This window comes from Schistocerca gregaria, chromosome 6 (assembly GCF_023897955.1).
Source record: "Schistocerca gregaria isolate iqSchGreg1 chromosome 6, iqSchGreg1.2, whole genome shotgun sequence".
Classification (NCBI taxonomy): domain Eukaryota; kingdom Metazoa; phylum Arthropoda; class Insecta; order Orthoptera; family Acrididae; genus Schistocerca; species Schistocerca gregaria.
In genome coordinates, this window is record NC_064925.1 from 357,064,616 (window position 1) to 357,136,704 (window position 72,089).

Below are 72,089 nucleotides of genomic sequence, written 5' to 3' on the forward strand. Positions count from 1 at the left end.
GGTGACGGCATATGCGTCACATGACAGGAATATGTTGTCATCCCACCTAACTTGTACACTTGGCGAATGGGTAAAAAGATTCTTCTACCTTGCCCGATTTAGGTTTTCTTGTGGATGTGATAATCACTCCCAAAAAAGTAAAGAAAACATAAGAGTTTGTCACATAAACTGCAACAAACGAATACAACAGTTTCACAGTCGCCCAGTTTTCCCTGTACTCTGTCAAAACATATGTTTTTAACGTTTTTAATTTTTCCAATGTGCAGACCATCAAATCGTGCATATGTCCAAGCAAATGTGAACATGTCCTGGAATTTTGGAGAGCGAAGTTGATTATGTGTGAGTGCCTGAACTTCGATAACTGTCTGAAAATAAAAAAATTAAAATTTTCATTCGAGGGGAGAATTGAACCAAGGAACGCTCGTTTCGCAGGTGATTGCGCTAACCACGGGACCACAGCGCTCGTAAGCTGTAGCTGTCCTTGATGTGGCTTATGTTGCGCATGGACTATTCAGTTTGTATATTTTGATTATTTTTTCATAGTTCCACACAACTTCTTCCTGTTTTCTCGATTGATCTGTGTTCAGTTTTTCAAGGCCTATCCACTGTGCCAACTTATAACTAAATCTGAGGGGGGTGCGATAGGGAGGTTCCCTTGTAAGAAACAAGCCCCAGTGACCAGCGAAAGGTGTCTGGAGAACCCCAGATAGTGGTGGGACACAAATAATACTGTCACCTGTCATACACCCTCACAACCTGAAGTGATGGTTGCCATTTCATCTCATAGCAGGACCCATTGGGTTATCATCACCTGTGGCACCCTTACAGCACAGAGGTACGTCGATCATGTTCTGGGCCCTGTTTTGCTGCACTTCATTGCGAACCATCCTCGGATTGCGGTACATTTCAGTAAGATATCGCCCTCCCGAACATGGCGAGAGTTGTTACTGCTAGTCTTCGTGCTTTAAAAGTACTGCCTTGGCGAGCAAAGCCGCACGGTCTCTCCCCAGTTCAGAATGTCTGGAGTATTATGGTGAACGCTATCCAACGAGCTCGAGATTTTGACGATCTAAGCTGCCAATTGGACAGCATTTGACAAGTAAATCCAACAACACTGTCAGTCACTGTAAAGACGAATAACTGTTTGCATAATGGCCAGAGATGGACCAACTCGTATTTATTGGTTCAGTTTGTGGAGCTCTTTCTCTTGATTAAACAGTCCAGTTTTTCTGAAGTTGTATTCATTGGTTTGTACGAGTACATTACATCACATCTAACATATCCCTCTCATTCAGATAATGCCTTTGTGGTATGTTGGTTTTTTCGTCTTAGCGTGTCCAGCGGCTGAGTGAATGCACACTCGGCTGGTAGTATTTCCAATAGCATCATTTGCTATTGTGAGTAGTTACCACTTTTATGTCGCAACAGCTGGTTGAGTGTTTGAGAACGTCGCCAGACTAGGAAGTTGTCTGACGTTACAGTGTCTATGGATCTAGCAGTAGAGGGTGGAATGGACAACACGAGCGTGATGATTGATTTGGATCTTGGAAATGGATCTGGATGACCGACGTAAAAGACTCTCCATCTCTGAGATAATGCTGGTACTGCATCTTTCACGTGCCACTGTTTCATTGCTAACCTATACTGTGTTCTTTATAAGCCTGTTTTCATCATGTTAACGATATCAAAAAAGTCACACAAGTGGTACTACTGACTGGTTCTCATTAAGTGGTCTATCATTTAACTTTGAAGAAACACAGTTCTTTCTTTTCTATACAAGGTAAGCAAACAATACACCATGCGAAAGAGGAAATATCTAAACTGATTGTTGAAAATCACTGATCAAAGCCCTAGTTAAAAATAATTTATTACAAAAAAATGGTTCACTATGGGACTAAACTGCTGTGGTCATCAGTCCCCTAGAACTCAGAACTACTTAAACCTAACTAACCTAAGGACATCACACACATCCATGCCCGAGGCAGGATTCGAACTTGCGACCGTTGCAGTCGCACGGTTCCGGACTGTGCGCCTAGAACCGCGAGACCACCGCGGCCGGCTAATATATTACAGATCTTCTCAAATATTTGAGTTTAGCGACATATACCCTATGTGTATTTCGGTGATTCTGGAGGTGAAAGCATTACAAGTTAGCGTACGTTGCGTGCTTCCATTCATGTCATGCATACCTCATGCCAGGAAAACGATTTTCCGAGGGTATCATAGAAGCATAGTATCCATTGCACAGAAACATGCTGGAAGGGTGATATCTGGTGTCCTTCCTCGAACTTCACGTAGGCAACTGCTTAAAAAATTTGCTATACTATCCACAGCCGACAATGCATTTACCAAGAGCGGAGCAAATTGTGTAGCCTTCAAAATTACTGACAACATACTTTTTGTATAGAAGGAAATGACAAATAATAGAAGTTTTAAAACCAAATGAAGTTCATTTCATTTTGACGTTTCCTTCTTTTGGGTAGATGAATTCCTTATGTATACTATTACGTGGATGAGATACATTTATTAAATTTTTGTTGTACATTAACATAAAAATAGTTACAAGGATGGCCACTATGCACTTTCTAAACCTACTGAGATGTTTCACATCAAAGCGAGCTGCCGCGATTATGGTACGTGGAACGCACTAAAAACTAAACAGACTTTGCTGGTCAAGATTAGGGTAAAGTAACATCTTTGTATTTTCTGCTTCTTTTTTCTTCAGCGCATCTAGTAAGTTTGTTGACGTTGCTTGTTGTGGTGACATCAGCATTAGAAGGAGGTAAAGTTGTGCACAGTCATTTTGACACATCATATTTTAAAGAACGTTATTTAATGAGGAGAAGTTATCTACACTCTAAATTTTGATCTCTCTCTCTCTCTCTCTCTCTCTCTCTCTCTCTCTCTCTCTCTCTCTCTCTCTCTCTCTGTCCTTTAGGTTCCAATCTAAATTGTAGATTATGTAACAATTGTACTATCTATACTCTCACCTTCCAGGCACTGATCATTTGCCACCATTTCACTGAAAGCACGCAGATATAGATATTTTCGGTAAAAACTAGGAGTCCCTTGTGTAACGCTGGTGCTGTCGCTGTTTCCGTTTCCACGATGGTGTCAAGAAGCAAGCACTAAAACACCCTGCTAAGTAGTTCTTTGTGAGTATTAACCTCTCTCCGATCATATCATTGGCTAACCTCCAACAAACAGACTATGTAACGCATGCTGAGGGGCAGGAAACCGGAAGACCGGTAATGTATTTCTTCCAACACCTCTAGTGGCAGCTGGGGAAGAGTAACCAGTTTGCTGCTCTGTTGTACAAATTTTCATTACTACGAAAAAGCGACGTATGATAAGTCTTTCCACTTTTGGGCTGGTGTTTTTAGGTTCTACACATTGTCATTTATACATTCTCTGCAATATCCTTGCTACAGTTGTGTCAGGAAAGTGACAAGGAAAACTAACGGAACTGGCTATTTTATGATACCGGACGCGAAATTTTCAACTGGTTTGCTAGAGTTCTCAGCAAACGACCAGTACGTTGACTCTCGTTGTTCCACTAACATCAGTTACGCTTATACTGCAACAGAAAAAAATGAATCGGTGCAGAGGAATTACAACTCTTCTCAGAGTCCATACGTCGCTTGAGGAGAAAAGAAATCCTAGTAATTGGCAAAATGAGCAGGTCATTCCTGTTCCCAAGAAGTGCTGTCGAAGAGATGCACACAAGGATGGACCATATATTCGCTATCGGTAGTCTGCACCCGTTAATCTCGTGTGTTGAAATCAACACGGATTCTTCGACAACGATGGTGTTGAACCCTAATAGCGCTGTTCAACAACAAGACGCACAAGGCCCTCCGGCTCATACAACGTTCCTTGACTTTCGGAGGCTTCAAATATAGTTCCACACTCGTTTAATGAAAGAACGAGTGTATGGAATATCTGACCTGTTTTGTGACTGGATTGAAATTTCCTTGCACCTAGAGGACGTAAAGTTTTGTTAAACAAAGAGAGAACAATAGACGTAAAAGTTATTTCGGGAGTACCCAAAGAAGTTGTTGTAGGACTATTACTGTAAAAATACAGGGAGTTTCGAAAGCTTTGCATCAAACGTACAGGGATGACAGGACACAAAAAGTGACACAAATTTTGCCGCAGTCTGACGCTAGGCGTCCTTAAGTATTCGCCAGCCCTGTAACGTTGAAATTTCACCAGACTAGCAACCCCAGTAAATCGGTAGAGTGATTTTCAGCAAAAAAAACCTTAAGAACAAGTCTCTCTAAATGAAGAAAGTTATTTTAGAAGCGAATCTTGAACTCTAATGTTGCTGAGCTTACCCCCTTTGACATAGAGCAGGTGGCTGAATTAAAGGTAACACACAAGGCATACGTAGGGCATAGAGTACCTATGCCGTACTCTAAGCCTGTAACCTCTTCTTAAACACTGTTATAAATAAAATGATATGCAACTGCTGCAAGTAAGTCTCGTTGAAATTATGCAGTTCAGATGGGTCGTCCAAAACAGAATCTTAACTTATTCTTATTCGATGTCCTGGTGAGCTTGACAAGAACAGGATCGCTAGAATCACCGTCAGCGTGCACTATTACTTGAAATAACACCCTTTATTCGTTTTTAAGACTTTTATTATTCAGAGCGACATAGATGGTCTGTAGCAAATGGGAGGTCAGCAGTGAACCTTGAGCTCCCCAATAAACCTCTTTATATACACTTTCAAACGATTACCCCAGTGCAGACTTTAGTAATTGCAATTGAATAGAGGGCCTATTTCATCACATCTATTACACAGACGTACAATAAGAGTACAAAAATTACTGTCTGTTTCTCACATACAAATTAGCTAGAAACCAATGATATTATTTGAATTTACATCGGATAAGCCGAATAAACAATGAATCTGACAATTTCATTAATTACACAAGAAAAAAATGAAATACGGCGTTCTCAGCTTGTTTGCGATGAACATTTTATCAGACCTTTCAGTTAACATTTATGGTAATTTTGTATTTTATACAAAAAGTATCTTTTAATAACTTGATTGCATGCGTTGGACTTTGTTATTTCGTTAAACTCACGTTATTATTGCGTATATCAGTACACTTTGTTACATACGTTATCTATGAAGATATAATAGCAGTTCCGATATTATTCGGAACATACCTTTGGTCGATGAACAAAAATGTGAGATAATTATGGTATAATACATTTTCAATATATGTTTATTAAAACAGAACATGGCAACTTTATATGTTCCTACCAGCTGACCAAGTTTTATACGTTTTACGTGTTAGTACTTCACAATCACTTACATTACCCACTAGGTGGAGATTACTACTTTGTTTACGATCCCGACATTATGATTATCTTTTCCTTTTTATAATTTGAAATGGTTGCATATCATATAATTAGTGTCCTAAGCTAACATATAAAATAGATTTATTACATTCTTATAACAGTATTCGAATGAGGACGGTGGGTAGTCCTCAGTGAATGGTAATGATCCGTTCAATTTGGTTTCCAGTCTGTTCGGTTGCGTTTCAGACCTCTAAAGAGCATAATGAGTACGAAAGGACACCTAGCGTCCTTATGAAGCGTCAGCAAACGTGTCGTCTTTAATGCAAGTTATTCCCCATTAAATGACCTTTTACCCCTAGACGTTTGATGCAAAGGCTTCGAAATACCCTACGTCAATCGCCTGCTGAATGATACAATCTTATTGACACTTTTCGTGGATGTTACTGTTGCATTCAGAGAGCATGACGCTAGAAAATTGTAGCTAAATGCAGGAAGACCTGCAAGAGATCGACACTTGACGTAGTGACTGGCAGTTCACTGGCAAATGTAAACAGTTATAACACACAGTGTATAAAAAAAGGCGGAAGGACCCGTTATTACATAACGAGCGAAAATGCCAAACAATCTACGTGCCAAATCTGTCCTTTCTCAGGAGAATTAAAAACAATGAATCTCTTTTTGTACGTAACTTATTTGTGTGCAAAACACTGAGAACGTATTATTCATCACATCGTCACTGAAAAAAATGAGACTTATTAGAAAATACACAATTTATTAAGAACTTTGTATTTCAAATTTCAAATGGCTCTGAGCACTATGGGACTCAACTGCTGTGGTCATCAGTCCACTAGATCTTAGAACTACTTAAACCTAACTAACCTAATGACATCACACACATCCATGCCCGAGGCAGGATTCGAACCTGCGACCGTAGCAGTCGCACGGCTAAGAACTTTGTAGGTGAGATACCAGGGAACTGATGGGTTCCAAATGACAATAAGACATTTTTTGTTTCAGGAGCCATTAATTTTGATATACTAGTGTTAATTGTGGCAATAGAAGTACAGAAGTACTGCAGTAATGTTTTAAGTAGTCGAATTGTATTCAGCCAAAACCATTTGTTACAACTTTTCAAATTTTACGAGAGAGTAACGAAAGTAAATTCTAGAGAAAAGGTCTTTCTGCATTGACTTATGTGTCTTACACAACTCCAATATTGGACTCGTATGTTGCAAAGTTTGTTGTCTCACTTGCTGGCTTCTGAGGCCTTTGTGTTTTGCAACTGATAAACATGACTGGTCTTTAGGGCCATTGTCTTTTCTCATTCTACTGCACTGACAGTTTTCCATTTTCCTGTTTCACTGCAAGAACTTTTAATAGCTTTTAAGATGGTCATACTGCATTTGGAGATTGGCTCGCGCCCACCGTGGTGACGAGGGAAGACTGCCTTGCTCGGGACAAGACCTGCTGGCCCGTTGCAGGAGTATGGTGACAGCAGACGCAGACGGCAGGTCATCGGCGCTGTGGCGCCAGTCTCACAGGGGGAGACAGAGCAGAGGCAGCTGGCCTGACCTGGTCTCGAACACGTGGCTGCCGCTGCAGGTACCTAGTCTTCTCGCCGTTTAGCACGGCCCTGGCATCGTGATGACGCTATTGGACACTGATTGAATCTGTTTAAAACATCGCAGCTATTTATGCGACTACAGGGCGCATTTTTTTCCACTGTTAGCCAGCCTCCCATCTCATAGCTCGTTAGATGCTTCCCGCCCTGGTGTGGTGACACAATCCTGACCGCTCTGTTCATTACCGCTACGAGACTCTGGTCTTATCGAGCACGGCTAGCCCATCTTCAAATCTTTTTACGTACGTGCCACTATAGCTAATATTTCGCGGTGGCTTTTACACAAATTCCTACAAGTTTAAAGCTACGTGGCGACACTAAGAAAGTTTGACATTGCTACTGTTCATATGATTACACAATTCAGAACAAACACTAAAAACAGACACATCCCCAGCTATATGAAGTATGTGTACAGAGTGATGTAAAGTGGAACGAACCATAAAATTACTCGCATGGATGGCAGACATCAGTATGAGACTCCTCTGGACGTGTTTACCACCTAGTAAGGAGGTAGCTTAAAACACATTAATTAGACTGATACTCGACTATTGTCCGCCGCGATAGCTGAGTGGTCAGCGTGACGGATTGCCGTCCTATGGGCCCGGGTTCGATTCCCTGCTGGGTCGGGGATTTTCTCAGCTCAGGGACCGGGTGTTGTGTTGTCTTCTTCATCATTTCGTCCCCATCCGGCGTGCTAGTCTCCCAATGTGACGTCGAATGTAATAGGACCTGCACCAAGGCCGCTGGACCTGCCCCATAAGGGGCCTCCCGACCAGTGACGCCAGACGCTCATTTCACTTCATATTTGAATGCTGCTTCTTAGACCTGAACCTTTACAAACAGGACTGATAGAGGAAATAGATATTCATCACAAGTTCGTTTAGCTAGCGCGAAAGCTTAATGAAAATGGTCATTCAACTTATGAGCAGACTCTACAAGGTTCCAAGAGTGTACGTTCCTAAGACAGTCAATCAATACATTTCTTCCCCCTATGTGCATCATCCGAAAAGATCGTGAAAGTAAAATTTAGGGATTTGGGAACTTATATGCAGCCATACCAACAATCGTGAAGAAAATTCTTGTCTTCAAACGGACTTGTTCATTAATTTCGCCGTCGCTCTCTATTCTAGGTACGCCTCTATACGTTTCGTACTATTTACAGTGGCTAATTAGTTTTTGTTGTATGGTAATATATAGCTACATTTACTGGTATTTTGTCTGTGTGATAATATGAAGTTGAACTTGTGATTAAAGAAACTATTAAGCTCGTATTAAGTTCGTAAGTAATCTGGTAATTCTTGAAAAGTGATGAGCAATGCAAAAGTTAATCAGAAATGGAACTTTAAACTATGTACTGAAACGCTCGAGAAGAGGGTGCAGTCTGCTCTGTTAAATTGAAGAAAAGTGTTCTCTTACTAATACTAACAGCAACATGACTGCGAGAAAATTATGAAACATATATATCAAAAATGCCCTGTCTGAAAAGTTTGTCGCTGGTGAAATGTTAATTATATCACACATAAATTATAAATGTCCTAGCTGTTTGCGCAATGCATAAATGCCGTGCAGCTCCCATCTCCAAACTACTGCAGATGCTGCTGCTATGCTAATTATAAAATAAAAATTTCAGCTACTAGCATCGCGATGTACAATGGATCCTTTAATGTATATAATCTCATTAGTGAAATGATCACAGTCAATTAAAGTTCTGTTACTGAGGAACTTAGGAAAGCAAAATTATTTATGTGGAACTTGAAATAAAGAGGCAAATGAAGATTGATGGAAAAACAATAAAGCAACTATATTAACAAAACGTATAATCACTAAGGCAAAATATTTTAACACTTGAAATATTAAAAATTCACTTTACATTATTAGTGAAAAAACCTGAAAAAATACTCTTTACTTTCTTATAAACACGTATGCTATCCATCTCTGAAGGAACACCAGTAAAGCATTTTATGTCATCACAAAAATCTACAAACTCTAAATCCCTGACCAAATTCTCTAGTATGCTTCGATGTCTCAGCAAATGCGCTGTTACAGTATCTTTTCAAGTCTTCTGAATGAATTTACAGAATATCCCTCCATAAATGAAAAATAATATAAGGAAATTACTGTCAGCACACTGCACGGCCTAAACACATCTCACTCCATCACAAGACACAACTCAATTCCTCCACTCCCTCTACAAGACTGGAATCCATTCACAAGCAAAGCTTCTACTAACAGTCTCTCGCAGGGCAACCCCTTTTGGCCCAGATGTCCACTATTACTCAGACGCTGAAGAGCCTTTACTTTCTGTGTGACATCAAAAATATTACCAAAATTAAATTTTTTGTGTAAAACAAATACCTTATACCGTTTTGTGGCAGGTAGAAGGAAGTTCTTTTTTTTGGGTGGGGGAGAGGGGGCGGATGCATGCCTATTTTGGCCTACTCATCTTACTATCCGAAGCGTCGCTCGGTCGATATGTGATACCACGGTCTCTAGTAGTTTGCGCCAAGATCGGAGGCGCGATGACAGTGACAGTGAAATTGGGATGGTGAAACAAGTCGGCTCGAGGCGACGCGGCCGATTTGCAACCTGGTGGCAATTCGAGCAGTATGGCAGCAGCAAATGGCTGGCACAAGTTCGGCAGGCAACAGTGATAGGCTCTTAGCGTATCAGCGATACCAGGAAGAGACACTCAAGAGGGTTCTTGGATTGCGAACCATTATTACCTCCGTTACGGCCGGCTGCAAACCTCTGGACGTGTAGGGAGTGTACCGAAGGGAGGATCGTGTTGTGCTTCAGCGATTGACCGGTGCCGGCCGGGGTGGCCGAGCTGTTCTAGGCGCTTCAGTCTGGAACTACGAGGTTGCTGCGGTCGTAAGTTCGAATCCTGACTAGGGCATAAATGTGTGTGATGTTGTTAGGTTAGTTCGGTTTAAGTAGTTCTAAGTCTAGGGGACTGATGACCTCAGATGTTAAGCTCCATAATGCTTGGAGCCATTTGAACCATTTGTTTGGTTGACCGGTCGTGGAGAGGGACCGCGGAACGCCGCTGTGTTGATGTTGTGTGTTGGCTCTCCTTCCTGGATCGTTATACGGATTTGTCTGATGAGCTTCCGATTTGGTTTATCGGATACGAATGAGCCGAGCATCAGCAGTAACCATAGCTACAATTGCCATTTCCGGTATCAGTAAAATGGTTCAAATGGCTCCAAGCACTATGGGACTTAGCATCTGAGGTCATCAGTCCCCTAGACTTAGAACTACTGAAACCTAACTAACCTAAGGACATCACACACATCCATGCCCGAGGCAGGATTCGAACCTGCGACAGTTGCAGCAGCACGGTTATGGACTGTAGCGCCTAGAACCGCTCGGCCACAACGGCCTGCCCGGTATCAGTACTGTGACTGTTTAGTTCGATCGTTTTCTGGTTCGCGTCCAGTTCTATATCAGACTTTCGGTTACTGATCCCGCTTCTGTCCCTAGCAGGAAGGTTCTGTGTGCTCTCCGATCCAACTACTGAATTCGTTGCTTTATTTAATGCTCCAATCTCAGTTTTATTTGCTGAAAGGCGTCGGATTTTTGGCCGCAGGAATTTATGTTTTGAGTGGGTTCGTTTAATGCGCCATGTCCTGCATGTACTATTTCTGGAGCGCATATTTTCTGTTTGTAAGGGTGTAGCCTCCTAATGTTGATTATTAACTCTGTCCCTCAGTGAGGACTTCATTTTGCGTTTCTTACTGATGTCTTATACGTGTCTGTAATGTTATTTTAAAGGTCGTGTTTCGCCTGCTGGTAGTCTGGGGTTTGTTAGCCAATAGAACGCATTAGCTTGGGGCTTAGAGCTCCGCACCGCGTGCCTTTTACTTGTTCTAGGTATGCGCGGCGTCCGGTCTAGGAGGGCCAGGCCCCCTAGAACCCCGGTCCAATGCTGTTGCTATATCATGCTGTTTGCTATACTGATCTGTATTGTCAATGGTATTATGCTGTTGCATCCTTGAGCCCTTGGTTCTCGATGTCAGAACTTTCTAATAAAGACTTGTTTACCCTCGCCAATGTGGCGCGAGTTTCGTACAATAAATAAATAAATAAATAAATGGTTCTGAGCATTACGTGAAAGACATACATATTACAATTTAAGACATGAGTGTGTGATGAACTTGAATAACATACAGACACACGTAGAGCCACGAGGTCAAGGTTCAAGGAATACTTGGAGTTGGAGATTTTACGTTAACTGTGGTAATAAAGTATATCAGACATAATGTTTAAGTTCAAAAAGCCAGATTTTGGTCACCTTAGAAGTTTTGTTTATTTGACTCCGTTAACTCATTGAAACATTATTTATTTGTTTTTCTTGTAGCTGCAATTTAGGTTGTAGTGTGGCGGCGTTCGTTGTATAGTAGAGGCTAAATTTTGTATTTATCTGTTAATTAGGCTACCATTTGTGGATCTTTTGATGGGACCTGGGTGAAATCTGCCTGATTGATAGACTAGATGCAAGATGAGAAAGCGGAGCCAAGGCCGCGCCCGACCGAACGGCAGCCCGATGCAAATGGTCCTGCACCACTCGATCTTTCCGAACCCACTACGCCTTGTCAAGACGGGGTTGCATGGCACGCCGATGTACACTACTGGCTATTACAATTGCTACACCACGAAGATGGCGTACTACACACTAGAAATTTAACCGACAGGAAGAAGATGATGTGATATGCAAAAGATTAGCTTTTCAGAGCATTCACACAAGGTTGCCGCCGGTGGCGACACCTACAACGTGCCGACATGAGGAAAGTTTCCAACTGATTTCTCATACACAAACAGCAGTTGACCGGCGTTGCCTGGTGAAACGTTGTTGTGATGCCTCGTGCAAGGAGGAGAAATGCGTAACATCACGTTTCCGACCTTGATAAAAGTCTTATTGTAGCCTATTGCGATTGCCGTTTATCGTATCGCGACATTGAAGCTCGCATTGGTAGAGATCCAATGACTGTTAGCAGAATATGGAATCAGTGGATTCAGGAGGGTAATACGGAACGCCGTGCTGGACCCCAATGGCCTCGTATCACCAGCAGTCGATATGACATTCATCTTATTCCGCGTGGCTGTAACGGAACCTGCAGCCACGTCTCGATCCCTGAGTCAGCAGATGGGTACGTTTGCAAGACAACAACCATCTGCACTAACAGTTCGACGACGTTTGCAGTAGCACAGACTTTCAGCTCGGAGACCATGGCTGCGGTTACCCTTGACGCTGCATCACAGACAGGTGCCCCTGGGATGGTGCACTCAACGGCGAACCTGGGTGCACGAATGGCAAAACGTCATTTTTTCGGACGAATCCAGATTCTGTTTACAGCATCGTGATGGTCGCATCCGCGTTTGGCGACATCGCAGTGAAGGCACATTGGAAGCGTGTATTCGTCATCGCCATACTGGCTTATTACCTGGCGTGATGGTATGGGGTGCCATTGGTTACATGTCTCAGCCACTTCTTGTTCGCATTGACGGCACTTTGAACAGTGGACGTTATATTTCAGATGCGTTACGACCCGTAGCTGTACCCTTCATTCGACCCCTGTGAAACCCTACATTTCAGCAGGATAATGCGTGACCGCACGTTGCAGGTCCAGTACGAGCCTTTCTGGATACAGAAAATGTTCGACTACTGTCCTGGCCAGCACATTCTCCAGATCTCTCACCAACTGAAAACGTCTGGTCAATGGTGGCCGAGGAACTGGCTCGTCACAATACGCCAGTCACTACTCGTGATGAGCTGTGGTATTGTGTTGAAGCTGCATGGGCACCTGTACCTGTACGCGCCATCCAAGTTCTGTTTGACTCAATGCACAGGTGTATCAAGACCGTTATTACGGCCAGAGGTGGTTTGGTTGTTCTGTGTACTAATTTCTCAGCATCTATGCACCCAAATTGCATGAAAATGTAATCACATGTCAGTTCTAGTATAATATATTTGTCCAATGAATACTCGTTTATCATCTGCATTTCTTCTTGGTGCAGCAATTTTAATGGCCAGTAGTGTATTTGATTGTGTTCTGTCATTACGACCTCCTGCTTCTCTCCCTTAGTTTCTTTTTAATTCTAGCTCATCTTAATTGTTGAAGTGTTAAATAGCTAATTTGGCAGTAGAGTAATTACAAGATTTAGTACTTATATGTGTTTATGCTTGTGTGGTTCAGACAATTGAATTGTCAGTACTCTTTCTCCATGAAACTGTTGGTTTTTCAACTGGGCAAATACTGGGAGATTTTTGATATGTAAATTTAATGAAGGTTCTCACTGCCAGCCGGCATGGCTGGGTTCTAGGCGCTACAGTCTGGAACCGCGCTACCGCTACGGTCGCAGGTTCGAATCCTGCCTCGGGCATGGATGTGTGTGATGTCCTTAGCTTAGTTACGTTTAAGTAGTTCTAAGTTCTAGGGGAATGATGACCTCAGAATGTAAGTCCCATAGTGCTCAGAGCTATTTGAACCATTTGAACCAAGGTTCTCACTGACCATTTGTACCATTCAAGAGCAAACATTTAACACTAATTTTGTCTAGCTGTTTCTTCTGAGTACCTTACGCACCTCCGCTATCCGACGGTATAGTAATTTTCTTATGTGCTGCCTTTTTGCGGAGGAAACATCTGTTTTGGAAGTTTCTTTCGAGAAAGGATCTTCACCGCTTTTGTTATAATACTACAGCTTTTATTATTGTATGTAATCTGTTTGTTATTAATCAATCTGGTACAGTTTTGTGAGTGTAAATTATTCTGTTTCTTACTTAGCAGTCAATTCAACTGCAGGTGTCTTGCCAGTAGATGTTTAATAAATTTAACTTAGTATGTTCTGTTAAAATAAAGACAATTTTCACAACGCGAATGATGTTCAGTCTCCCTTTGGCCCCGTCCTTGGTACCACAGACAGCCTGACGAGGTTACTGCGTACCAGTACCAGGTCAGTATAAAATGTACCATTGTTAAGCGAACGGCGCCTCAGACCAGAGCAGCAGTAGCAGCAGCAGACCGTTAGTGTGCAAACATCCTCGCTCTGTGCAGATGCATCTGCCATTCCGCTTGTTTGTCTAACTCTGCCGGCAGATTTGCTACCGGATACACACGTACGGCGTCCAATCACCGCAGACCGCAACGTGTGTTCCCAATCAGCCGAGTGTCCACGAACAATAGCCGTAGTAATATTGTACGACGTGCTCCAGCAAGCGACACCGGGTAATTGCGGGAGAATCCTATGACTAATTACGGATGACACTTTTGTTAAGACTCCAAATTACATACCATGTACGGAGAAACATATGGAAGATTTAGATGAAATGTTGAATGAAACGAACAAAGCCCTCATAATGAAGACATGTGCACTTGTAATGCTGTCTGCTTTCCTATTCGATCATTATCTTGGTCTTTTCATAAAGCTTTGCATCCAGCTAAAAACTTTGTAGTGCCTCTGTTAGGTGGCTTTGGGAGAGTTACTCATGCAGTGATCCATTTGCTATCCTATTGATTATAATAATGTCAAACTTAGAGAGATAATTCACGTGAAACATGTATCGAAAGGGTAATTGAATCTACTCATCTTTCGCTTGACTGTGAAAGACCAAAGTAATGAAAGACCAACACTAAAAGTGAAATAAAAGGCGGAAGAATAGGTAGATAAACTCAGGGGTAAAGTATCAGTACAAATACAGCTAAAAGAGACGGATGACTGTGAATGGATGGGTATTTTGAAATAATGGGAGACTGAGGCTCTTTGTGATGCATTAAAATCTCACTCTCAGCATTTTAGGAAGATTTCCGGACAGCACACACACTCTAAAGCACGAAAAACACTTGCGTCATTATCAGTTCAAATAGTGTTTTAGAGTATTGGACCATCGGGATTAAAAGGGAGGAGCGATTGACTGAGCTTAGGTCATACATTTTACATAAAACATTTATTGAAAGTTTCATTAAATTTAACATTAAACCATTTCGGGTCGAGTCACATGGACTCACAGCTCTAAGAAATATGAATTTAAGAGCAAGACGAAATTAATTTAAAACTTAAGCCTTCACTTACGTCAATCATTTTAGGAAACAGTTCAGCAAATAACATCTAATCCAGACGTGTTTAGAGGAAATGTCTTTCAGTTACTGAAACAGGTTTTGCAGAAACAGTTAATTCATGAAACAGTTACAGCATTAGAATAAAGAAATGCTGGCAAATAACGCACCAGTTAAAAATGCTTATCTGAAGGAAGAATTAATGTACTTGAAGAAAATACACTGCACTTAAGACGGCGAGCAAGTGTACCTTAATTGTAAAAGATTAAACCAGGCAACCCATACTTGCAATCGTAACTACTAAAGGAAATTCTTCATTACATGGTTCTCTTCGGAACATTATTTCACAAATACAGGGAAGCTGCTTAGAACCTGTTACAGTAGGCATAGGGGAAACTATGTTTCAACACCTCCACCTAACATCAGATACAGTACATTCATGATAATATACGGTATAAACAACATTAATTTCCCTTATTCACTACGTGCTGCAGCACCGTCACCCTCCTTCCAACATGTGACAGGCATTTACATCTTCCAAGTGACAAACGTAAAGGGAATGGAACCTGCAGTAGACTATAATTAATATTCAGTAATCACTGCTTTTAATATCAAGTCAGATCAACACTTCTTCGTTCCATTCCAGCTGCTGAATATCGTAAATATTTGTACGCATTCCAGTAACTAACAGTCACGCGAGTGCGACTCAGATATAGAAAACATCAAGCAGAAATGTCAGTGCCCAAAAAAACACTGTGTGTAAAACTTTGAACATAGCTGCTAAGGCTCAGTGACCGTGTCAGAATTATAGTAGAATAAATAAGCCCTCGGTCACAAATATTAAGCCAAAATTGACCAGGTTTCGACGTTCATAGTAGTGTCGAAACCTGGTCAATTTTGACTTAATATTTGTGACCGAGGGCTTATTTGTTCTAATATAACACTCTGTGTCCTTTAATACATGGAGAGTCTGTCGGTAGACTCAATACGGCTCACAGCCATCCGAGACGGAACTCATCCAATATAACAGTATGTTTCAGCACAGAGAGCAGGCTTAGCCCAGGCTCGCTACACACTCCACAAATGCACACGCTCCCATAGTAAAGACCCAGCAGGATACAGACGCTCGATAGACAATCTTTCGGAGCGTAAACTTAAGGGAAATGGCCAAAATGGGCTGCGGACGTCTGTTTACGAGGAGTGCCTTCACAACTGACCGCTTCCTTCTCCCGCCCCGTACCGCACCCCTCACTTCCTTCTTGCTGGCCCACATACATCCTTTCTGGCAGCGACCTCGTAAATCGTAGGCGGTGGGGCTATTGCCAGCTTAGGTTACTCCTTGGAACAGTGCCAATTATGGAACAATGTTTCCGTGGGAGACAAAGACCTGCTCTCATGTGGTCATATAAAACAAACTCAATTTAAATGTGTCGTATCGACAACTCTTTTCGATATCTAATACGCAATGGGGGCTCCTTGCACTAACATTGTAAGTGGGCTGTTTACGTTTTCTTATTGGTAACGCCACGTAGCGCCCTGTATGAAAAATCAATGGCTGTGCCGTGTGCAGTCTGTGGCTGGGATTGCTCTGTTGTCTGCTCTGTTGCTCTGCTGTCTGCATGTCAAGAGTCAGCACTGTCTTTCCGTTGGAAGGACAACACTACTTCTTAAAGACTGCATGGAAATCCACTACTTCTGTGTGCATTTTCTTATATTGCTCAGTCTTTGAGAAAAAAACTACTATTTTACTGTGATGAATGATCAGGACTGTCTATATGGACTGTGAGAAAATTTTAGCTTTTGACCAACATTGTATCAATAAGAGTGTGCATTTGATTTCTTTGCTATTGTAATCATAACTATGAAAAAAAATTTCAAATCTGTATTGGCCACTGCCCAAAACAATTTGTAATTTTTTTTTTGTGGGGAGCATGGGGGCTATGTAAGTAGGCTGTTTACGTTTTCTTATTGGTAACGCCACGAAGCGCCCTGTATGAAAAATCAATGGCTGTGCCGTGTGCAGTCTGTGGCTGGTTTGCATTGTTGTCTGCCATTGTAGTGTTGGGCAGCGGCAGCTGGATGCTAACAGCGCGTAGCGTTGCGCAGTTGGAGGTGAGCCGCCAGCAGTGGTGGACGTGGGGAGAGAGATGGCGGAGTTTTGAAATTTGTAAGAATTGGTGTCATGAACTGATATATATATATTATGACTATAAAGGTAAATACATTGTTTGTTCCCTATTAAAATCTTTCATTTGCTAGCTGTGCCTATCAGTAGTTAGTGACTTCCGTAGTTTGAATCTTTTAGTTAGCTGGCAGTAGCGGCGCTCGCTGTATTGCCGTAGTTCGAGTAACGAAGATTTTTGGTGAGGTGAGTGATTTGTGAAAGGTATAGGTTAATGTTAGTCAGGGCCATTCGTCGTAGGGATTTTTGAAAGTCAGATTGCGTTGCGCTAAAAATATTGTGTGTCAGTTTAAGCACATTCGTGTATAATTGTTCAAAGAGGACGTTTCACATATACCAGTCGTGTATAATTGCTCTAAGGGGACGTTTCATCATGTCATATACTAACAAGTGATCCGTGAGTGCGAGGTTCCATATTGCCAATGATGTTTACCGCATTTGATGTCCCATATGTTATTGTCTGCTAATGATAAAAGGAAAGGGGGTGGGGGGAATTATAATTATCCAGTGGTGAGCACAACATGAGGCTACAGAGCGTAGATGAACTGCTTAGTCGAAAAATAACAACAGTGCTACACTGCTAGTGATGTTGATACATAGCCTAACTGTGACAACGATAAAAAAAGCAAACATTGCATTATATCGACAACCACATTCACTTCGTGAGAAAGGGACCTAAGAAATTTAGCACAGTGAGAGAGAAGTGGCAGATGAAATATCGGCGTTTCAGCAAGATGAGTCACTAGAATGTGTGGTGTCGTATACGCTCGACTGTGAGAGCAATGTACATGAGGCGTATAATGATGACGATACGTGCTTAACAAGCGAAAGAGATACTGAAACAGGTTTCGAGCCAACTAGATCATCATCCTTGTCGGACTGGGAGCCACAAATCCCGTTTCCAGTGAAACATAGTAAAAGACAGTCGTTGTCCAAGGAGCAGGTGCCAAACACAATTCCGTACGTGGAAGATCATCCGCGCCATAGTAAAAATAAAATATCAGATTTCGAATAAGTCCGCAGCAATTTGACCGTGTAGTGCATAAGACAAACCACGGGTACTGAAGGAAGAACAAGATGCATTTGGTGGCATGACTGGATTAACACTATTCAAGGATGCTCGATACAACTGACAAGATGTGCATGACAGTGAACTACTACGTTATGCACAACAAATTACGCGACATAGTTTGCAGTGATTGCAAGCGAAGTAGTGGATGGTTGCATAACTTCAGTGAATTCAAACAGTGCTACAGAACTGATTACGTACGGGGTAACGAAATATGAAACAAAGCCTCGATGACGCACAGCAAACTGCGGAATCGGCCCGACAATTTGTACATGAGATAAACAAACTTATCGCATCGTTCAGTAAGGAATTTGTTTTCACCTCAGACCAATCGGGATTTGAAGAAGAAATGCATACGAAAGACATCCTGGAAATTAGAAGTACCGGGAGAGTTGTATCAAGATCGGCTAACAGCAATGCCTTAACGCATTCGTATACAATAATACCGTCTGTTAATCTGGATAGTAAAGTGAATGGTAAGTTATTTGTACTGACGAAAGCTGGTGATACTCTGGTGTGTGTGTGTGTGTGTGTGTGTGTGTGTGTGTGTGTGTGTATGAAATCTTATGGGACTTAGCTACTAAGGTCATCAGTCCATAACCTTACACACTACTTAACCTAAATTATCCTAAGGGCAAACACAGACCCGTGCCCGAGGGAGGATTCGAACCTCCGCCGGGACCAGCCGCACAGTCGATGACTGCAGCGCCACAGACCGCTCGGCTAATCCCGCGCAGCGATACTCTGCTCCATTATGATTCGTTCCTGTGTGGGTGATCTTGTAAGGGCAGTAGGGAATATTTACGTCACAGCACGCAAGAGTGGGAAAATTGTGTGTAAGAGAACTACAACAAAGGTACGAGCACTGCTTCTGGCTAATAGGTCGTCAAAAAACTTGCTTCAGCTTGATTTCTGGTCTGCATTTAAAAATAATATTTCTCTAAAACAAAGTATCTGAATGGAAAGCTTGTGTCAGTGCAGTTCATAACACCTGGGAACAATGGACAAATTCAATCTATATGTGATAGTTTTTTCCGTGCCTATAACACACATTATCGATCTACCTGCAGCTACGCCTTAAAGGATATTTAAGTTAGAAGAAACAGTCAACATCACTATAATATTCGTTTATTAACCGGTTTCGGCTTATGTAAAGGCCATCTTCAGGATTTTTCGCCCGATGTGACCGGCGCTGGGGGCTCCTCGGTTGTCTCGTGATACCACGATCGTACCAGTTTCACGACAACCTTCACCACAAGGTATTTTGAGATCGATTGCATACCATTACAGTCCGTCAGTTCTTATCACCCCGTTACACAACTATGATTCCACATTCATTCTTAAGAGTGTTTACCTAGCTGAACGACGTGCACGATTTGTAACTCCCAAACGAGTTCGCCTTCAATCTTGGTGCGAACCTTTGTGATCACTGTGACGTACGGTTTTTCATTCGCTTTCGTGGTGCAAGTTAATGGCTGGTTTTGAACATTTCTTCAATATCGACGATGTCCATTTTATGAAGTGTACTGCATACATCCCACTGAAGGTTGATCTCTGCACCTCCTGCACATCTCATTTCCTGTAGCCCTCCTTGCACTTACTCGTTAGCAGCTAATATTTTTCTGCCATCATTGTTAACACACCACTTTCAAATTAACCTTACTAAAGACTAAACTTGCAACGTCGCACTCAATGGGTTCCTTGTAGGATTTCTAAGGGTTGTTTCTTCAGCTCATCGTCGTCGGAAGGATGTAACCCACAGTGGTAGTCAAGGTTTCAACGAACAAAGCTTCTTATATCTCACTTGCGGCCACTGTACCTCGCATCAGCACATTGTTTTCTGAGTCGCAAATGTGGTAATAGCTGGCAGGGGGACTGAAAAGCTGGCATGGAGGTGAATGAACTTTAGAATACCAAGCTTCCAAAACAAATGTTGTCTGCCATGTAGGTAGATCGACTTGCTCTAGTAGTTTGTTAATTATCATCGTTTAGAGACTTTCTAGGCACCAAAAAATGAATTTCACAGGTGAACATTTCCGGGCTATGATTTTTACAATTTTTTAAGGGCATTAACGTCTCAACAATGTGAAGATCCACTTGTAAATGCATTTGTTGAAGAATCCTCACCTACGGCTACAATTTGTAATTGGTGCATTGAATTCAAAGGAGACTCGTTTCTATTAGTGATGAATTTAATGGAGGAAGCCCAGTTACTGACGAAAATATTGCCGCTGTTCAAGCAATACTTCAAGAAGTCGACGGACGTCTTATAAATTTATTCTGGTCACATTGGACATTGGTAAGAGCCAAATCCAAAACATTTTACACCAACAGCCAGACGTGAGAAAAAATTCATGTCCATGCATTCCATAGAATGTTACTTGCGAAAAGAAAGAACAAAATACTGACTGCTGTAGGAAAATGGTTCAAATAGCTCTGAGCCCTATGGGACTTAACATCTGAGGTCATCAGTCCCCTAGAACTCAGAACTACGTAAACGTAACTAACCTAAGGAAATCACACACATCCATGCCCCAGGCAGGATTCGAACCTGCGACCGTAGAGGTCGCACGGTTCCAGACTGAAACGCCTATAACTGCTCGGCCACACCGGCCGGCGGTGTAGAAAAACACTGAAAAAATTTCAACGCAGCACTTCAGTTTTCGTCTGGGATATCATAACTGCTGATGAATCTTCGAATTACTGTTATTATTCTGAAAAGAAAAGTCAGTAGGCTCAGTCGGCATTTCGAAGAGCGTAAGCCTATAAAAGGCCGACGGATTTCCAGTGCTGGTAAGAAAGTGGCTGCAAGTATTTTTATTTATTTATTTTTTCTAAAAGGTGTCACATTGCCAACTTAGAATTAGAGGAAATATGTACCGTTGCTGTCAACCGGTACACAAATGTCTGTTCACGCTCAATTTTTGAAAAAAGTTCGTGAAAAACGCCCTAAACGGAAAATAATTTTACTTTACAAGAAAGCAATGTCGCATACAAAGAACAAACAACTGAATGTCTGGATGCCATAGAAGTTAGCATCGTCGACCCGCCATCATGCAAATCTTACCTAGCAACGTGTGATTTCTTTTTGTTTCCAAAAATTAAAGGTAAAATGAGAGGAATCACTTTTTCATCGTCAGACGAAACAGAGGAACGTTATAAAAACTTGCGTTCTGAAGTACCTCAGGAAGAATACAAAAAAATTGTTGATGTTAAAGGGGAACATTTTGAATAAAAAACATAAAATCACTTAAATGTTTTAAGAACTTGTTTAATTGCTTAAAAATTTCGTTTGTCGCCCTCGTGCTATGCAATTTTCAAGCGTTTTCGAGAAATCGAGATTCAGTTTCCCAAGCCAGCTCCATATCAAACGAGAGCTTCAGATATCGAGCAGCGGGGGTAGCCCAAGGCCACAGACGGGTAGTGTACCTCTACCACGTTCGAGTTGAGTCATCTCTTTTCTAGCCCTCTACCGAACACTTGTATCGCTGCAACGAAACATGTTTCAACGGGAGGGAACTGTAATAATAATTACAATACTGTTGGTAAATTCGTAGTCAGATATAATTGACGTAAAATAATTAATCACAACGAAACGAACGTCTGTTTATCGCTACATTCATATAAACACAAAAAAAAATTAGCAGTTAGGCCAGTAGACTTACGACTGCTTGTTGTCATTAGTACGCCGACGTTATTTGTGGTTCTATCTACCATAAAAGTATGAAAAACATAGTAGAGATCTGCGCCAAGCACGTTTTATGAATGCCCCTTTCAGAACACGTGTTTGATTTTGTATCATGACAGCAGAAAACACATCACAGATTTCAAATAATGGCAGTACAGGCATATACCCTAAGACAAAGAACAGAGCGCACCAAGAAGGAATTATTCGAATCGGACGGAAATCAGCAGATGTGATAAACATGAAAAGATAAACAAAATATTAAAATTTCACAAAAATGGTATTATTCATTCAGGAGGAAGATCTTCACAAATTCAGCTACTCCATAACGCATAGGTCCACTTACGGCCATTATTCAGGCAGTTATTCGGTTTCGCGTTTACAGACTTGGTGGATTTCGTACTGAAGGATATCGTGCCAAGTTCTGTCCAGTAGAAGCGTGAGAGCGTCAGAAACAAGAGGTGGTTTCAGGGCACTGCCCGTAATACACCAAACCTTCTCTATTGGCCAAGACAGGGTTTGCTAAACACGAAGACAAGCCGTAGAAACTCTCGCCGTATGCAGGCTGGGATTATGTTGCTGAAATGTAAGACCAGGATAGCTTGCCATGAACAGCAAATAATTGGGGAGTAGAACATCGTCTACGTACCGCTGTGCAGTAAGGGTGCAACGGATTGCAAAAAAACGGGTCCTGCTATGAAATCAAATGGCACCGCTGACCATCACTCCAGGTTTGTGGGCTTTATGGCGGACTACAATCAGGTTGGTATCCCATCGTCATCTGGGGCGTCTCCAGACGCGTCTTCGCTGATTATCGGGGCTTAGTGCAAAGCGGGACTTATCAGTGAGGACGATTCTATTCCAGTCAATGATATCTCCGGTCGAATGTGTCCGACAACACTGCACTTGTACCCGTAAAGTGCTTAACGCCAGTCGGCGCCAGACAAGCCATGATCTCTGCCCCTTTCGGTCAACCATTACTAGTCGTTAAGGTCACGTAAGAACCAGTTGCAGGTCGGATTGGTGACGATGATGAATCTGCGGCTCTGAGTTCAAATTTGATTGCTAGGACCTCACATCTGTCGTCCCTCTACTTAGACCTCTTTCATCACGCCTCTGTCTTTGGCCATGGTTCACCCATTCCTGCCAACATTCTCGAATAGTGGCATCGCTTCTATTCAAATGTCGAGCAATTCGTCGATTACACTAACCGGCTTTTTTGAGTCCAATTACTCGTCGTCTCTCAAATGCCGACATCTGCGTGTAATGTTCATGCTCTTGTTTTTGCGAAGTATAGTTTTGCAGTACAGGAAATGAAATTCGGGAAGACTTTATGCCGCGCGGGATTAGCCGAGCGATCTAAGGCACTGTGGTCATGGACTGTGTGGCTGGTCCCGGCGGAGGTTCGAGTCCTCCTTCGGGCGTGTGTGTGTGTGTTTGTCCTTAGGATAATTTAGCCGGCTGCGGTGATCAAGCGGTTCTAGGCGCTTCTGTCCGGAACCGCGACTGCTACGGTTCACAGGATCGAATCCTGCCTTGGGCATGGATGAGTGTGATGTCCTTAGGTTAGTTAGGTTTAAGTAGTTCTAAGTTCTAGGGGACTGATGACCTAAGATGTTAAGTCCCATAGTGCTCAGAGCCATTTTTTTTAGGATAATGTGGGTTAAGTAGTGTGTAAGCTTAGGGACTGATGACCTTAGTAGTTAAGTCCAATAAGATTTCACATACATTTCAACAATATTTGAAGGCCTGGTACCAGTATGCCACCTGTTTACTGTCCTTGCCAGCTGCAAGGTGAAATCACGCTGCAGCACGTCACAGTCATCCATCGGCCGCAAAAGATAACAGTTTTACATTTTCCGTTTATATCTGTGTGAATATCAATTTATGACTAATCTGTCCGCAACTCGTGGTCTAGTGGCCGGCACGGTAGCTCAGCGTGTTCGGTGAGAGGGTTACGCGCCCTCTTTAACAAAAAACTGAGTCAATCGATAAACAACGAACATACATGGATGTCTTACGTCCGCCCCGAGGAGATGCAACGAACAAAAGAAAAGCTTACGTGCTCTGTAACAAAAAAAAACTGAGTCAATCGATCAACAGCGAACATAAATGGATGTCTTACGACGTCCGCCCCGAGCAGATGCAACGAACAATAGCGAACAAAATGAGATAAAAAAAGTGGCTAGCATTCCTGCCTCTGGATCACGGGGACCAGTGTTCCATTCCCGGTCGGGTTGGAGATTTTTTTTGCCGAGGGACTGGGTGTTTGTGTTGTTCTCATCGTATCATCGTCATCATTCGTGACAGTATCTAGATTGTATAATGGAAAAAAAAATGACTGTGTAAAAATTGGGGCTTTGCACGGGCGCTGATGGTGGCAGTTGAGCGTCCCACAAACCAAACATCGTCCTCATGAGCAATATGAATAACTTTCTTGTAGTGCGATGGTACGAACTGTCTCGCGATAAAGTAACAGCCCTGCCAAAATAAAAAAAGCAATTAGCAATCACATCAGGGAAATTTTTACTTCTCTATAAACTGCAGGGCTGAGGTAACGATGAGCGTTTCGTTAATACGATCTGCCCCCTACACGTTGCGAGCCGGGTGTCGTCTTAACTGCAGTCTGCTACACGTCTGCTGTGCAGCGAGCCACGTTAATTTAAGTATTAACTGTATTTTTCTTACTTGTCATTTCTTCTTCCGTAGGAAGCTTTAATTGTCGAGTGCTAGTAATAGTGTTCCACAGATTTCGTGTTTGTTTTGAATACAGTCAGAGAGAGTCCCTTTAGTCAGCCATAGTGCCAGTAGTCTAGTTAAAAGTTTATTAACTCTCTACAGTAAATTGATTTCTTAGGATGGATAGGATGTGTGACTGCTGTGTACGGACGCAGGAGGAGCTGGCCAATGTTCGCGAACAGCTGAACGTGTTGATGGCCGCGGTCAGCCGTCTTCAGGCTGCTGCATCGGAGTACAGCGGCAGTGGGGAGTCTGGTGCGTCGCATGGTACACCCCAGGTGTTATATTCGTCACCCACTGTCCCTGCTGTCGATACATCTTCGCGGGTACCTGGCGCGTTCGGGCCACCCTCTCCCCAAGTGGAGTGGCAGGTTCAGCGGCGTTTGCGGCGCACAAGCCGGAGGGTAACTGTGGAGGCTGGCCGTGTCGCATCGCCCGCTCTGCCTGTGAGTGGACATGTGGCTGCTTCTTCAGCAAGGTCCGAGCAGGCACACGGGGGGAGGGGTTTATTCTTTATTGGGAGCTCCAACGTTAGGCGGGTGATGGAGCCCCTTAGGGAAATAGCGGAAAGGTCGGGGAAGAAGGACAGTGTTCACTCTTTCTGCTTGCCAGGGGGTCTCATCCGAGATGTGGAGAAGGCCCTGCCGGCGGTGATAGAGAGCACTGGGTGCACCCGACTGCAAATTGTTGCTCATATCGGCACCAATGACTCCTGCCGTCTGTGTTCAGAAGTCATCCTCAGTTCGTACAGGCGGTTGGCGGAATTGGTGAAGGCGGAAAGCCTCGCTCGCGGGGTGGAATCAGAGCTAGCTATTAGTAGTATAGTTCCCTGAACCGATCGCGGTCCTCTGGTTTGGAGCCGAGTGGAAGGCTTAAACCAGAGGCTCAGACGATTCTGCGGAGATCTGGGGTGAAAATTTCTCGACCTCCGCAATCGGGTGGAGAAGTATAGGGTCCCCCTGAATAGGTCAGGAGTGCACTACACGCCGGCAGCGGCTACAAGGGTAGCGGAGTACGTGTGGAGTGCCCATGGGGTTTTTTTAGGTTAGAGAATTCCCTCCCTAGGCCCGACGCCTCCTGAGACGCGGCAAGGAAGGAGTAGGCAAAATGCAACAAGGAATAACAATATTAATGTGGTAATAGTAAACTGCCGCAGCGTCTATAGAAAGGTCCCAGAACTGATCTCATTAATAAACGGTCACAACTCCCAGAAAGTTGATTGAAACCTACGTAAACAGCAATGAAATCCTAAACTCAGACTGGAATGTATACCGCAGAGACAGGCTGAACAGTGAAGGGGGAAGCGTGTTTATAGCGATAAGAAGCTCAATAGTATCGAAGGAAATTGACGGAGATCCGAAATGTGAAATAATCTGGGTGAAGGTCATGGTTAAAGCAGGCTCAGACATGGTGATTGGAGGTCTCTATAGGCCCCCGGGCTCAGCAGCTGTTGTGGCTGAGCACCTGAAGGATAATTTGGAAAATATTTCGAGTAGATTTCCCCACCATGTTATAGTTCTGGGTGGAGATTTTAATTTGCCGGATATAGACTGGGAGACTCAAACGTTCATAACGGGTGTGAGGGACAAAGAATCTAGTGAAATTCTTTTAAGTGCTTCATCTGAAAACTACCTTGAGCAGTTAAACAAAGAACCGACTAGTGGCGATAACATATTAGACCTTCTGGTCACAAACAGACCCAAACTATTTGAAACGGTTAACGCAGAACAGGGAATCAGCGATCATAAAGCGGTTACTGCATCGATGATTTCGTCCGTAAATAGAGATATTAAGAAAGGTAGGAAGATTTTTCTGTTTAGCAAAAGTGACAAAAAGCAGATTACAGAGTACCTGACGGCTCAACAAAAAAGTTTTGTCTCAAGTACAGATAGTGTTGAGGATCAGTGAACAAAGTTCAAAACCATCGTACAATATGCGTTAGATGTGTATGTGCCACGCAAGATCGTAAGAGATGAAAAAGAGCCACCGTGGTACAACAACCGAGTTAGAAAACTGTTGCGGAAGCAAAGGGAACTTCACAGCAAACATAAACATAGCCAAAGCCTTGCAGTCAAACAAAAATTACACGAAGAGAAATGTAGCATGAGGAGTTCTATGCGAGAGGCGTTCAATGAATTCGAAAGTAAAGTTCTATGTACTGACTTGGCACAAAATACTAAGAAATTTTTGTCTTATGTCAAAGCGGTAGGTGGATCAAAACAAAATGTCGAGACACTCTGTGACCAAAATGGTACTGAAACAGAGGTTGACAGACTAAAGGCCGAAATACTAAATGTCTTTTTCCAGAGCTGTTTCACAGAGGAAGACTGCACTGTAGTTCCTTCTCTAGATTGTCGCACAGATGACAAAATGGTAGATATCGAAATAGACGACAGAGGGATAGAGAAACAATTAAAATCGCTCAAAAGAGGGAAGGCCGCTGGACCTGATGGGATTCCAGATCGGTGTTACACAGAGTACGCGAAGGAACTTGCCCTCCGTCTTGCAGCGGTGTACCGTAGGTCTCTAGAAGAGCGAAGCGTTTCATAGGATTGGAAAAGGGCACATGTCATCCCCGTTTTCAAGAAGGGACGTCGAACAGATGTGCAGAACTATAGACCTATATCTCTAACGTCGATCAGTTGTAGAATTTTGGAACACGTATTATGTTCGAGTATAATGACTTTTCTGGAGACTAGAAATCTACTCTGAAGGAATCCGCATGGGTTTCGAAAACGACGGTCGGGTGAAACCCAGCTCGCGTTATTCGTCTACGAGACTCAGAGGGCCATAGACACGGGTTCACAGGTAGATGCCGTGTTTCTTGACTTACGCAAGGCGTTCGATACAGTTCTCTACAGTCGTTTAATGAACAAAGTAAGAGCATATTGGCTATCAGACAATTGTGTGACTGGATTGAAGAGTTCCTAGATAACAGAACGCAGCATGTCATTCTCAATGGAGAGAAGTCTTCCGAAGTAAGAGTGATTTCAGATGTGCCGCCGGGGAGTGTCATAGGACCGTTGCTATTCACAATATACATAAATGACCTTGTGGATGACATCGGATGTTGACTGAGGCTTTTTGCAGATGATGCTGTGGTGTATCGAGAGGTTGTAACAATGGAAAATTGTACTGAAATGCAGGAGGATCTGCAGCGAATTACCGCATGGTGCAGGGAATAGCAATTCAATCTCAATGTTGACAAGTGTAAAGTGCTGCGAATACATAGAAAGATACATCCCTTATCATTTAGGTACAAAACAGCAGGTCAACAACTGGAAGCAGTTAATTCCATAAATTATCTGGGAGTACGCATTAGGAGTGATTTAAAATGGAATGATCACATAAAGCTGATCGTCGGTAAAGCAGATGCCAGACTGAGATTCATTGGAAGAATCCTAAGGAAATGCAATCCGAAAACAAAGGAAGTAGGTTACAGTACGCTTGTTCGCCCAGCAGTGTGGGATCCTTACCAGATAGGGTTGATAGAAGAGATAGAAAGATCCAACGGAGAGCAGCGCGCTTCGTTACAGATCATTTAGTAATCGCGAAAGCGTTACGGTGATGATAGATAAACTCCAGTGGAAGTCTCTGCAGGAGAGACGCTCAGTAGCCCGGTACGGGCTTTTGTTAAAGTTTCGAGAACAACCTTCACCGAAGAGTCAAGTAGTACATTGCTCCCTCCTACCTATATCTTGCGAAGAGACCAAGAGGATAAAATCAGAGATTACACACAGAAGCATACAGACGATCCTTCTTTCCACGAACAATACGAGACTGGAATAAAAGGGAGAACCGATAGAGGTACTCAGGGTACCCTCCGCCACACATCGTCAGGTGGCTTGCGGAGTATGGATGTAGATGTAGATGTTTTATTTTCAAAGATTTCATCATACACGACTGGATTCGTCGTTGTACCGATGCAAGTGCTCGGTGGAATACTAGAAAAGGAAAATGAGAAAATGAGGAGACTCCAAACCCGTTTTACGCATATTTTTAATCAGAGACTTCTTCGTTTCTTGTTGCACCTTCTTGCTAATGTACAGGTTGTATATAAGTTCAAATGGTTCAAATGGCTCTGAGCACTGTGGGACATAACATCTATGGTCATCAGTCGCCTAGAACTTAGAACTACGTAAACCTAACCAACCTAAGGACATCACACAACGCCCGATCATCACGAGGCAGAGAAAATTCCTGACCCCACCGGGAATCTAACCCGGGAACCCGGGTGTATATAAGTCTTTGCCTGTAACACTAACATGTTTTGTAACATATTGCACCACGTTACATTACTGAATTTCTTGGGATGGGCCGGTGGCTGTTTCCGAGCTGTTCTAAGCGCTTCACTCCCGAACCGCGCTGCTGCTACGGTCGCAGGTTCGAATCCTGCCTAGGACATGGATGGGTGTGTGATGTCCTTAGGTTAGTTAGGTTGAAGTAGTTCTAAGTCTAGGGGACTGATAACTTTGGATATTAAGTCCCATAGTGCTTAGAGCCATTTGAACCATTTGAAGTTTTGGATGGCGACATATCCATTGGAGGTGTCTTGATTTATTTACGAATTGCTTCCGTTATCAAACGCAACTTCAGCACAGCTGCTCTGGTACCTCTACCTTTCCTAGAATCGAATTGGTCGTCATCTAACAGATACTCAGTTGTCTACTCCAACCTTCAGTATGTAGGGTGAAACCGAATGGCATCGACAAATTTTCTGACATGGTCTACGGGTACTCACTGAGTTGTTTGGTGTAAGGAACCCATAGTCACCAGTGCTCCGTTACAGAATAACAGTGTAATTATGATATAATCGATTTGTTACCGTAATTACATTTGTTTATGTGAAAAAACTTTACAGAAGTTAAAAAACCTGTAAAATGAAGTCAGCAATGCGCACAACACAAAGTTTACTGTCGTCGCCAGAAGAGCATATCAACACCGAAATGAAAGCGCCGCCGATGACTGCCGGCAGTTGTTTTGTTTAACAGCTGCTCTTTGGCCGGCGTGCACTTCGAGTCACTCGTCGTAACACTCTGTTCGGGGTGAGCTGAAAGGGAAGTGTGTTGATGTATCCAAAACTTTCCGATCGCTGACATTACTTTTAGAACACAGTTACTCGTTGCTCTAGGTTATCTCTCTCGCTTGTTATTGTGGTATTGTTCTTACGCTAGTGACGATTCTTGGCTTTCACATTTTGACTTAACCGTAGCTGTCCTTTATAATTTATATACGGTTTTTCTCGTCGTCCACTCGGTTGTTCAGCCACTCGCCGTTTTTATCAGAAACTGCCTAGTGGCGTTCGCGTACCTGGCTAGTGCGTAATTAAAAAATGGCTTCTTTGGGCGGAGTTTAGTCTAGTTTTAGTGACACAAAACAGAGGTACTGGGTGAGTCAGAAGGAAAAAAAGATACATGCTTTTTAAGGGTGATAGTATTAGTGATTCTGAACAAAATAATTCATACGGACATATGCCCTACTACAAATGCTTAGGAGATTGAACACATTTAATACACGCTGTTATTTATTTTCTGTATTATTCAAACACTGACATTGTTTACGACGTATCTAGTATTGTGGAGGATGTTGAGATGAACAATTTGATACAGGACACATATGGTTTATCAAGACGGAAAATTCCCTCAAACTGGCCTCCGAAAGCTACCTAAGGTACGGAGAATGTACATTGCGAGAGTTTCAACAATTCGCCCAAACTATGAGCACTAAACAAAAAATGAATAGAACTTTTTTTATAGGAAATTTAGTGTACCTCAGTTTTGTACAGCGACGCGTTTTCGTTGGAGTATGCTGATTTCGAGTAACTCAAGAAAAACATAGAAAAGTGAAATTAAATGTCTGGTATCTCGGAAATCACCCGGAAGGGTGCATACGTTCATAATCCACATGATTAATTCCTTCAGATTCGCTGATACTATCCCCCCTCGGAGAATGTACCTTTCCTCCTGACTCGCCCTGTATTTCGTGGAACTTAAATATTTGTTACGTACTCTATTTACGAAATGCGTGTAAATTCCCAAGGGCCCAAACTGCTGAGGTCATCAGTCCCTAGACTTACACACTACTTAAAGTCTTAAACTAACTAACACTAACGACAACACACACACCCATGCCCGAGGGAGGACTCGAACCTCCGGTGGGATAGGCCGCGCGATTCGTGACATGGCGCCTCTAACCTTCGGCCACTCCGCGTGGCTCTCTATTTACGCTCCCGCAGGTAATGCACACGACCATTTCATGTATTATTGATTACACAGGCCGCAATTAAATGAAATTTTCATACTTCATAAATGTAACTACTTGTTTTAGAGGCCGTATTAGACAACTATGGAGCCTCTGCTGTTCAGTAGATAAGTCGATGCAGCAACGACGGAAATAAAAGTAAGGTTCAGGAATTTGATCAAATTTCAGATTGAAAGGCTGTAAATGCTTCAAAAATGGTTCAAATGGCTCTAAGCACTGTGGGACATAACATATGAGGTCATCAGTCCCCTAGACGTAGAACTACCTAAACGTAACTAACGTAAGGACATCAGTCACATCCATACCTGAGGCAGGATTCGAACCTACGACCGAATCAGCACCGCGGTTACTGACTGGAACTCCAAGAATCGGCTTGTCACTGACAAGAGTCTCTGATGACATTTTCATTCTCAGTGAAAGTGGGAAAAAACTACAAGACTACAACCTAATGGGCACAGACTCTGGATCGGCAAAGCAGAGGAAGTGGAGGAAATCTGCTACCTCAAAAGCAAAATAACAAAGTGTTCAGATGTGCATAAATTCCTAAGGGACGAAACTGCTAAGGTAATCGATCCCGGAAAATAACAAATGATGGGATAAGAAAGATGGATATAAAAAATAGACTAGCATTGGCAAGGGAAAAGGTCATTCCTGACCGAAAGAGTTATATGGTATCAAATATCACTTTTAATTTGAGTAGGAAATTTATGAGAAAATGCGCTTGGAGCACAGCGTGGTATGGTAGAAATGAAATGAGGAGTTTCACCACAGAATCGGCTAGGAAAGAAACAGGAGGGAAACAATGACAGGAAGAAAACAGAACATAACAGGATGGTACTTATGGGAGCTGTAGAAGCACACGAGGTGGACTACAATATGGAAACACCAAAAACATAACCCGTTTCCATGCCTAATAAGGTACAGAAACCTCTTTAGTATTTAAAACAGCTTACAGTTGCCTATGAATGGATAAATGCAAGTCCTGTAGGGGTTTCAAGGAAGTCATATTCCCGCAGCACCCGTAAACAGAAAGGCTCAATGATATTGAGACCTGTTGACTGTGTTGGCTAGGGGAGATGCGACAGTACATCCTAGTGCTCACAAAACAGGTGCTGAATCATGTGACCAGTGTGAACAGAAGCCCTGTTCGCTAGGAACACAGCATGTACAAAAGTGGCACACAGTCCGTGGCAGTAGTGCGACCTTGCAGAACAACCATGGGGGCCAGGAAATACCACGCTATGGCTGCCAAAACCATCACCGAATATCCGCCATGTTTCACAGCTGGGACGTAAACTCGGCCAGTATTTGAAAAAGTGTGAAGCAAGGTTCATTCGACCATATTACTTTCTTCCACTGCTCCACAGATTCTATTTTAGGGCTTCGGTGCCACGTTTTTCTGTTACGGACACTGCATGAATTGTTTTGGAGTTTTGGCTCGCCATGCATTTCCCAACTGACACGTCGCGCAGCTGGCACCAGTACTTCTATCCCCGCTGGTGTCATCTTTGTTTTCGATTTTACTTTGGACTGCCGCGAGTCAGTTGTTCATTGGGGCGGGTCCGGCTATTTAAGTCTGCAGGCAGCGAGGACGCTGTGGCCTGTCGGTCTCGAGGTACTACGGGGTCGGGAGGTTTGTCCTTACTTGGTGCACATGCTCTTTGAGAGTGTTAGGAGCGGGGTGTTGCGGACGGAGATGGCGGCGAAGTTGCGTTCTGGCACGACACGTGGTGTTTGGTTTTGTGCTCATCACGCAGAAGAGGACCTCGGGGAAGATCAGTTTGGATTCCGTAGAAATTTTGGAACAAGTGAGGCAATACTGACCCTACGACTTATCTTAGAAGAAAGGTTAAGGAAACGCAAACCTACGTTTGTAGCATTTGTAGACTTAGAGAAAGCTTTTGACAATGTTGACTGGAATAATCTCTTTCAAATTCTGGAGGTGGCAGGGGTGAAATACAGGGAGCGAAAGGCTATTTACAATATGTACAGAAAGCAGATGGCAGTTATAAGAGTCGAGGGACATGAAAGGCCAGCTGTGGGAGTGAGACAGGGTTGTAGGATCCCCCTGATGTTATTCAATCCGTATATTGAGCAAACAGTAAAGGAAACAAACGAAAAGTTCGGAGTAGGTATTAAAATCCATGGAGAAGAAATAAAAACTTTGAGGTTCACCGATGACATTGTAATTCTGTCAGAGACAGCAAAGGACTTGGAAGAGCAGTTGAACGGAATGGACAGTGTCTTGAAAGGAGGGCATAAGATGATCATCAACAAAAGCAATACGAGGATAATGTAATGTAGTCGAATTAAGTCGGGTGATTCCGAGGGAATTAGAATAGGAAATAAGACACTTAAAGTAGTAAAGGAGTTTTGCTATTTGGGGAGCAAAATAACTGTTAATGGTCGAAGTAGAGAGGATATATAATGTAGACTGGCAATGGAAAGGAAAGCGTTTCTGAAGAAGAGAAATTTGTTAACATCGAGTAAAGATTTGTCAGGAAGTCGTTTCTGAAAGTATTTGTATGGAGTATAGCCATGTATGTAAGTGAAACATGGACGATAAATATTTAGGACAAGAAGACAATAGAATCTTTCGAAATGTGGTGCTACAGAAGAATGCTGAAGATTAGATGGGAAGATCATATAACTAATGAGGAGATATTGAATAGAATTGGGGAGAAGAGGATTTTGTGGCACAACTTGACTAGAAGAAGGGATCGGTAGGTAGGACATGTTCTGATGCATCAAGGGATCACCAATTTATTATTAGAGGGCAGCGTCGAGGGTAAAAATCGTAGAGGGTGACCAAAAGATGAATACATTAAACAGATTCAGAAGGATGTAGGCTGCAGTAGGGACTGGGAGATGAAGAAGCTTGCACAGGATAGAGTAGCATGGAGAGCTGCATCAAGCCAGTCTCAGGAGTGCAACACGCAGTGAACGTTGAGAAGAAGCGTTCGCCGGAGCGTCACCTGGATTAGCCGTGTGCCAGCTCATACGTGTGAGACTGGTCCCGAGTGTGACATGGAAATAAGTCACAGATGCAATGATAACGGACCTTAGGCATTCCACCTTGGTTTCTTACTACTTGATAAAGGATCAGCAGATATATCTAAACTCGGCACTTACTGTCGCATGGTGCTATGGTGTTTAAATGAAGTTGACGAATTAAAAAAAAATTTTTTTTAGGCGAGCTTTCCTGTTTTAAATGTTATGGTTTTATGTCTTGCGTGGAATGAATGTGTAAATGTAAGTGTGCTGTTGTAGTTGATTTACGTTTCAGTTACGTGAGTCGCAATGCGTTTCGTCCGGTATAGTGGGCTTGACGACTTGGCTGTTGCCAGCGGAACTGTGATTCGTCTGACCGGTTCCATGTGGAGGCCCTCGCCCTCGGTTACGTCTTTGGTTCTGGCTCCGTCAGGTCGTTAAGCTTGGTACCCCCTTCCTTTGCCACTCTGGCGAATGTACTTTGGGCTTGAAGTATGATTTGGATCTTGTAATGTTGAGTGGCACTCTGTTATTAGTGCCCGACATTCAGGATTCACCTTAAGTGTGAGTTGAAATGTTTAAATTTTTATAAAACAAGGTTTTATGTGTGTATGTTACTAAACATCTTTAGATGCCAATGGTCTCGTTTATTAATTGTTTGTTATTTTAATTAGTGTTTATCTTCACTAGAACCTACTTGATTGCCGGCGGGACTGACCGAGTCGTTCTAGGCGCTACAGTCTGGAACCGCGTGACCGGTACGTTCGCAGGTTCGAATCCTGCCTCGGGCACGGGTGTGCGTGATGTCCTTAGGTTAGTTAGGTTTAATTAGTTCTAAGTCCTATGGGACTGATAACCTCAGAAGTTAAGTCCCATAGCCATTTGAACCTACTTGGTTATTGATTAGAAGCTTGGCCACCGGCTGCCTTCAGTAGGGAACGTTGAGGTTCTAGAAATTATCTTTTTATTCCTTAGGTTTTGTACTCTTTATTTACGTTATTCCTTTGGTATGAAATGGAATTGCAAAGGGCCTTGTGTAGTCTAATCTTTAATTAACGTTTTATACATTGTTTAAGTAAATGTTCACACGGATTTGAGAGAACTTTTATTGTAATTCGGTTGAGGTCGCTAAACACCAAGCTGTCTTGTTGTATTAAATTGTGCAAGGTAAATAAAATTGTTTAACACAAGCGTTATATGTTTGATATTATGGCCCTGCTGTTTTCTGTGTAATGCACAGGCGGGTCTCACCAGCTTCTTGTTCTTTTGGAGCTGATGGGAATCCTTGTGTCAGATTCAGTTCTGCAGTAACTTCTGCCACTTTAGTCCTCTTATTTTTTGTCAGAGTCCTCTTCAATGATCTTCTGTCACGATCCCTCAACACACACATTCGTCCGCGTTGCGACTTAGAAGGTGATGTTTCTCCTCTTTCCCTGTGTACGTATATCTCTTCGATACAGTGCTCTTGAATACCAAACACCTCAGCTGCTTTGATTATGGATGTACTTATCATACGAGCACCAACAATCTGTCCACATTCAAATTCCCTTAGCTCCGTCGTAAGGCACTACATAGAACACTGTTCTGACCACGACCGACTCCTGCAACATATTGAGGAGATGACAAAGGTGCCGTTCGTTGTCAAGCACAACAGCACTACTTGCTGTCTTGGCTACTTCTTTCGCTTTCTTTCGCTGACGCCATAGTCCCACAGCGATCGCAGGGTCGGTGTGCTTACAATGGATTTGGCAACGTTAGTGTTAAGGATGGCCGGATGCCCTTCCTGCCTCCACCCCTTACCCCCCAGGACGGAATCAAATACCCAAACTGTCTGCATCTAGTGTAATTCGTGAAATAGTTCGGACGTGTTTCAAATGTCTGCGACGAGTGTAACTGAGGTGGAACATGGGGACCAGTCCGGTATTCACCTAGTGGGATGTGGAAAACCGCCTAAAAACCACATCTGCGGCCGGTGCGCCTACCCGGGTACAGAAAGCAGCGCGTTAACGCGCTTATTTTTAACCTCATTTTGTTCGCTTTCGTTCGGGAGGACGTCGTAGGACATCCGTTTAAGTTTTTTGTTGATCGATTAACTCAGTTTTTTTGCTACGGAAGACATCTAGCCCTCTGACCGAACACTCTGAGCTACCGTGCCGGCAGGCGCTCAGAATCTTTCTCGCATTCTTTTCAAAACAATGGGGGAAGGTACAGATTACAATACATCCACAAATAAGGAAGAAGGATGCAAGTGGTACTCTGAGAGGAAGAGTTTGGCGCATGATGGTAATTGTTGTCATGTGATATTAAGTCAGTCAGAAGACTGAACACTCAAAAAATGTAATTGTTGTTAATTGTCTGTCCAAAATCAACGAACAACGAAAAATTAATCAAGACATGATGTTCGTGGTATTTCATCCTTTTCCGACAAAGTGAGCGGAGTTTTGACAGACAAGGAGACCTCACGACAGTCGGCATTTTGTAATATTAGAACAAAAAATCCCTCGGTCACATATATTAAGTCAAAATTGACCAGGTTTCAACGGTACTATGAGCGTCGTCTGCAGAATTAAACTAACTGTTCTAAAACATAATAGGTATATAAGACATTAATAAACTAAAGTGTGTACTGACTGGAAAGAGATGCAGTACTTACAAGTCACATTCCACAAAATCTAAGCTGGAAAGACGACGTCATGAAAAGTTGTAAATAAGATAAGGGCTACTCGTACCTGAGTAAACACGGGTTGCAGCAAAACTGAGGTACCTACGATAGAAAGTGAGGGCAAGTAAACATGGTGTTGCTACTAGCGCTATCCAGTAGCCGCAGAAACAACTAGGCTATTGTACATTCAAAATTAGACACATGAAATAGTAATGAAGCTGATTCAGGCATAACGTAAGCTGTAATATTCATAAGATGAAGTTACATATATATCTGCTTTAAACAGAGATACAATTTGTAACGTAAAAAAACGTCAGTTGTGACGTACAAGAAAACAGCAAAGACATAACAGGAAAATAACGTTTCGGCAAACTGCATGAGGGAATCTGAATCCAAAATCAAGCAACGGCTTTATACAGCCGAAAAAGTTTTTATTTATCAGCTGCAGCTGTTCGTTGAGAATGAGGCCATCTAACCTACGCCTCTTCTTTTCGGTATGTAGAATATTGTTATTGCCAATGGCTTTAGGCACGTATCCAGTAATTAAGACCTGATCGGCAAAGGATGAATTTAGTGGACTGGTGCAGTTTTTTTCTCAAAAGATGTTCTTTATAGATTTTACATATGCCAGAACTTTCTGTAGGGGAGCGAATGGATTTCAAATTATGAATGAAGTTTCTCTTCAGATTTTTTACGTTACAAAATGTATCTCTGTTTAAAGCAGATAAATATGTAACTTCATCTTATCAATATTACTGCTTACGTTATGCCTGAATCAGCTTCATTACAATTTCATTTGTCTAATTTTGAATGTACAGTAGCCTAGTTGTTTCTGCGGCTACAGTTAGTGTAATTCTGAAGACGACGCTCGTAGTAGCGTCGAAACCTGGTCTATTTTGACTTAATATTTGTGACCGAGGGCTTATTTGTTCTAATATAATTCTGACACGGTCACTGAACCTTAGCAGCTATGTTCAAAATTTTACGATTTTATCCTTCCCAAGTGTCTAAGGCTGCTTCGAAATATAAATAACTAAAAAAGAAAATTTTAAATACTAGTATGGCTATCTATTTTAACAAGCAGTGTGAAAAAAGGGGACTTGTCCCGATTTATACAAAAGCCTACATCAATTTTCCTGTTTGTAAGAAAAATCCAAAATCCTTTAGACCTATCATTAAGAGTATTATTTGTAATAGGATATAAGATCTGACCGCTAAAAAAGGATCGCCTTAACGAAGAAGCATACTATTTGTACTTAAATATCACAAACACCTATCGTGTTAACTATAATTTTAATATTGACGACATATGGACGCAAATTAATGAACATCTAGAGATTTTTAAAATAAGTATAATGCAGAAACACGAGAAGAAGCTCAGCAATCTTTTTTGTCCGCTCAGAATACACTTCAAAAAATCAGTCACGTCTTTCATGAAAGAATTTTAAATAAAACCAACATCGTCCTTACTCAGAATGAAAAGGTCCTGTTAGGGAAAGGTCTAAAATACAACGTCAGGCCTAACCTGTCAGACAGAAATGTGATAGAAAATATGCTTGTTGATTTACAAATAAGTCTCAATTATAATAAGATAGATAATGCTTCTCAAACCAGAATTGCGTATGATGTAACCCGCATGCTAGAGAAAAATACAGCTACTTTGCCTAATGCTAGGCATAACGACAGAGTTTTAATAACTTCCATGAATAATAAATTTAAAACAGCAAATGCTTTAGTAACTAAATCCGATAAAGGTTGTTGTCTAGTCATTGCTTATATTTCTGAGTATATTTCTAAAAATGAAAATTTCTTCAGTGAAAACAACATATCGGAGCTGCATGAGGATCCGATTCCTAAATTACAGAATGAAGTGAGGTCAGCCATTAACAATGCAAAATTTCTTATAAAACCTTTCCAAAAGAAACTTTTCATTAATATGAACCCTCAGTCCCCTAAACTTCGGTCCCAGTTCAAAATTCATAAACCTAATCATCCAATACGTCCAATTTCCAATAGTATGAATAGCGCATATCACTATTTGGCCCGATTTCTACACGAAACTTCGAAAAAATCTTTCGTTTTCGAAAATAATTATTCCATTCCCAACAGCTACGTTGTGGTCCAAAATATTAAAAACATAGTATGCCCTTCAGACACCAAGCTCTTTTCCTTAGATATTAAAATTTTTTATACCAATGTCCCGGTACATGAGACGCTCAACATTGTGGAAGAAAATTTATGTCAATTTAAAAAAGATCTATCAGATGAACAGATTACCGATTTCATGAATCTCATTAATGTCGTTGTCAAGTAAACTACTTTGAATTCAACTGACAACTGTACCAGTAATCTGATGGGCTCGCTATGGGCAACCCTTTAGCCGGCACCCTTGCCGACATCTTTATCAATTCCTTGAAAAAAAAAAGCTGTTTAACCGTTTCTCAACCACTTCACTAGGTATCCATTCTTACACAAGATACGTTGATGATATTCTAGTCATTTGTAACAGACCCGCCGATAGCATTGATCATATATTTAAACTTTTAACGACCTCAATGAAAAAATTCCTTTCAGTATTGAACTCGAAAACGAAAATCGCTAATTACATTGTTTAGACTTGACGCTTACAATAGAAGATAATAACATCACTTTAAATATTTTTCGAAAAGAAACGTATACCGACCAAATCGTGCCTGCTTCCTCTTTTCATCCACAGCCTCAAAAAATGGCCTTTTTTCACTCTGCCGTCCACCGAGCCACCTCTATACCACTTTCTACAGAAAAGTTTGATGAGGAGATTAATTTACTTAAAACCATAGCAGTCAATAATGAATATACGCCTAACATAGTGGACGATATCCTCAAAAAGAAAACTGCAAGAACTACTACGCTCAACAACTCACGCGCTGAAGTCAACCAGAAAAAACGTTTTCTATTCCTGTCGTAGGACCCATTTCCTATCAGATTCAGCGCATGCTTAGCAACAAATACAACTGCAATGTTGCCTTCTCTACTAATGACTATCTGAAGACAAACATCACTCATAATTTGAAATCCATTCGCTCCCCTACAGAAAGTTTTCGCGCTTATAAGATCATCTGTGATACCTGCTCCTCCTATTATACAGGGTGTTACAAAATGGCACGTTCAGACTTTCAGGAAACATTCATCACACACAAAGAAAGAAAATATGTTATGAGGACATGTGTCAGGAAGCGCTTACTTTCCATGTTAGAGCTCATTTTATTACTTCTATTCAAATTGCATTAATTATGGAATGGAAACACACAGCAACAGAACGTACCAGCGTGACTTCAAACACTTTGTTACAGGAAGTGTTCAAAACTTCCTCAGTTAGCGAGGATACATGCATCCACCCTCCGTCGCATGGAATCCCTGATGCGCTGATGCAACCCTGCAGAATGCCGTATTGTATTAGAGCCGTCCACAGTACGAGCATGAAGAGTATCTACATTTGGTACCGGGGTTGCGTAGACAAGAGCTTTCAGTTGCCCCCATAAATGGAAGTCACGAGTGTTGAGGTCAGGAGAGTGTGGAGGCCATGGAATTGGTCCGCCAGTACCAATCCATCGATCATCGAATCTGTTGTTGAAAAGCGTACGAACACTTCGACTGAAATGTTCAGGAGCTCCATCGCGCATGAACAACATGTGTCGTACTTGTAAAGGCACATGTTCTAGCAGCACAGGTAGAGTATCCAGTATGAAATCATGATAACGTGCTCCATTGACCGTAGCTGGACGAAACTAAAATGAGCTCCAACATGAAAATCAAGCGTTTCCGGACACATGTCCACATAACATCTTTTCTTTATTTGTGTGTGAGGAATGTTTCCTGAAAGTTTGGCCGCATCTTTTTGTAACACCCTGTATAGGGCAAACAGGACGTGCTTTCACCATCAGATATAAAGAATATCTTTTGAGAAAAAATGGCACCAGTCCCCTAAATTTATCCTTTGCCGATCATGTCTTAATTACTGGACACGTGCCTAAAGCCATTGGCGATAACAATATTCTGCATACCGAAAAGAAGGGGCGTAGGTTAGATGTTTTAGAGGAACTGGAGATTTTCAAACATCTATCTCGTCACGATGGCCTCATTCTCAACGAACAGCTGCAGCCGCGAAATAAAATTTTTTTCTATTGTATAAAGCCGTTGCTTGATCTTTGATTCAGATTTCCTCCTGTTATGTCTTTGCTGTTTTCTTGTATGTCATAACGGACGTTTTTCACGTTACAAATTGTATATCTGTTTAAAGCAGATTAATATTAGTGCTTATTAATATTAGTGTTTACGTTATGCCTGAATCAGCTTCATTACAATTTCATGTGTCTAATTTTGAGTGTACAGTAGCCTAGTTGTTTCTGCGGCTACTAGATGGCGCTCGTAGCAAAACGATGTTTACTTGCCCACACTTTGTAATGTGGGCACCTCAGTTTTGTTGCAACCCGTGTTCACTCAGGTACGAGCAGCTCTTAACGGCATGCCATCTTATCTTATTTACAACTTTTCATGACGTCGCCTTTTCGGCTTAGATTTATTAGAATGTGACTTTTAAGTACTGCATCTCTTCCCAGTCAGTACACACTTTAGTTTATTAATGTCTTATGTACCTATTATGTTTTAGAACTGTTAGTTTAATTCTGAAGACGACGCTCATAGTAGCGTCGAAACCTTGTCAATTTTGACTTAATATTTGTGACCGAGTGATTATTTGTTCTAATATAGTTCTGACACGGTCGCTGATCCTTAGCAGCTATGTTCAAAGTTTTTAGGAATTTTGTAATATTTTATATTTATACTACGTGAAGTTTAGAAGTCAGACAACAGTGTCGCAAAGCAATTCCATGCAACTCTAAAAAATTATGGAGAAAATCGATTCTGAATATTTACGAGGAACTTTAATCTACTAAAACAAAGGGGAAATTCAGGACTGATTGCATACTCGGCTGATTATTCCACTCCTGTTGTCGTAGCGGCAGGTCACGTGCTGTTTACCTGTGTGCGCTGCAGCCAGTGTTTACAGGCCACGTGGTATTAGTGCCGCCTCGCTTAGAGTCTATTCCACAGCTGTGTTACGCCTAAAGTGAAAGTCCTTACACTTTACTAAGTGTGTGAAAAAGTATAAGCAACAAAGGAAATCTATCCCCGGAAGAATACTGTGAAACTGGAATATGTCAAAGACATGGAGCGGCCTTCAGCTCTCGAAATCCAGAGATTGCTAATTACATACATGAAACTATCGAGAGATGAAGCAGGCAATGTGTAACTTAATACAGAGGTGGCGATAAACTCATAAATTTAGACAACATTGTTGACAGAGTACAGCGACCGGGTGCTATATCTAGGTTAAAACCAAGAGTCGAGATAGCAATAATATTTGTTTACCGGTTTCGGGTTATATTAAAGCCATTTCAGAATTTTTGGGCCCCTATGGGTGATACAAAGTCGTAGTATCACGAGAAAACCGAGTACCTGCCAGCATCAGGCATAGGGGGCCAAAAACTCTGAAGTTGGATTTAACGTAAGCCGAAACTGGTAGAGAAACATATATTATTGCGATCTCTACTGTTGGTTTTAACCTGTCGATAAACCGTTTGAAAAATTGCTCTAACTTCGTGTAGGAGCCAACAATCGATGAGTGTACTGATCACTTTGAGTTAATGTAAGCAACAGGCTCTGTTGCTAAGTGTAGCGTTAGTCGAGTCGACAAATGTGCGAGGTTTTATCATCCCTATGGAGGTTCCAAATTAAGTAAAAACACTCAAACCACAGCCTTATGGAAACGTTCGTTCAATTCGGAATGAGGTCGTGGCAGATTTGTATCCGTTCCACGACCTAAATGAATTAAGATTTACTAAAATTTAAGACAAAAAAGCCAATCCCATCCGTAATGAGTACTGGCGGCAATCAAGCATACATTACATACATGGATCAACTAACACGATGCTTCGTATATAATGAAACACATCAAGTTAAACTGCCCTAGACGATAATTTCGTCTTGAACTCAACCTAAATACACGTAAACCAGTATTTTCTCACCTGGAAGAAGGTGCACCGGTGGTCTAGGGATAGCGGCTTCGATTAGTTATCAAAACTCCACCTCCCACGTTTCTACCCCCCACCACTTAAGTTTTGTAGAAACAATCGTCAACAACGGCGGCCGAAGATTTCCGGCATGAGAAATCACCCTCATTCACGAACAGTCTTGTTAAAGAGGGCGGAGGAGCGAGCAGAGGTTCAGGCCACTCTCTTGCTCTTGGGGTGGGGTTGATTGGTTGATTTGGGGAAGGAGACCAGACAGCGAGGTCATCGGTGTCATCGGATTAGGGAAGGACGGGGAAGGAAGTCGGCCGTGGCCTTTGAAAGGAAGCATCCCTGTTGGGGTGGGGAAGTTCCCCTAAAGATGGAATAATCGTCACTGATCAATGGCATGAGGATTGAGGATGCAGAAGGCAATGGAAACCACTGCATTAAAGACAAATAATGTGTATCCACAGGACATGTCGCCTGCAGTTGAAAAAAATGTCATTATGATCTCTGCATTGGGAAAAGATTCCGCTTCAGTCTCCCATTCGCATTTCAGGGAAAGGAACTGCTAAGTGGTTCGTACCGTGACAAAAAGAGTGTATAACCAACGAAAGGGTAACATTCTGTGAGTCGCTGCCTGGAATGTCACGTGTTTGAACATGGTAAGGAAGCTAGAAAACCTTAAAGGGAAATTCTAGGTCTCAGAATACATATACAAATACGTGAAATGGAAAGAAGACGAAGATTTATGGTCAGATGAGTGTAGGGTAATATCTATATTAGCAGAAAATGGAATAATGGGAGTAGCATTCGGTATGAATAGGAAGTCAGGGTAGACAGTGAGTTACTGTGAACAACTCAGCGATAGTGACATCAAACCAGTTCCCACGACGATAGTTCAGGTACACGTGCTGACGTAGTCAGCCTAACGTGAAGAGATAGAGGAAGTGTATGAGGATACAGAACGCAATTCAGTTGGTAAAGGGAGATGAAAATCTAATAGTCATATGGGATTGGATTGCGGTTGTAGGTGAAGGAGTGGAATAAATTGTTACGAGAAAATGTGGGCTTGGTAGAGAGAGGAGCAAGAATAATTGAGTTCAACGATAAATTTCAGCTAATGATAGCGAATATTGTGTTCAAGAACCACAAGGGCTGGCGGTACACTTGGGAAACGCCGCGAGATACGTAAGGACTACGTTGGATTACATCGTGGTCCTGCAGAGATGCTGATATCAGATGCTGGTTTGTAAGACGTATCCAGGAGCACATATACACACAAATCACAATTTCGCAGTGATGAAAAGAAGACTGGAATTTAAAATCCTATTCAGGAAGAATCAATGCGCAAAGAAGTGGGATATGGAAGTTCTAAGGATTGAAGTGATAAGCTTGATGTTTCTGACGCTGTAGGTACTGCAATAAAGAGTAGCTCACTAAGCAGTAACGTAGAAGACGGAGGGACATCTCTAAAAAAGGCCAACCACAGAAGTTGAAAAGAAAAACGTAGGTAAAGAGAAGATAACGGCAGAGATACCATGGGTAACAGAACAAAACTGCAGCTGATGGACGAAAAAAGGATTAAAATATTAAGGGAAATTGAGGAATACAGAATTAAAAGTCACTTAAAAATGAAATAAATATTAAATGCAGGGAAGCTAAGGTGAAATGACTACATGAAAAAAGTGATGAAATCAAAAAACAAACAGTTGTTGAAAGGACTGACTCAGCATATATGAAAGTCAAAATAACGTTGATGAAATAAAAAGCAAGTGCAGTAACATTAAAAGTGCAATGGAAATTCCACTGTTAGATGCAGGGGAGGGAAAGGACAGATGGAAAGAGTACATTGAAGACCTCTATGAGGGGGAAGATTTTTTTGATGTGATTAAAGAAGAAACAGATGTCGTATTAGAAGACATAGGGGTCCAGTATTAGAATAAGAATTTAATAAAGTTCTGGAGGACTTACGATCAAACTACGCAGAAGAGACAGATGACATTCCATCAGAATTTCTAAAATAATTTGGGGACGTGTCAACAAAACATCTATTCACGTTGGTGTGTATAATGTATGAGTCTGGTAACATACCATCTGACTATCGAAAAAACATCATCCACACAATTCCGGACATTGCAAAAGCCGACAAGTGCGAGAACTATCGCACAACCAGCATAAGAGCCCATGCATTCAAGTTGATGAGTAGAGTAATACAGATGAGAATGAAAAAGAAAACTGAGGATGTATTAGATGACAATCAGTTCGGGTATAGGAAAGGTAATGGCAACAGAAAGGCACCTCTGACGCGCCGTTGATAATGGAAGCACACATTCATTGTATTTGTAGACATGGAAAAAGCGTTAGACAATGTTGAACGGAGCAAGATGTTCGAAATTCCCAAGAAAATAGGGGCAAGTCATGGGGGAAGGCGGGTAATATAAAATACCTACAAGAGTCAAGAGGAAACAATAAGGGTGTAAGACCATGAACGAATTGGTCGGATTAAAAATGATGCAAGATGGGGTTGTAGTATTTCTCCCGTACTATTCAGTCTATATATTTTGAAGAAACAACGACGAATATAAGTGACAGCTTCAAGAGATGAATTAAAATTCAAGGTAAAATGATACCAGTGATGAGATTCGCTGATGATATTGCTATTCTTAGTAAAAGCGTAGACGAATAACGCGATCTGGTGAATGGAATGACCTGTCTATTGAGTACAGAAAATGGACTGAAAGTAAATCGAAAATATACCAAAGTAACGAGAAGTGATAGAAATAGGAACAGCGATGAACCTAACATCAGGATTGCTGTTACTCAGGCAGCAAAATAACGCACGCGGACGGAGCAAGGAGGACATAAAAAGGAAGTAACACAGCCAAAAACGGCATTCCTGGCCTTAATTTGAGGTAGAAGTTCTGAGAATGCACGCTTGGAGCACGGCATTGTATGGTAGTGAAACATGGACAGTGGGAAAATCGGAAGAGAATAGAACCAAAGCATTTGAGATGTGTTGCTACATAAGAATTTTGAAAATTAAGGGAACGAATAAGATAAGCGATGATGAGGCTCTTCGGAGAACCATCGAGGAAAATAATATACAAATTATCCAGAATATTATGAGCTCCTACGTAATGTCCAGTATGTCCATCTTTGGCACTGATGGCAGGTGCAATGCTCCGTGGCATGAAAGCAATGCGGCCTTGATAGGTCGCTGAAGAGATCTGGCACCACGTCTGCACAAACAAGTAACCTAAAACCTAATTCCCGTAAATTTAGATTTGGCGAGATTGGGGGTTGAGGGGGGGGGGGGGGCAGCGAACCAACTGGAACTCGACACTGTGTTCCTCGAACCACCCCATCACACTCCTGGTCTAGTGTCATGGCGCATTATCTTCTTGAAAAATGTCACTGCCGTCGGGAAAAATGATAATCACGAAAGGGTGTACGTAGTCTGCAACCAATGTACAATACTCTTTGGCCACTTTCGTGCCTTCCAAGAACTTCATTGGACCCAAGGATGTCCAAGTGGGTGTTCTCTCGCGCATAATGGAGCCTCCGCCAGCTTATCTCCGTCCTGTAGTACAGGTGTCAAGGAGCTGTTCCACCGGAAAACGACGGATTCGCGCCCTCCCATCGGCTTAATGAAGAACGTATCGGCATTCATCAGACCATGCCAAACCCAGTCTTTGCGTCAATGTCCATGCCGATGGTCAAGTGCCTATTCCAGTCGTAGTTGCCGATGTCGTGTTGTTGACATTGTCATATGCATGCGTCGTCGGCTGTGGAAGCCGATCGTTATGAGTATTCGGTGTTCAGACACATTTGTACTATGCCCAGCATTAAAGTCTGTTGTTAGCTCTGCCACAGTTCACCGCATGTCTTGTTTTACCAGTCTGCCCAGCCTATGACGTCCGACATCTGTAATGATTCCCCAGTCTACACACAGACAGAAGGCTTATCGATACGACACTGTGTGATCAAAGGTATCCGGGCACCTAGCTGAAAATAATTTACAAGTTCGTGGCGCTCTCCATTGGTAATGCTGGAATTCAGTACGGTGTTGGCCCACCCTTAGCCTTGATGACAGCTTCCACTCTAGCAGGCATACGTTCGATCAGGTGCTGGAAGGTTTCTTGGGGGATGGCAGCCCATTCTTAACGGAGTGCTGCACTAAGAAGAGGTATCTATTTCGGTTGGCGAGGACTGGCACGAAGTCGGCGTTCCAAAACGTCCCAAAGGTGTTCTATAGGATTCAGGTCAGGTCTCTGTGCAGGTGAATCCATTAAAGGGATACTGATGTCGTGTAACCACTCCGCCACAGACAGTTCATTATGAACAGGCGCTAGATTGTGTTGAAAGATGTAATCGCGGTCACCGAATTGCTCTTCAGTAGTGGGTAGCAAGGTGATTAAAACATCAATGTAGGCCTGTGCTGTGATAGTGCCACGCAAAACATGGGGTGCAAGGCAGCTCCACGAAAAATAAGAACATATCACAACACCACCGCCTCCGAATTTTACTGTTGGCACTACACCTACTGGCAGATGACGTTCACCGGACATTCACCATACTTACACCCTGTCAAAGGGTCGCCACATTGTGTACCGTGATTCGTCACTCCACACAACGTTTTTCCACTGTTCAGTCATCCAATGTTTACGCTCTTTACACCAAGCGAGGCGTCGTTTGGCATTTACAGGTGCGATGTGTGGCTTATGAGCAGCTGCTCGACCATGAAATCCAAGTTTTCTCACGTCCTGCCTAACTGCCATACTACTTGCAGTTGATCCTGATGCAGTTTGGAGTGACGGTCTGAATTGATGTCTGCTTATTACGCATTACGACCCTCTTCAACTGTCGGCGGTTTGTATCAACAGACGAAGTCGGCCTGCACGCTCTTTGTGCTGTACGTATCCCTTCACGTTTCCGCTACACTATCACATCGGAAACAATGGACCTAGGGATGTTTAGGATTGTGGAAATCTCGCGTACAGACGTAAGACATAGGCGACACCCAGCCCCCTGACCACGTTCGAAGTCCGTGAGTTCCGCGAAGCGCCTCATTCTGCTCTCTCACGATGTCTAATGACTACTGAGATCACTGATATGGAGTATCTGGCAGTAGGTAGCAGAAAGCTGCACCTAATGTGAAAAACGTATGTTTTTGCTAGTGTCCGGATATTTTTGATCACATAGTGTACATCACCGTGTGTGTGTGTGACTTGTAGCTATTCCACGCCAGATGACACTGCTATCGCCTGAACGGTATATCGGTAATAGGTCGGTGGTCATGATGTTCTGGCTGAACGGAGTACATGGTAACCACTGGCAAGAAGAAGGTACAGGATGGTACGCCTTCTGTTAAGACATCAGGGAATAACTTTGGTGGTACTAGAGGCAGCTGTAGAGGACAAAAACTACAGAGCAAAACAGACCTTATGATACAGCCAGCAAATAATTGAGGACGTAGGTTGTAAGTGCTGCTCTGTGATGAAGAGGTTGGTACAAAACGGGAATCCCTGTCGGGCCACATCAGACCTGTCAGCGGACTGATGACTCAAAAAAAAGGCAAGAATAGGTATAGAATCAGTAGCAAATGGTGCCACATCAAGCAAAAGTCATTCAAATCCCTTTCATGATCACGAGACTGTAAAATGAACTCAGTATTATGTCCCAAATGTTTCAAACGAACTTGTGTCTCATTCATTAGGCATACATAGAGAGTCATAACGATTTATGGACAGGGAATACTGATTCATTATTAGACAGTGAAGCCTATACCAGTAGCATAGCTAACGTTGCTAACACGACTGATACTAGCATTGTCGAGGCAACAAATGGTAAAGGGTTCGCCCGTCAAACAGAGAACGTAATCCGGTTGAACAATTTACAAAAACCGCCTCTGAAATATTCACGCGATGGACCGTGATACGGAGCCAAGTCTTCAAAGAAAATCTGGTACATCCAGCGGAAACATCGGCGGTTTCGCCATCAGAACGATGGGCACGATTGAGTCTGCTGGTACACAAAAACTGAGTCACGTCTTGACTGAAAAGTCTAACAGAAAAATTTGTGATGGTAGTAAATGAAACGAACAAAACCACGTAAGCAAAGAGCCCGCAACAACTTCCATTAGTGGCTCAGGAAAATGCGAGATTGAAGATACAACCATGTCTGACTCACAAGCGTTCTCCAATGCCGATATCTACCCTGTGCGGACAGTCACAGGAGAGGAAAGAAATTACAGTAGCTGGGGATTCCAGGGTTAGGTAAAACGAAGAGTAAATACAGGAAAAGTGAAGGTAAGCTTCATCTCAGTCCTAAATCCAGACTAAGTACAACATCGGGAACGATAAGTATAGACAGCGGAATTGAGAAAAGTAATTCACAGCCACAAAAGACATTAATGATCTTTCAAAATGAAAAATTTGTACTTTAAATATCAACAGAATGTCAACTAGGATGAAACTGACGTGTATCCAGCGGTTCTTAAACGCGGTTGAAAGCGACACAGCGTTATTGCACGAGATATAAACTAAAAATCGAGATGAAATTTGACGATTCAACATGTCGCAACAAATCTGAAAGTGAAGGTACAGAGAAATTAAAAAGATATGGTGTTCTAGTGACAGAAACTCAAAGGCTTTTAAGCGGTAGAGGAATATCATCACAACTAGAAAATACAATTTTGGCAAATATGTATGCTCAGTCTGGAGCACTCGTACAGATGCGAGCGCTGAGTTCTTTGACCAACGTCCAACCTCACGGAGCAGAGTCGTATTTGGTGGTGATTTTAACTGTAATTGGCAAAAAAGAGCAAAACCAAATTTACACAGAATGGAATTCTAATACATGGTTTGAAATTCAAACATCATTTACACTTGGGAGGCAACAAATTTAGGCTCATTAATGTACACCTACTTCGGTACGTAACGTCACTACCTCATAAATCTGGCTTTTACACTTTTCCTATCATTGCGAGTGTATTACCAGAATCAGTTTACAGAAGCAAATGAATTTTCGTGGAAAAGGACACTGAGAATTAAATACTGTCTTACTCAGAGAGGACAAATTAAGAATTATGGTGTTGGAAGCATGGAAGACCTTGTATTACTAATATCAGGAAAGACCGGATCAGATGAAATTGGTGGGTGGAACATGCGAAATCCGAACCAATGAAATCGCTTAAGCAATGTGGTTACAATAATAATGAGTGGCAGAAAAGTACAGAGAAATTTTATTTCATGTGTCTCCGAAAACAGTACCAAAGTAAACATCATATAACCACTTACAGTTCACAGATAAAGGAGATTTAAGTACAAAAAATGTCAATGCAGACAAGAAAACTTGAAGATCTGAAAGTGAGGTCTGGAGCTGGCAGTATTATCCAAGATGAGAATTCGTCACTCTACAAGATATCTGAACATCGAAAAGACTAAAACAGTAAATAATCGAGAAACTCAGGAAATGAGACTATACAACGGCAGACTCATATCAAAAACAAAGTGCTGCAACATTTCCCTGAGTTTATGGCTCATTAGACATAGACGGAAACCTCGAATTGTTCTTCTTTTTTTAATGATATCTACGACAAGCTGACGGGATCAGACAAGAATCCTCTCAGTGAAGAGTTTACAGAAGAGGAAATATATGAAGCACTTTTGAGAAGCTCGAAAGGAAAGTCACCAAGAATAGATTGCATACCAGCAGAATTTGAATTATTGCAATATACGGAAAGAAGAGCTTAACATAGTCAAGAAAGCATGTAATATCTAACAGAGCACTGAAAGTTTCCGCAACGAGCTAATCGTATTGGGACGCAAGAAGTACCCACTAAGAAATACCGAATACGTGAGGCCGCTAAATTGATAAATGCTGACTACAAATGTCTAGCTTGAGCGGTAAACGCAGAATTAAAGGACGTCACGAAAAACATGACAGGAGATTCCAGGACGTGTATGGTCTCTGTGCGCAGGATAACCAACAACCTGAGTGACTACAGTGACTTAATAGTCATCACGGATATCAGGGGCTTTCTCGGAATTTTTCGGCCAAGTCTCTCAAATGGCTATGAGCATTATGCGACTTAACTTCTGAGGCAACCAGTCGCCTAGAACTTAGAACTAATTAAACCTAAGTAACTTAAGGACATCACACACATCCAAGCCCGAGGCAGGATTCTAACCTGCGACCGTAGCGGTCGATCGGTTCCAGACTGTAGCACCTAGAACCGCACGGCCACTCAGGCCGGCCCGAGTCTCTCACAATTTACTACTAAAGCAGTGCGTAAATCAGATCTGCAGCAAATTATCCCTACTTGTCAGAGTCATTTTAGATATACAAAAATCGTAAAATCAAGATCATTGTGCAACTAACTGGGCCATGCGATATAAAGTGGTCAGTCCTTAAGCACTGACCGTACTCTTGATGGTTTTATATGCAATTGCAGTCGAACCACTCCTCAGAAAGTTTGACAGCTCATTTCCAGGGATGATCTCATGGAGAAAGTATATTGTACGTGCAATACTTGAATATCATCTGAGCATATTTGTGGCGGCAAAAGTGCAGATAAGGAACAGAGATAATGAATACTTACTGTGCAGCAACAGGAGTTATGATCACCTGTGTAACAAATCCAAGTTAATGGACGTAAGGGAAGGCGTATTACTGGAAGAAAAACAATGTTTACCATCAGCAACAAAGGTAAGAAGTCTAGGACTAGATCTTATGCGTGACCTACAAAGGATGCAGACTACTAACTGGCGCTCAATGGTGAACAAAGTTAAGATCAGTTTACAGGTGCATTTCAAGTAAAGTATCGACATTATCTAGAAAGTAAAACTAGTGAACGAGTTAATCTTATCTTGAATTTTGCGAGTGCCAGCGCCAATAGCTAAAAGTCTACTACAAGCGACTGTGTATTTCTTGCGCCGTTGCAACTCTTAAAAGGCAAAATACAGCGCACTGACATTTGACTTTGAAAAAGGTGAGATCGGGTTAGTAGATACTTACGCAAAATGTAAGGCATTACTAGCACACAATGTCATTAATAGATCAAAATTCAGCCCTCCCAACCGGACAAATACACTTCTAACAGCAGTTAAGCCAGAAAGTCAAGTACCATCTATCAGTGGTATCATTTTCAGTACTGGCAAAATACATTCAGAGCTCAGATTCTCATAACCTCCCCAGTCGAGAAGAAATACAAAACCCGGAAAGACAAAATTTGGAACGTAAAAAAAAATATTACCATCATATTAAAAAAAAACGTTCAGGTAATAACAGAATGAAAACTAAATATCGTCGTGTCATTTGACCTGTAGTGTGGTAGAACATTCACAACAAACAGCCTAAGTCAGATGTTAGGACAGAATTGTACAGAGTCTTCAGTGAAACAAATCCAGTGCACCAAAGTTATACTCCATCCATCTAGCTGGTTCGCCGACATGGGAAAGGAGTAATCTAGAGGATAGACCTTTACACCGGTTCGCATGTCATCAAGCATGCGTAGTCCAGGAATTGACTCAAGAAATACTTCCAGCACTATTGCAAACGGCAGCGATGTATCTGAGGGTACAAGAAGTTTTGATTCCAGTGCAAAAACGATACCCCGACCAGAAAAGTAACATAGTAATCTCGCTGTTGGACCAGTTCGTACTCTACATGATACCATTAGGAACCCCGAGTTTAAAGGAATGTAAACTGACGACATTTCGCTATGACCTGCATGAAAAGCTTTATCACAACAACTTTTCAAAATACACAAAAACATGACATCCCTGCATCTGAGATATTCAGATTTGTCTATAGATTGTTAAATCCTCCCCTTTTACTTCGTAAATAAGGTTAATACCGTTACATGCAACTTACATTCTCGAAATGGGAAGTAGGTAGCAAAAAAAAAAAAAGGTATGCTACAACGAAGGAGAAGAAATGTATTTTATTTATTCACATGATTACCTTTAAAAAGATACAATAACCTCTCTTCCTATAGATGAGAAGCGACTGAGTTCAGACAATATATCAAAATTCCTTACATTTATACAGAAGCGTGCGTTTAATTTTTAGAACAAAGAGAGATGTGAAGGATTATTAAAGGGTTAGCCTCCGAGAATGATATTCAGATAATCAGTGGATATCTGGTTAGACTCTCGCAATGGTCTTCCTTTCTAGTTTTAATTTTTTTGTTCAGTTCGAATACCTGCATTACTTACGTACAAAATTCATTAACTATATGTCAATTAATACATATTTAATTAGCATTTTCTATGAAAAATTCGTGTCTTTTTTTAAATTACATATTGAATGCAATGCAAATATAAATTCTTAATTACCGATATTTTGTAAAAATGATGAAAAATACTTTAAATTTTAAAAAATTACAAATTTATTAACAATATTTTATAAAATATCGATAATTATCAATTTATATTTGCAATAAAAACTGAAATTGGGCATGAATTATAAACAATAACACATGCATTTCTTACGATGATTATATTAAAGTTAATCAGCATATATGTGAGGAATATCATATTTGAAGATTGTAAGTATATGACATGAACGAAAATGAATAAAACGATAGAAAGCCGATGGCGGAATTTGGACTAGCGATCTATTGATTACACAGTGAACATTCTCCGACACTCGTTTGGCATTTCGAAATTCTTATTTTGAACTTCACAGGTCAAAAATATGAAAAACTACAAAAATACGATAGCTGGGTGGTCTGCTTGTGAGATAGTATGAACCTCACGTAACGCTTTTAATTATCTTTGTTCCTTGTACGTATTTTTTGATGCAGTGAGTGTCCTTTACCATACCTTTATTATTATCCGGTTTCTAGGCATTCATGCGCAGTAGTTTCCAATGCACGCGTACGTTTTTCCTTTCACAATAGTTTCTAACTTTGAAACATTTGTAGAAGAACATTAGTTTTGTCATTACGGCGATGTTGTCCTCTTACTACGGGGTGGTTATAATTAAACTTCCGCTGCTTGAGCTAGTGTAGATGGAAAACTACTTGTATATTCTGTAGGGCCTAGGGGTACCCAACATTATAGAAATGATGCTCAGATTTTTCGGTGCTGCATGTGCGTTGTTAGTAACATTAGCGCCATAATTTTCCGTTATGCGCCGGTACTGGTACAGAGAGGTAGGGACGAAACACAAGCATCAGTGTGCACTGCAAGTGAAGACAGTCAACATGGGTTTGGACAGGCAGTATGGATCTGGAGAATGTGAGCAGGAATTAACTTGTAAAGCTCAAAAAATGGTTCAAATGGCTCTAAGCACTATGGGACTTAATATCTGAGACGTAGAACCACCGAAACTTAACTAAACTAAGGACATCACACACATCCATGCCCGAGGCAGGATTCGAACCTGCGACCGCAGCAGCAGCGCGGTTCCGTATTGAAGCACCCAGAACCCCTCGGCCACAGAGGCCGGCTCTTGCAAAGCTCTTTTATCAAAACAACTGTAGTAATGCTGCTTCCCTTCGCGAAAGTAATATGGAGAGGCCCACTTTCACTACCGGGATTGAAGAACGTGGTTCGAAAGTTCGAATTAATTAAGATTTGGGAATTGCTTTTGCGACAGGATGGCGGCCAATTGCCCCACCTATTGTTGAAGATGTTAAAGCCCTGGGCGCAACGTGCGAACTTCAAGCAATCGACGAGATGTGTCGCGATAGCAGAACAACTCATGGTCCACCGTTCTTTCGGGCAGCACCAGGGCAACTGTAGTGCGGTTCAAGGCTGTCGTGTATGCGAATGGTCTTCTCTTGAACAACGTTTGTAATCTCAAACATAAACTTGGTGCGCGGTTAATAAATGTTATCCTCACATGTGCAAAATTAAAAGTTGTTTCTTTCAATGGTTTATTCTTTATTTCTGCGTGTCATTACAAATGTTTCCACAAAGTTTCGTTGTCCTACGATTTCTGGCTTCTTATTGCTGCCCTCTCATGTAACCCTGTACTTTGCGCAGTAGACGTCTGGAAATACCAGACGATGTAGTCACCACATTATCAAACACGTCGTGAGCCCAGGGCCGCATAGCCTGATCCCTGCGACGTTATGACGTAGGCGAGTCAGCCACGGCAGCAGCTCCCACAGAATTTTGAACAGCTACGGTTGATAGCCTGCCGCTGCCCTGACAGGGAATCGCCCACATCCAGGTCACAGTCAATATATGTAGCTCGCAGCAGTATTTACATATGTAGAATACCTGTACCTTGAGAGCACTAAGAAAAATAAAACATAGATGCAACTCTACCTTACTGTCGCGTGCGTTACGGAATAGTCGTTCACCTCTGGTGTCTTAATAGGTGTACTCCCACCTTGTCCCTTCTTGCCCATATGTTTCATATATTCCGTCTGACGACAATTTCGCCAAAAATCACCTTATCAGTCCACCTAATTTTCAAAATTATTCTATAGCGCCATATCTCCAATGCTTCAATTCTCATCTGTTCCGGTTTCCACACGGTCCATGTTTCACTACCTTGCGATGTTGTGCTGCAAATGTGCATTGTCTGATTTTTCTTCCTGAAATTAAGGCCTTTGTTTAATACTGGTAGAGTTACCTTGGCCAGGAATGCTCTTTTAGCATATGCTAGTCCGCATCTTATGTCTTCCTTGCTCCGACCATGATGGGTTGCTTCGCTACCGACGTGGTAGACCACTAAGTCTATTCCGTGATTAAAATTGCTACGCTAAATTTCTCGTTGTTCACATTTCTACTACTTCCCTTGACTTTAGTCTTTCTTCGATTTACTCTCAGTCCATATTCTGCACTCACTACTTAATTCCATTCATCAGGTCCTGTAATTCTACTTCACATCAGTATAGCAATGTGAAGAACGAATCTTATCATTCATAGCATTTAAACTTGAATTTTAATTCCTTCCTTGCATCTTTCTATTATTTCCGTCTTCTTCGACACATGTACTGAACTGCATGGGCGAAAAACGAGATCCGTATTTACACCCTTTTCAATCCGACCACCTAGCACTACTTTTTGGTCTTCCAGGCTTATTGCTCCCTTCAAGGTTTTGTATATGATGCAGTGATCATAAGGCCATTGCAGGATCCCTGAATATGGAAGTTAATAGGAATATAAAAAAGGGAGGAAGGTTTATCTGTTTAGCAAGAGTAATAGAAGGCAGATTTCAGACTACCTAACAGATCAAAACGAAAATTTCTGTTCCGACACTGACAATGTTGAGTATTTATGGAAAAAGTTCAAGGCGATCGTAAAATGCGTTTTAGACAGGTACGTGCTGAGTAAAACTGTGAGGGACGGGAGAAACCCACCATTGTTCAACAGCAAAGTTAGGAAACTACTGCGAAAGCAAAGAGAGCTTCACTTCAAGTTTAAACGCAGCCATAACCTCTCAGACAAACAGAAGCAAAACGATGTAAAAGATAGCCTAATGAGGGCTATGCGTGAAGCGTTCAGTGAATGCGAAAGTAAAATTCTATGTACCGACTTGACAGAAAATCCTAGGAAGTTCTGGTCTTACGTTAAATCAGTAAGTGGCTCGAAACAGCATATCCAGACACTCCGGGATGATGATGGCATTGAAACAGAGGATGACACGCGTAAAGCTGAAATACTAAACACCTTTTTCCAAAGCTGTTTCACAGAGGAAGACAGCACTGCAGTTCCTTCTCTAAATCCTCGCACAAACCAAAAAAATGGCTGACATCGACATAAGTGCCCAAGGAATAGAAATGAAACTGGAATCACTCAACAGAGGGAAGTCCACTGGACCTGACGAGATACCATTTCGATTCTACACAGAGTACGCGAAAGAACGTGCCCCCCTTCTAACAGCCGTGTACCGCAAGTCTCTAGAGGAACGGAAGGTTCCAAATGATTAGAAAACAGCACAGGTAGTCCCAATCTTCAAGAAGGGTCGTCGAGCAGATGCGCAAAACTATAGACCTATATCTCTGACGTCGATCTGTTGTAGAATTTAAGAACATGTTTTTTGCTCGAGTATCACGTCGTTGTTGGGAACCCAGAATCTACTCTGTAGGAATCAACACGGATTCCGGAAACAGCGATCGTCTGAGTCCCAACTCGCTTTATTTGTTCATGAGACCCAGAAAATATTAGATACAGGCTCCCAGGTAGATGCTATTTTCCTTGACTTCTGGAACGCGTTCGATACAGTTCCGCACTGTCGCCTGATACACAAAGTAAGAACCTACGGAATATCAGAGCAGCTGAGTGGCTGGATTGAAGAGTTTTTTGCAAACAGAGCACAGCATGTTGTTATCAATGGAGAGACGTCTACAGACGTTAAAGTAACCTCTGGCGTGCCACAGGAGATTGTTATGGGACCATTGCTGTTCACAATATATATATATACGAGGGTCGGTCAAAAAGTAATGCCTCCCGTTTTTTTTTTCTACTTAAAAAAATTAAGTTAAGTGAAAAATTTGAATTTGGCGCCATTCCTCAAACCTTCTTCTGCAATCCACTGCAGTAGTAACTTTCTGTGTCAACAGGTGGCAGCACAGCAGAAGTTTGTAAGATGGCCGACATCGATGTTCGTTTGAGACAGCGTTGTGTGATTTAATTCTTGAATGCAGAAGGTGAAACGCCCATACGCATTTATGAAAGACTGAAGAAGGTGTATGGTGTTGTGACAGTGGATGTCAGCACTGTTAGACGATGGGTTCGTCGTTGTAAGGAAGCTGAAGGGCAAACACCGTTGACTGACGAAAAGCGGAGCGGCAGGCCGGTGAGTGCAGTGACTCCACACAACATTCAGCAAGTTGATGACATCATTCGTGGTGACCGTCGGGTGACTGCAGATGAAGTGTGTCGCATTATTTCTCGTAGTAAAGGCAGTGTGATCACGATTATTAAACAATTGGGGTACTCAAAAGTTTGTGCACGGTGGGTTCCAAGAATGTTAACCGATCAGAATAAAGAGGCAAGGAAAACAATAGCCTCCCAACACTTGCAGCGCTTCCGTTTGGAGGGAGATGAGTTTCTGAAAAAAATTGTGACCAGGGACGAAACATGGGTGCATTTTTTTGAACCCGAATCAAAGAGGCAGTCAATGGAGTGGCGTCACACAAGCTCGCCGAGGGAGAAAAAATTCAAAACTGTGCGATCGGCAGGGAAAGTTATGGCAACAGTTTTCTGGGATACAGAGGGTGTGATTCTGGTTGATTTTTTGGAGCAGGGATGCACAATAAATTCTGTTCAATACGTCACAACCCTCAAAAAACTTAAAGCACGTCTTCAGCGAGTTCGCCCAACAAAATCAATGGCAGATGTTCTTCTTTTGCATGACAATGCAAGACCACACACCAGTCGTCACACCTCTGACGAGATTGTCAAAATTGGATGGGAAGTTTTGCCTCATCCCCCATACAGCCCTGACCTGGCACCATCAGACTTCCATCTGTTCGGGCCACTAAAAGAAGCTCATCGTGGGATTCATTTTGAAGATGAGGAGGCCGTCAAAACATCCGTGCGTCAATGGCTTAGGAAGCAGAGCTGTGATTTTTACCGTGCTGGGATACATGCCCTTGTTCAAAGATGGACCAAAACTGTAGAGATGGGCGGAGATTACATTGAAAAATGACAAAATGATCCTCAATGTTGTGGTTTTCAACCTATGTAATTGCATTTAAATTTCCTGACAATTAAACGTAGAAAAAAAAGGAGGCATTACTTTTTGACTGACCCTCGTAAATTACCTAATAGATAGTGTCGGAAGTTCCATGCGGCTTTTCGCGGATGATGCTGTAGTATACAGAGAAGTTGCAGCATTAGAAAATCGTAGCGAAATGCAGGAAGATCTGCAGCGGATAGGCACTTGGTGCCGCCGGTGGCAACTGACCCTTAACATAGACAAATGTAATGTATTTCGAATACATAGAAAGAAGGATCCATTATTGTATGATTATATGATGGCGGAACAAACTCTGATACTTCTGTAAAATATCTGGGAGTAGGCGTGCGGAACGATTTGAAGTCGAATGATCATATAAAATTAATTGTTGGTAAGGCGGGTACCAGGTTGAGATTCATTGGGAGAGTCCTTAGAAAATGTTGTCCATCAACAAAGGAGGTGGCTTACAAAACACTAGTTCGACCTATACTTGAGTATTGCTCATCAGTGTGCGATCCGTACCAGATCGGGTTGACGGAGGAGATAGAGAAGATCCAAAGAAGAGCGGCACGTTTCGTCACAGGGTTATTCGGTAACCGTCATAGCGTTACGGAGATGTTAAGCAAACTCAAGTAGCAGACTCTGCAAGAGAGGCGCTCTGCATCGCGGTGTAGATTGCTCGCCAGGTTTCGAGAGGGTGCGTTTCTGGATGAGGTACCGAACTACACACATCACATCTGCCTCTATGAACTCTTTGCTTGATGTTGAGGTACACTCGTGAGCAGCGAGACTCGCAGATCTGTCCGTGATAGAATATGTTTAGAACCAGCTCGGATATCAATCCATACCACTGCCAGTATCTGGGATACCACGAACAAATAACAACAGTTATGAGCAAGACTGCTTCCGCAGAGAACACAGTGACTTTATGACCGTTATACATACCATCGTCGTTGCCAATGTTGTTGTGTCCATGAATCTTGCTTTCTCGGTTCGCCTGACAAACAGTCAAACAACTTGAATTAATGAGTTTTATTACAAAAAGACAACTGCGGATACTGAGCTTTGGCAACTACACAGATATGACGCAAGCAAAGTGCAACATACGAAATAATCAGTCTCTGCAGTGACTGCAGTTCTCTAACTGACATAAGTCTTTCCCAACTGCTATCTAAGTGCCTAGCGTTGACGCTGGTATCAAAGTGGCTTTTGTTGACTCTGCTATCGAAGTGGACCGACACCAATCGGGCACGGCGCTTATGTCCTCTTCACCTAGGGACCGCTGTTGTCGCGTTGCAGTCCTGGAAGGGAGCCAGTCAGCATGTGATTGATTGAATTCTTCCCACAGAAGTCTCGTATCTTTCGTTTCCGACTGGCGTGCAGGGAATTGACTCTACGGCGTAACATTGACACCATTCCCAACCGAATCACTGCATACAGAAAGAATGCAACGTCATTCGGAGAAAATTTGTTTGTAAACTCGCCTCAATTTTGTAATGACACATATCTTCTCAACCCATGGATGATTTCGTTTCCTCCTCCCCTTCTGGTTACTTCATTAGTTTGTCAGGCAGCGTATAATCTTGTTGCCATTTCACTTATACAGCCCCACGGTATGTATCTTCCCTTTCAACTTTTCCTTTTTTGCTTAATGCCGGTTTTCCACTTGAACTCTTGGTGTTCATACATCTGGGGTTCTTTTCCTTTCACCTTTGCTGTAGGTGCTATCTGTCTTTTCCCTACTTGTACATGCACCTATAGCGTTGCGTGTGTGTCCTACAGCCATTCCCTCTGCTTTGGGAGGAGGAGGAGGAGGATCTTAGTGTTTAACGTCCCGTCGACAACGAGGTCATTAGAGACGGAGCGCAAGCTCGGGTGAGGGAAGGAAATCGGCCGTGCCCTTTCAAAGGAACCATCCTGGCATTTGCCTGAAGCGATTTAGGGAAATCACGGAAAACCTAAATCAGGATGGCCGGAGACGGGATTGAACCGTCGTCCTCCCGAATGCGAGTCCAGTGTGCTAACCACTGCGCCACCTCGCTCGGTACCCTCTGCTTTATCTAATTTGTTTAGGTGCTTATATACTCTTTCACTTGCTCATTTTCTGAATTTTTGATGTGTCGCAATTCGTTAATTAAATTCAACACATCTTGTGCTAGCCAAATATTTACAATAGGACTTGATACTATGCTGTTTTCGATGTTTCTTCTCTCAAAGCTATGCATTCGTCTTATGCTGTACTCCTTTCCACTGTAGCAGTCAATCGTTGTCCACTACTCTCTCTGAAATCTACAATTTTTAGTTCATTCAATTTCTCCTTGCCTCGTCTTCTCCAATTCCCACATTTTTGCAATTTTTTTCAATGTTAGTATGTAGTTCATAACCAATAAATTCTGGTCAGAGTCTACATCTGCTCCTGGAAAAGTCTTATAGTTTAAACTCTGACTCCTATATCTCTGTCTTTAATCTGTATCAAAATCAAAACTTCCAGTGTCTCCAGGTATCTTCCATCCCTTTCTCCCAGTCCACATTCTCATATTTTTTCTTCCTTTCTTTTTTCCCACTATTGGAATTTAGTCCCCCAACGTAATGAAATTTCCCTTTATTAGCTATCTGAATGAGATTTTTCATACATTCTTTTAGCCTCTTCATCATCTGCGGTGCTAGTTGGCACATAAACGTTTAGTGCCATAGTGACTTTTGGGTTAGTGTCTATCGTGGGTACAATAATGCGTTCCCTGCGCTGCTCGCAATAGTTTCCCTGGATTCCTGTTGTCTTGTTCATTATTATATCTACTCCTGCATTACCCCTACTTGATTCTGTATTTATGACCCTGCACCCAGCTGACCTAAGGTCCAGTTCATCGTGTCACCGAGATTCACCAATTTCCACTATATGTAATGTCTTCCTGTCCATTTCCATTATTAATCTACTCTACTTACCGATAAAGGGATCCAACAGTCAGCACTCCGACATGCAGAACGCCACTTTTGCTCTTCCTGACATCCTCCTGACTAGTCCTTGCCCAGAATCGAGTGCACGACTATTGTATTCCTAGAATATTTTACCCAAAAGAATGCCACATTCATTTAACCGTACAGTAGAGCTGTATGTCGCCGGGAAAATTAACTTACAATTTCTCCTTGCTTCCAGCCATGTGCAGTCCCAGCACAAAAAGGTAATGTAGCCTGATGCTGCTGGGAAATATTATTCAGTGATCCAGACTGCAGGCCATGCAACTACGTTAAAGAATGCTGTCCTTCTGGAATCACGTGTTAGCCCTGCCCTCCACAGATAACCCTTCCCCCTACCCCCTCTTCTCGATATGGTTGCCCCAAAAGTATTGCAATCTGCCGAAGTGGGATAGCTCTCGTACCTCAACAACATGAAATGTGTAGCTGGTTGGTTATTTCGTTTAAGGAACGCTAAATGGGAAACGATATGAACACGTATTACAACACTTTTTACTGCGTGCAGTAGAGGAAAAGTTCAGAGATGATGATTGATTGTATCACAATAGCAATGCACGCTGTCATAAAGCAGCATCTGTGAGGCTGTAGTTTTTTGTACAGTAAGGTTCCTGAAATGGACTGACCTGCCCAGTGGAACACTTTAAGGATGAGTTAGGATTTTGACTTCGCTCTACGACCTTGTGGAAAACGTCACTACGCTCTCTGGTTTCGGTTCTTGAGGAAAAATTGGCTGTCATACTTCCTCAACCATTCATACACCTCATTTAAAGTTTTCCCAGCAGAATTAAAGTGTTATAGAGGCGAAGAGTCAACACACCCCATATTAATGTCTAGCGGTAAGTGTCCATAAACATTTGTTCAGACAGTGTATATCAAGTAATGTGGTCCACTGTCCTCAATCATCTGGGTGATTGAGGAAAATTAATTCACCACAGTTCTAGTAATTACTTCACGTGTAAGCATGGAATTTACTAACACTGTTAAGACTAATGTATAATTTTTTGGTTTCGTTTATCAAACTTCTGACTAGTTGGATGCAGCGTGTTATGTATTCGCCTCCTGTGCCAATCTCTACAGCTCGCAGTGGCACTCACATCCAGCAGTCTTTTTCTGGTCTCTTAACACATGTCAAATCACATTGTTCCCTCTTCTTGCCATGTTTTCCACATATCTTTCCTCGTCGATTCTGTGAAGAACCTCCTCATATCTTATCAGTCCACCTAATTTTCAACATCATCTGTAGTACGCTACCTGAAACGCGCCAGTGCTCTCCTCTTCCTCGATTTCCAGTGTCCATGATTCTCTTGTATATAATGCGGTGCTATAGTTTACGTTCTCAGACATTTCTTCTTCAGATTAGCACCTTATTTGCTACTAGTGAACTTACTTTGACCAGGAGTGCCTTTGCTTATGTTAATCTGATTTTTATGTCGTCCTTGCTGTTTCTGTCGTTGGTTATATTGCTTCCAGAATTCATTGTCATCAGTTTTGATATCAAGTTTCTCGGTATTATCATCTCTACCACTTTCGTGTTTCTCCAGTGTATTCTCAATCCACGTTATGTTCTCATTAGACTACTGATTTTATTCCACACATCCTATAATTCGCTTTACTTTCCCTCCGGGTAGCAATGTCATCAGCAAATGTCATTTCTGATATCCTTCACCCGGAACTTTTATTCGCAGTACCGAAACTTCCTTTTATTTCTGACATCGTTTCTTCTTTCTGTAGATTATACAAAAGTGTCGAAAGACTACAAACCAATATTACACCCTATCTAATCCGAGCCCTTTGTTCTTGGTTTTCCATTATTATTTCCCATTCTCATTTTCGTGTATATTGTACATGATCAGTTATTCCGTATAGGTAATACAAATTTTCATGAGAATTTAGAACATCTTGCACTTTTTAACATTATGAAATGCCTTTTCCAGGTCGACAAATGTTCTAAATATTTTTTATAACTTTTGCTTACATTATCAAACATGAGGTTGTAACTGCCTCTCTGGCGCCTTTGCTTTAAATGAAGCCAAAATGATCATCATCTAACGGACCTACAATAGTTTGTAGATGTATTTTTCAGTAGCAACATTGGTTACGTCGCAATGGGGGGAATCACGTAAAATGTGCACCGCAAATATTGCGAAAATGGAAAGTGCTACAGATAGATATGTACTCTGGTGTTCGTATTGATAGCCAATAAAAAGGTTCTAATAATAGATCGAAAATGTAGTTTTTGTGCAGAAATGCACTTTTTAAATGAGATGTGCCTATTGACATTACCAGACTAAAAGTAGGACAAATTAGAATGTCACTGGATTTTGTTGCAGGAACCTAGTGGGAGTCGTTATCACATACCGTATTTCTAGAGTTTCCTCACTGACACTTGTTTGTGCCAGTTCCTAGATATGGTGTTATGTTTGCTTACAATGTGATTGTGTGTTCCTTTCGTGCATTGTATTTTATAAAACTTAATTAAATTGTGGCAGCTGATTATGCATCTTGGGCATACAATTCTAACTGTAATTACACCTCTAAAATAAACTCTCTCTAGTTTAAAAAAATCCACTTTACCAAATCCAAGACAGGGATGTTGTTGTCCTAATTTCGAGTTTCTCATGTGTAATGTACATTTCTCCATTTTATACGACTTATTTTCGAAGGCAGTTGAAATCGGAACATGCCTGCGTTTTCATGTCACTAAAGTATCCTTATTTGTTGTGAAAATCGTGTAAAACTGTATGGCGTAGGCAACATTTCCTCTAAGCATTCTCTCATCAGGTAAAAAATGGTATATCTATTACTTGTTTACAATTTTGTCGCCTTTACTGGAGGAAGACCATATCCCACAGACTATCAATCATGATAGAAGGTTTAAGTGTTTTTCCATACACTGTTCGATACAGCGCCTTTTGTTTTATTTTTGCTGCAACACACCGCAGAGTTGTTTCACTACAGTTCTGTACATGCCATTTTTTTTTCCTACTATGACTTTGTGGTCTGTGTCAGGTGTCACATGGTATAAGGTAAGCTGCTCCAACAACACACAGAACAGTTGAGATAAAAGTATCGAGTCACTTTCTGAAAATGATGTTAATTCATACACCGATAACTGTGCCATTACTCCTGTTGTATAAAATGGTTTTCTAAATATTCTTTTATGTTTGCTAAAAGCCAAGGCTAAATTTTCTCAGGGCCCTATCGCCAGCAATATACGTATCCCAACGTGAAAACATCGGTCTTACTCAAGATAAATTAAGAATCTTTCAATAATATTACGCGATAATCCATTAAACACAATGCTTAATTTTTTTCTGTGCGGCTTGATGCTCCAGGTTAGCTGCGTATGTGCAATGGCAGTGTAAGCATTTATAGAAATTCCTGTTAATAAAAGAACTGTACCTGTGGCCTAATATGAATTGGAAAACATTACAAGACGCCGTTTACCATTTATTGAGATTATTCTTTTTAATACTTTTAGCATGACTATTAAAAGAGCTTATATCACTTTTACCATTAAGAGGACCAAACCGTGGTTCACGTCGAAAGAAATCGATTTTCGGTTTTCATCATTTTTCGATGGATTATGGTTTTATTTAAGTACTCTGAAAAGTATTTTGCTGAAATATTTTTTCGATCATTTAAAGCGCATTTTCCTACCACCTGTGTTTATGTGCCACGCCCACTTTGTCACCCACTTTTCTGCATATATTTTAGATCTTTATATACCCTACACTGCACGATAGGGATTTTTTTTTTTACTCCAGTGTATGTTGGCTATCCTTGGAATGCAACCGTCGCTATTCTTTTGTTTCTGCTGTTTGCAAACAACACGCTTTCTAACACGCGGTTAGTTTTGTTCAAGTGTGATTGCGGGTAGTTATAGAAAACTTGCAAGTATACTACGGGCAGGCATTTAGGAGAAATAAAGGAAATCTGCAGGCAATGAAGAGAGATGTTTGGGCCACATTCTTCCGTAAGTACTCTACTGATGATAAGCCATGTCGTGGATTGTGTTCGTCAGGAGAAAATTCGTGGTGCAAATACAATAGGGCTCAGGCAACTGGAGAATCATATTCTCACCAGCATTATCTTCCTGCTGCTGTTATTACAGCAATTAAACCTATTTTCAGAGACTTGGCTCATTCTGACCAAAGGAAATGTCTGCATGGGCGGACACAGAACCCAAATGAATGTTTCAGCAGTGTAATTTGGAATCTCCTTCCCTTAAACTGTATTTGTAGGCATGCATATAATGAAACTAGGAGAACATAATGTTGTTATTACATTCAGTTGTGGTAATATTGGAAACGGTTGTGTACTGAAAAAGCTGGGAATTAATCCTGATGAAAATATGATCACTGGGCTGCAACATTGCGATAAAATGAGGATAGCCGATGCAGACAGGTCTGCTTCTAATATGGCCAAGAAAGCAAGACAAACATCCAGCAAGGTGACGAAGAAGCTGGAAGACCTGCTAGAGGCCAAAGAAGGGCTATCATATGCATCAGTACAGTTTTAATTAATTGTAAGTAACAAATTTCATAAGTTTTTCTTTTAAGTCAACTTACCGCAAACAAAAATTTTCAGGACATATGCTCCATTATGTCAGAAATTATCGTAGATAAATGTAATTTTCAGAGATTCTGTATAACATAAAATGCCACCTCTGGTACTACGTTCATTAATATTCCCCCCATTAGGAAGTTCGAAAAATATTTTCTGCAGAAAAACTTAATTTTTTTGTAAATAAATTTAAAAAAGTATTTCTTAAAAATTATAAACTGTATTTTAGTACAGTTGACTATTAGCATCATGTAACTTACAGTGAAAATATTAAGGTCCAGAATCAAATAGTTTTCAGAAATGGGTAAATGCTTGCCTAAATTAACATGACTTAGATAGGCACGGTGTGGTCCCCTTAATGGCGTCGCTACAACAATGAGCCTACACAAAAATGGCCAAGGCAACATTTAATTACGTAACTAACTCATATTCAGGAAAGGTACTCGCTACTGACAAAAACACATTTTATAACCAGTAATTTTGTACATATTCAAACAAAACCTAATATTGCTACAGATAATTGTATGAATTACAGACTGTGAACAATAAGCGTCCGTCAGCGAGAACTTCAGAATCGATAAGACAATGGAAAAAAAACGCTCATTCTTTTACACAAATGGACAAGGATCACAATTACTTCAATTCATAGAGTGCAGATCACGCTTCTTTATTGTTTGATATCGATAACCTATTTATACTCCTTTTTTTACCGGAGGCTACACTATAGAAGACATTGCATCAGACGGAAACTGGGAGAGATTGCAGCACAGTGGGGTGTTTCTTCACATTTTTGTCCTATTTTCATCAATTCTATGCATTTTCCATCAATGTTCGTAATTTTAGTAGTTTTTTTGCAATTTTGACGTATTTTACCTAATTAATTCAGTTCCAAACCACCACGCGTGACGATTTATCACGTCAACGAAATTTCTGATCATTTAGATGTTGTGATGCTATTAGCCAATGGCATTGCAGCACAGTTCTCTGTTTCTGTATCAATGCTAAACGAACCCCTCCATTAATTTGCTAGTGCTATATACATGTGGACATATCACGAACCCTGCTACACTGCCTACATCACATGACAAATATTGCATCTTAAGAAATACTCAGCAGCCGAGAGGAAGTGCAAAAATTACGTTCCCTATCCAAAATACTTCATATATTCAGCAAGGTGTTTTTACGATTTGCCATGTCTCCCTATGTGGATGGGAGTCATAATGTATTCTCGCACTTTTAGGGTAACTTCAGAGATTGAAAAATCTCAACAACATATTTGATGTAGACTGCCATCCGACACACGAATCATACCCATAGCAACACTCTGCGCAATATTAAGAAATGAGCTACGCCTGAGGGCACTATACACATTACATTCAACGTCCAGTGAAGGAACATCCATGCAGTAAATATACTTCGATATTTTGCCGATCGACGCTTATTATGTACATTGGTATTCTCATTCCAATACCATAACTACCATTCTGCGAAGACTGTTCTGCACCAATTTTACTCTCCCAGTTATACATGATCTCTATAGATGCATGCATGCTGAGGAGATAATGACTCCTTGGTGTATTCTAGATACGAACCTGATACATTTGAGGGGGTTATGGTGGTATAACACATGGCTAAAAAAAGAAATGTGTGGTTAATGCATGATGGCTCTCCAGACGGAAGAAGTTTGAAACATTTTATGTAAATCACTTATACTATTAATTCTGTAGATCGTTGTGTTCGGATTCCGTACAAGAAGGTATTACAAAGAAAGAAATGACTGAAAAACAAATACACACTCCTAATGCTACATGGTTCTCGGCTTAAAGATGACTTATTGATAAAGCTGTGTAGTGAATGATGTATCAGTCGCTTGGAATGCGGTGGTGTTAATACTCGAATGCATGAAATACACCTCCAGCACCTGACTTACGTTCACCCAACAAGTTTTCTATCCCAATCACTACGGTGAGACACTTTAAGATGATAAAACTACTACTTTCTAGACCATAGGAAGAAAAGGTAGATTCTTTGTGATACATGCAATACATAGCTTTCCGAAGGTGTTTATTGCCAACTGTTCATTTCCAATTATGGTTCCAAAATTACACTATACTTGCATCGGTTGTATGAAATGATTGTCAGCAACGGAAAATTCGCTAAACAATGACATTTTACGGGGAAATACACAAAACCTTAGCAGCGGAATCTGACATGTGAATTTGCTCGCCGTTCAGCGTTAACTCCGTGAACAGAACATAGTGACTTCTACATACAAAAACTGTGAAGAAAATGAACACACAAGGATTGCAGCACCTCACAAACTCATGTCACTGACTTAGAATAATTGCATTTTTGAAACTGAAGAGTAACTTTCTCCTGGTTGACTTTCTCTAGTATTCCCCTTGCTCTCTCTCATTCCTTCCCATGTACAACAATTTTCCTGTACCAAGCAAGTATGTAAGCAGTCTCTCAGCCTCCCTCAATTATCCAGAATTTTGTTGTATTTTCTCTAGATTTATCTCACCTATACATGTTTCCCGCGAACTTTTGTAGTTTTTATGTCACTTCTCCTCACATTATCACAACATCACTCTTGGCCACGTATTCTAAATTTGCTTGTAAATATAGTGCAGTTGTCAATACGTGTGTGTGTGTGTGTGTGTGTGTGTGTGTGTGTGTGTCCATTTGTTTCAAATGGATGGCCCCTCAGTTTGGACGAAGGACTAGTGAATGGATTCGGGAACCGCCCCAGACATATCACGGGTGAATTGGCCTTCGAATCAAATGAATACACCTCCGAATCCTAAACGAATCATAACATGTGGTGGAACTGCATTCAAACTCTATCCCGGACGCAACACGTAATGGATCTACATATGAGCTCCACCCTTGTCCGATCCGGAATTTACCCTGCACTATGGCGTCACTCCATGTGACACTAAATGTAGAGCCATAAATTTATATTTATCGGGACCCAAGTCCAGGTGTGGCCGCAAAGTTGTTGGCAACCAATTTATAAATTTTGTAAAGTGTCTGGACTAGTGACTTTGAAACCTTATGGCCTCCGTAGATAAAGACTATTGTATTAACAGCTTGGCGACTTCAGTATATAACTACGGAATGGATCACTTGTTTACCGTGAGATAAACTGTTTATGTGTTTTACACTCTGACAAGCAGTATTTACAATGTGCTTCCCTTTACCGTCTACCAATCATATTCCTACAGTGTTAGCTAACAAATACCACACACAACAGTTGCTGCACAGTTTTTAACAACATTTTGCAGTATGTCTACTGAGTTAACAGGAAGATGTGGAAACTGACTGCTGTCTTGGATACATTTCTAGAAAAAACAAGCATCTGCCTCAGAGAATGGATATGCGTTAAAGAACGATAGTAAGTAGATGGAGCAATTGCTGCAGGATTTAACGGTAGACTGATGGTATGTTCCAGAGAAATGGAGATGTTGTAATAGGTAATTTATCACCCATTCGACCATTTTTCCTGTTGTTCTCCCAAGCTGTATTGGTTGTGTGGTGTAACCTGTGTTCGGCGCGTACAGAATTACGTGTTCTAAGTGTGACGTAGAGCGCTATTTAGCTACAATAGTTAACAGCAAACCTCCATGTACCACAGTCAGCAGAAGACTTTCAATGTGTGTGTGATGAACCATGTCCACCAAACCGATGGAACACCCATTTCGGCATCCATCTCTAAACGATCGAAAATGTATGCGAAGTACTCCACTTTCCTGCCACATCTTTGACACAAATCGAGTCTTCAGTTTGACATCTGCAGTGATTCTAAGTCACTGACAACATTTTGTGAGATACTGCGATTAATGTGTATGCATCTGATTGACAACTGTTATGTGTGAATGGAACTGTGTTCTATTCATGGGGTTCATTCTGCATGGCACGTAAGTTCTCATGTCAAACACCACTGGTATGTGACAGAGTACTTCTTAATAAGATGTCATTGTACACGAATTTCCGTTGCTGCCGATATTTTATAGGACTGATGCGAACATAGCAAAATTTTAGAATTGTAATCGGACATGAACAGTGGGCGCTATACACGTCTGGAAAGCTATATGTTCCATGTGTCACAAATAATCTACTTTTTTCTCTTGTGTAGAAATTAGTAGTTTTATCATCACCATAGGGGGAAAGAAAACTATTAGGGTGAATGTATGTCAGTTGCTGGAAATATATTTCCTGCATTGGAGTATTAACATCAATGTATTCCACAGAACAAATATGAAACCATTACAACATTACAGCATGCTTAAGTGCAGAAGCATGTAGCGTAACAAGTGCATGGTCATGTTTTACAATGAGTGGTCTCTTTCCAGTACCTCCTTGTATGGAATACAAGCACTACAACAATACCAAGGAATTAACCGCACACTGTGAACTCTTTCAGACATCTTCCATCTGGAGATCAGTCATGAATAAACCATACTTTTCTAGTTCTTCTTAACTGTCTTTTATATCCCCCTTCACTCTCTCAACTATATCAGGTTCATATCTACTACACACGAATAAGAAATGATAGCCTTCTCCGTATGCTTGCATCTAGAAAGATAGTGTGTAATTGGGTGAGTAATGAGAAGAATCGAATGGAACAATCTTCACAGAATTTTAGTTACAGTACTGGAATGAGAATCCAATCTATATCAGTACCGTCGGTCAGTTGTGCAAGCTTGGAACAGATACGTCTCTTTCTGAAAGAAAAATATCAGAGTGTAATAACTATGAGGAACTCATCTTGTTCTGTTTCCTTTACAAGATGTTGAATATAATGAGTGCAGTACTCTCCTATTTCTAGTCAGCTCCAAACTGCATCGGAGAAAATTTGCAGGAAAATTGGTTAAAACAGAAGATCTGTTACAAATTGCATAGAAAGACCATCTAGAGTTTTCCTGGTGGGGATGTTTAGCCTATAGATTTAGTGAAGGGACAGCTCATTTTGAAACAGAGGTATCAGTGGTGATATTGATATGATTGGTTTGTTGGGGTATTAATCATGAAATATGTTGGTGATGTCTTTCAGTATCCGATTTTATCCTATGAATACTTTATGATTCCCATCCACATAGGGACACATGGCAATTCGTAATAAAATCTTACCAAAGTTATAAAGTGTTTTAGTTTTGACATCACCTCTCTGATGAAACCTATTTCCTGTACCTAGAAACAGCATTTGTGTCACGTGATGTAGGCAGAGTAACAGACATAGTAATCGACTGGTTGGCTGGTTTAGCAATGATAAAGAAATCGACAACCATGCTGCAATGTCATTGCCTGATAGCATCTGCATCTACATCCATACTCCGCAAGCCACCTGACGGTGTGTGGTGGAGAGTACCTTGAGTACCTCTACCGGTTCTCCCTTCTATTCCAGTCTCTTATTGTTCGCGGAAAGAAAGATTGTCGGTATGCCCCTGTGTGGGCTCTAATGTCTGATTTTATCCTCATGGTCTTTTCGCGAGATATCCTCGGTGAAGGTATGTTCTCGGAACTTCAACAAAAGCCCGTATCGAACTACTGAGCGTCTCTCCTGCAAAGTCTTCCATTGGAGTTTATCATCTCCGTAACGCTTTCGCGATTACGAAATGATCCTGTAACGAAGTGTGATGCTCTCCATTGGATCTTCTCTATCTCTTCTATCAACCCTATCTGTCACGGATCTCACACTAGTGAGCAATATTCAAGCAGTGATTGACGCAGTGAGATGTTTAATTGATGTGGCAAGTCGTTGAGAGTGGTGGCTGGAACTAGAGTAAAATGAACTGAAATTACAGAAAACCTAGGAAAATTGACAAAAGTAATGGAAAATACACAGAATTCATAGCAATACATGTTACTGTGGGCATACTTACATGCAAGCTCGAGTGAGTGCGTGAAAATCATTCCATTCCTCTAGCAGTGGGATTGACAACCGATGGAGGACACTGTCCAACCCTCAGAATACCCCTTGTTCCACATGTGTATGTATTCTAAGACATAAAAATGGAAGACGCAGTGTCCACAGATTTGGAGCTCATGGTTATCACTACCTAGCACAACAAAAGTGATCATACACCTGGACGCAACGTGCACCCCCCAATATGAGGATTCAATGTTCTTGGACTCTTCGAAACTGGAAGACTGAGTCATCTAATACCCTATCACTGTGGAACATGAGATTAAATGTAGATGTCATCTTCAGACAGCTGCTTGGAAATGCTCCACAGTGCTGCTGTCTCTTAGAGTTTCCATCTGATC